Source organism: Callithrix jacchus, chromosome 10 (genome assembly GCF_049354715.1).
Source record: "Callithrix jacchus isolate 240 chromosome 10, calJac240_pri, whole genome shotgun sequence".
Taxonomy (NCBI): domain Eukaryota; kingdom Metazoa; phylum Chordata; class Mammalia; order Primates; family Cebidae; genus Callithrix; species Callithrix jacchus.
The window spans coordinates 70,116,016-70,188,104 of NC_133511.1; the positions used below are offsets into that span (position 1 = coordinate 70,116,016).

At 37.1% G+C, this 72,089-nt stretch overlaps 4 protein-coding genes and 1 pseudogene across 4 annotated transcripts; 2 read left to right on the plus strand and 3 right to left on the minus strand.

Annotated features, from left to right (window-relative positions):
• Positions 1-648: 648 nt before the first annotated feature.
• LOC100406994 (olfactory receptor OR51C1) lies at positions 649-7,420 on the minus strand. The gene is made up of 2 exons (XM_017977848.3): positions 7,220-7,420; positions 649-1,727 (listed from the first exon to the last, which is right to left on the minus strand). Exons 1-2 carry the CDS (start codon positions 7,226-7,228, stop codon positions 798-800), a joined length of 939 nt encoding a protein of 312 aa, XP_017833337.1. The 5' UTR covers positions 7,229-7,420; the 3' UTR covers positions 649-797.
• An 11,946-nt stretch (positions 7,421-19,366) lies between these two features.
• OLFR561 (olfactory receptor OR51C1) lies at positions 19,367-21,218 on the plus strand. Its single transcript, XM_017978519.4, has one exon. The coding sequence runs from the start codon at positions 19,402-19,404 to the stop codon at positions 20,350-20,352; it is 951 nt and encodes a 316-aa protein (XP_017834008.1). The 5' UTR covers positions 19,367-19,401; the 3' UTR covers positions 20,353-21,218.
• A 7,973-nt stretch (positions 21,219-29,191) lies between these two features.
• On the plus strand, positions 29,192-30,761 carry OLFR564 (olfactory receptor OR51C1). The gene has a single exon (XM_009007556.4). The coding sequence runs from the start codon at positions 29,192-29,194 to the stop codon at positions 30,140-30,142; it is 951 nt and encodes a 316-aa protein (XP_009005804.1). The 3' UTR covers positions 30,143-30,761.
• Positions 30,762-55,076: 24,315 nt separating this feature from the next.
• LOC118145639 (olfactory receptor OR51C1-like) lies at positions 55,077-55,993 on the minus strand (annotated as a pseudogene).
• An 8,765-nt stretch (positions 55,994-64,758) lies between these two features.
• LOC100407354 (olfactory receptor OR51C1-like) lies at positions 64,759-68,865 on the minus strand. Its single transcript, XM_002754887.5, has one exon. The coding sequence runs from the start codon at positions 68,829-68,831 to the stop codon at positions 67,887-67,889; it is 945 nt and encodes a 314-aa protein (XP_002754933.3). The 5' UTR covers positions 68,832-68,865; the 3' UTR covers positions 64,759-67,886.
• Between the last annotated feature and the right edge of the window lie 3,224 nt (positions 68,866-72,089).

The window sequence follows — 72,089 nt, forward strand, 5'->3', positions numbered from 1 at the left end:
TGTTGTATCAGTTTGCTGAGAATGATGGTTTCCAGGTTCATTCATGTCCCTACAAAGGACACGAACTCATTGTTTTTTATGGCTGCATAGTATTCCATGGTGTATATGTGCCACATTTTCCCTGTCCAGTCTATCATTGATGGGCATTTGGGTTGGTTCCAAGTCTTTGCTATTGTAAACAGTGCTGCAATGAACATTCTGGAAGGAAGGCAGCAAACCACATTGCTATGTATGTACCTATGCGACAATATTGCATGTTCTTCACATGTACCCCAAAACCTAAAATGCAATAAAATATATATTAAAAAAAGAAAAAAAATCAGTTAAAAAACCACTTAGAACCATGACTTGTCAGAGGAAATAATAAATGGCAATTTAAATTACTGGAACAGCTGGAAAATACTTTAAGTTACTAGAACAGTTGGAAAATATTTCTCACAAAGGAGTGACTTTTCGTAATGTGTCATTCTAACTGCTGTGAAGTAGATAAGAATAGAAAGGCTATCGGCAGGGACAGAAGGCAACAACAGTTTGACCAAACAGTGGTGAGAAGGACAAATTCTAGATCTAAGACTAATTTTAGACTGTTCATCTCTTCATTTCCTTGTCTTTACCTTCTTATTTGTAAAATAGTCAAACTAGCTGATGTTCTAGATACATTCCAACTTTAATGTTAAATAATTATATGCTTAGCTACAATGGGCACCAGATCTTTGGTTGTTTCTTGTTTTTGACTGATAACATGACCTGAAGTTTACCATCTCGAGAGGTCCATCTAGTGCTAGAATTCTACCATTTTATGTTTCTTTGGAATGGAGAATTTTTATCACAGCTCTACGTATCTGTTTGGTTTTCACACTGTAGATGATGGGGTTCATCACAGGGGGGATCAGCAGGTAGGTGTTAGCAACCATAGTATGTACATAGGCTGGGGCTTGTTTCCCAAACCTGTGGACAAAGGACAGGGTGATCAATGGAATGTAAAATACAGCAACAGCCACAATGTGGGAGACACATGTGCTGAAGGTTTTCTTCCTCTCTTCTGGGGAAGCAATGCTGAGGACAGTCCTAATGATCAAAACGTAGGAAAGGAGGATGAGAACGGAGTCTACACCAACAGTGGAGAACATGGCAGTCAACCCAACTGCACTGTTGATCCTGGTGTCTGTGCATGAGAGCCTCATCACATCAGGGTGGAAGCAGTAGGAGTGGTGGAGCACGTGGTTGTGGCAGTAGGACAGTTTTGTAAGAAGTGCTACCATTGTTGTCAGCATTAGGATTCCCCTGATGACACTTGCCACTCCAATTTGAACTATTCTGGAGTCAGTTAAAACTATGGCATACCTGAGGGGGTTAGAGATGGCCACAAAACGATCGAAAGCCATGGCCAGCAGCACTGAGGATTCCATGACAGTGAAGAATTTAATAAAGAACATCTGGGACAAGCAGGCATTAAAGCTGATTTCCCTCAGATTGAACCAGAATATACCCAGCATGGTGACCAGAGTGGATATGGACAGCCCGAGGTCAGTTGTGGACAGCATGGACAGGAAATAGTACATGGGTTCGTGCAGGCTGGGCTGAGTGATGATGGCGAAGAGGATCAGGCTGTTTCCTGAGAGGGCAGTTACATAGAGGAAGCAGAAGGGAATGGAGATCCAGGTGTGGAAGGCTTCCAGCCCAGGAACACCAGTGAGCAGGAAAATGATGGAAGTGGAGGTGATATTCTGTAAAATTGACATGCTGAATTAAAAGTGCAGAACAAGATGAGAGCTTGAAACAAAAAAAGCTAAGTTTGTTTGTGTATTGGTCTAATTAAAATAATTTTATTGTACAGAAAACTAACCAAAGTGAGTATTTATATAATATGAAACTATAAATGGCTCATTTAAACTGATTAAAAAATGTCAGATTTCAACTGATATAGTGGGTACTTTGCTTTGTTTCTGAATTTGCCTCAGTGCACGATCTTTCTTCTCTGGTGCTCTTTGCTGGCAGCTATGTTTATATCATGTGTTCAGTCCTCTGAATATTCTAGTCATAGATAACTCAACTCAGAATAAACACTTTATGCCAAGTGTGCCAATCATATTTCATTCTTTCTGGCATGTTTAAATTGTGTTACAGAGGTAGCGGGTTTTTTTTTCTGTATGGTTGGCTCCAGAGAAAAATACACTGGGGCCGTGGAACAGCAATATTACATTGGTCATAAGTGTGGAAAGCAGAGAAGCCTACAGACAATTTGGGAAGCCAGAAAATATGGAGAGGGAGATCATTATAATACAAAGTAACACATATGAAGTGACAAATAAATGGCTTCAGCATCTGACCATTCAACAGACCCTTACAATGTGACACCTGGAATCACATTTGGGAGAGACAGTGAGTTAGAACACAAACCACCTACCAGGCTTAGGAAGAGAGGAGGCTGCCCCCCCTCAACCTGATATAATGTGCTGCCATGTTCCAATACATTTCTTTCTTCAGTCTGCTTGAAGACTAGTTCTCCAGAACAGAGTATCTCCATTTTGTTAAGACACGCTTCTTAGGAGATATCTAATAGAATGTTTCTGTTTGTTTTGGAGGGAAAAATATAACTTTATTGCAAACATCACATTTCTTTTTTCATTGAGTAGAGAATTGCAGAAAGGTAGATGGGTATGGGTGAGTTGGAGACAGGGGTCTGGGGAATAACAGAGATTTGGGCTTTGGCTGCAGAGGGCTCCATCAATGAGAGATAGCCAGTTGCAGGGTAACTGTTCTTCAGGGGAAAAGAAAGGGTGCTGAGTGGCTGACAGTTCATGTTGATAGAAGAGAGGATGGAGAGGAACCTCAATATTTCTAGACTCACACATTCACCCTGATAAAGTGCCACCTCAAGGATCACTGGAAGAAGTGTTAGTGAAAAAAAGGAGGGAGTGAGATTTAACTGAAATTGTCAGAAAACTAGAGGAAAAACAAGAAACATTAGTTACATGATTTGGCCAAATAATGAAACCATAGCTTTAGACTCTGAAATTTACAGTAATGAGAGTGTCCTCAGGGAAGTGATGAAAATATCTAAAATGTACGATCAAATCCCTTAAGAGAAATAAGAATTATAGTTAATGTATAGTATATTTCTAAAAAACGAGAAGAGAGAATTTTAAATGTTCACACCACAAAGAAATGATAAATATTTGAGGTAATGTATATGATAATTAGTCTGATTTAATTATTCCACAATGCATACATGTATTGCAACATCACATTTTACCCCACAAATATACACCATATTATTTGTCAACTAGAAATAAGATAAAAATAATAAAAAAAACCAAAACACATGAAAGAGGAATTAACAGAAGAGAACATTTAATAGGTTTGCAGTATTTGGAGAAGGCTTTGTAGAAGAAGCAGTGCTTGAAAGAGTTCTGTGTTTTATTATAAGTTGAGATGAAGAATTTTCAGGCTTTCAGAATGGCATGTGTAAAAGTGTTGAGCAGGAATGTACCTGTAGCATTTCTTTCTTGATCTTGCTTTACTCTCTCAGGGACATTAACTGAGTATCTGCATCTTACATAGCGTTATGTCAGAAGCTAAGGGATGACACAAACACAACCCCTCTTAGAGAGTTTCTAATACAGTGAGGGAGAAAGAGCAGAATGATTGTTCAGTAACTTCAATATCTCGTATACAGTGATGAATAATAAAAATGGTTATGAAAGCACAGAGGGGTTCCATTTATGTCAATTAATCTGGCTTTCATAATTTTTAGTTTCCATGTAAAGCCTGAGTTGTAATTTTTGTCATTGTGTTGTAGGAAATTTTATGTAATCACTTTAAACAATTAAATTGCTATTTGAATAATTTCTCTTTCATCCTAACTTCTTCATGGCTCCCCTTACCTCATTTCAACATATTCACTGCCTATTTTCATTTTTCTTGGAAGGTTTTTTTCTTCTTCTTGCTGAGAGATCATAAACAAAACAAAAGAAAACCATACTGTATATAGTTTGACCTGATCTGTGTTTGTCCCAGCAAAAAAGAAATGATTTCTCTCCTTTCCATCATACTACAACTATATCTTCCTGCATCTTTCCCACATCCATGCTGGACTCAGAAACAGAGGGATCCTTATTCCTTTTCATAACCAATAACTCTACTTAAGTTCCTGACCATCAACCACAAACACTTAGTTCAGTTCAAATTGAACTGAACTAGATATGTATACAGGGAGCTGAGCTTGCTGTGTCAAGAGTCTAGGGACTTTTATTGAAAATAAAAAATGACTAATTTAAAGCATCTACTACATGCCAGGCATTTAATCAGGCACAGTGCATACCAGCAGTGTCAGAGACAAAGAGATACATGCTACTAGTTGCAGAGTGTATAAGGATAGGATGTATCTAACAGATAAGGCAGAAGAGATAATAATGTGTAGTGGTAGATTTGGAGTATGTGCATACATGAATGTGTCAAGAAGAACTAGTTCCAAGAATCTTAACAGAGTGTATGATTTATAATTGTGTGAAGTTTTGATGGGTAGATGTGAATTTACAAGGATAAAAACAGGAAAGTGTGCTTTTGCCATGTCATTTATAACATGAGGAGAGATATGAATAAAAGAATAACCTAAGCCAGTTTGCTGGATAACTACAAGAGAAGGAGTATATGGAAGTGTTAAATGTGAGGCTAGGTGCTGTGGGAAATGAAGCTAGAGAAAGCATCAGAGGTCAAATCTTGAAAATCTTGAATTCCATGGAAAGTGGAATGAACTTAAGTTTTTGCAGAGCATCAAGAGCCAGACATTTCTAAATATTTTATTATTCACCTTTTATTCACCACTGGAAGCAATGAGCTTTGCTTTTAATAAATAAATCATTCTGCATCTCTTCTCATTTAACACCAACAAAATTCTTTTCCCTCTTTAGTATCTTGTTTATTACAAATTGGTTGCTTTCTTGCAGTCTGCAATGCTCAAGTGTTACTCTAACTCAACATAAAAGCTTCCCACCGTTTTATATAGGTATTTCAACCAGGATACATTGAATAGTTTTCATAATTAGCCTTGTGCTGCTATAGTGAGGGATACAAGACATAAAAACCCTGTTTCTCTCTCAGTTTCCTGCCGTATCTTTTCTAAGGATAAAAATTTCTTTGGAAAACAATCTGCTTTTGTTTATTCTTCCTTCACCTTCAGTAACAATCTGAATTCTTTCCCTAATGATTCTGAAAATCCTCCAAATGATGTTAGCCGTGATTTTCTACATGCCAAGTCCAAAAGTTTAATCTCAGATTTGTTTTTCTCTCCCTCATCTCAACTTTCAGCAATGTTTACCTCCTCCTCCTTGAAATTAAACTTTCTCCTTTATTAGCTTCGTTAATGGTCATTTTGTGAGTTTTTTCCTGTTTGTCAAACAATGGTTTTGTTCTCTGCCTTATAAATTGTAGGATTCTAGAGGAGTCTACTTTTCTACCAAGAAGTTCCTCTTCTTTTCTTGCTTTTCATTCGCTCTTCTTGAGATAGCTTAATTATTCTCATGGGTTTAAATATCACTTATATTCAGAAGATTAATAAATCTGCAATCTAATTATAGCATCTCCTGAGTTCTATATTTTAAAAGTTAGCAGAATCTTTAATGCTGTGTCATGGTTTCTGCTTTTAAGCGTGAAGGTAGTAATGGGACATGAAAATACAGTGAAAGCAATCAAACCTGTAATTTAGAAAAATAATTAACAGCAGTGTGGAGAACAAAGCTCCTTGCTTCAAGTGGTGAATAAAAGGTGAATAAAATACTGTGTTCTCCACCCATCATCCCTCAGTTATTTCAACCTCTATATGAGAAAAACAGAACTCATTCTCTCCTCTCTCCAAACCTGGCTCTCCCTCCTGTTTCATTTATCAGCAGATGACATCGAACTCTAGCAAAGCATTGAATTAAAATTACTACCCAACACACACACACACACACACACACACACACACACACACACCCTCCTCTTGCTCTCTCATCCCCTACATATGAAGAGTAGTTTTTAATTAATTAATTCTATTTCTGAAACATCAAAAATGAGAACCTCAGGAGGTCTATATAAGAAGGCCAAGCAATTGTCACTAGTGGACACTTGAAGCTGTTATTTCATTGTGCTTTTCTTACATTGAAAAAACCTTAACTGTTTATATCCAAGACTAGAGGAGGACTAATGGATAGTCTTAGAAGGAGGCAGTAAATTTCCCCCAAGCTTCTCTTTTGTGCTGACTTCACTCTCAAATCTTTCGAATCCATCCTCTCTAATCCATATATTCCTTCATTTTCTCTCTTGTGAAATAAGCTATATTCTCAGCTAATTTTCCTGTCCATTCAGATTACAACGATGCTCTTTTTCATGGCACTATTATAAGTTACAGCCTGTGGCTGTCTTAATCTGCTGAACTAGACCATATAGTGTCATCAGTATTCTCCATGCTATTGCCAATGGTATGGCTATTGTGTATGACTGACCCAGGTTCAGATTCTTGCTCAAACAGTAACTAGTTTTGAGACCATCTACAACATTAATAAAAACATTATTCATAGAGATAGTTACTATTTGTTGGACCCTTGTTCTGTGAACATTATTGTCCTACGTGCTTTAGAAGCATTATTTTAATTCTTACTATAGCATCACGTGACAAGTAACAGATTCACCTTAAATTCTTTTTTCTGGTAAAGACACTGAGAATCTGAGGTTCTGAAACATTTGAAATCACACACAGAACTAGTGAAAGTCAGAGCTGAGTTTTTAACCCAGGTCTTTTTAATTCCAAATCTCGTGCCTCAAAAACAATTGTTTTACTGAAATCTACAAGTAATACAAACTTTCTGTGACCCAGTTTCCTCATCTATAAGGCAGGATGTGCACCGTGTCTAATACCAGTAGCTTGCATGCAACGTGTTCAAAATTGGTAATTTTTCATTTTTAGTATGAGTTATTGGGCATAGAAATGAGATTCCCTGACTGTGATAAATATATTAGCACACTGATTACACCGTTTGATTAACAACAAGTTATCCAACCTTTATCTGGCAGAACAAAATACTCATTCTCTACATATTTCCTGGGAATAAATAATTCTGCAGATTCGACCATCCTCCTCAGCCCACCATCCCAATATCTAATCAAATTCTGCACACTGGGAGAAAGTCCAATTCATCTAGAGTCAAGCATTTTCATGGAACAAAACAGTTTTACTTACAGAGCCCATACAGTAGATCGGCCTGTCCCTTTCAGGCTGACTCAGAAGACTAAGGAGGCTTTAGATTCCAGGGGAGGGCCGAGCTTACAAATATAAGGAGACTTATTCCAGCCTGATTGGAGACAGGCACAGAGCTGAGAGGCCAATTCCTGGTGGTGGTGCTAACTCACTGTGTCTCCAGGGTGTGGAGATTCCCAGAAGACTTCTTTTGCCTCATACAGTCCTTTTATATCTGTTCCATTATGCAATGACTTATTGTGGCTATGTGCTTTATGGGCTGATGGAACTTTTTGTTCATGTGTTATTTTACTCAAAAGCTTTTTTATTTAACAGCTTTATTGCTATATAATTCACATACTATAAAATTCACCCATTTATAGTGTATGATTCAATTGTTTTTAGTAAAGTCACAGAACTGTGCAGAAACCATCATCACAATTTAATTTGAGAACATTTCCATTACCCTTAAAAGGAACCCTATCATCTCTAGCAGTTACTCTGAAGGAGATTAAAAAAATGAAATATTGTAGCAAATTGCTAAATGGCATCTCCCTTTATGAGTGAGAGTCAAAACCCTCCTTAACTCCTCAGTATCTATCATTATTCACAGCAGGATGGTTTCATTAGCCTACCTGTGGGTCTTTGCAGCAGCAGTCTTTTATAGTTAAAAATACATTTACTAGCCGGGCACGGTGGCTCACGCCTGTAATCCCAGCACTTTGGGAGGCTGAGGCGGGTGGATCACGAGGTCAAGAGATCAAGACCATCCTGGTCAACATGGTGAAACCCCGTCTCTACTAAAAATACAAAAAATCAGCTGGGCATGGTGGCGCATGCCTGTAATCCCAGCTACTCAGGAGGCTGAGGCAGGAGAATTGCCTGAACCCAGGAGGCGGAGGTTGCGGTGAGCCGAGATCGCGCCATTGCACTCCAGCTTGGGTAACAAGAGCGAAACTCCATCTCAAAAAATAAAGGAAAAAAAAATGCATTTACTAATCCATACATATATCTAGTAAATATTTCATAAGAACGTCCTATGTTCTAAACATTATGCTCAGTGATAGATTTTTTTTAAAAAGAATACACTGTAATTCTTACTGTTTAGGATTTCAGTGTAGAGTAGATTTCATGTTAACTAATGATAGGTTATCCTAGAGGCATGAACCAAATGCTTGGTCAATACAGTAGGTAAAAATCTTAGTCCACAATTTATTGTACATAAAATACAGTTTCATTTACTTTTTTATAATTTGACCTATTTTGTATTTTGAAGTCCTAACCCAACGGGTTGAAGAGAATTAGTCACAATATTTTGGGTTTCTCCCTACTTATAGTCAAATTTAAAAAATCTTGTATCATACGAAGAAAAATTGTGGGTAGAGAGGTGATTGATTTGGCCAATGATATCACCTGTTGTCAGGTTACTATTGCTCTCATTAGTCTTTAATGAATAGCATGCATAGGTCGGTATAAGTTGTTCATCTTGTCTCCTTATGGCCTCTTTAGATCCTTTGATATTCCCACCAATTTTGGACCGCTCTTGGGTATATGGGTCTTTGATTCATTCTCGGTTTCTGTCTCTTACACCTTGCATTTAATCCATCGATAAATCTTGTCAATCTCTTTGAAAACTATAACTAGAAATTGATCAATCTTTATAATCTCCAGAAATGTCACCTTTAAGTCACAATTATCTCTCACTTGGGTAGTGTCAGAAGTTTCCTAACCATTCTTGCTGCTTCCAATATTATCTTCTTTCCATGTCTGTTTCACTACTGAAAATGTCATGGCCTGAAATATTTTCTTCTTCATAATTTAATAAAAACAATAAATAATAAGAACCATAATATTTTATTATGCATTCTACATGTATGATTCCATGCTAAGTGTTTGTGGTAGGCAGGATAATGGCCCCCAAAGATATCTATGTCTTAATGCCTGGAACCTACGAATATGTGATATTACATGGCAAAGGGACTTTGCAGATGTGATTAAAATTAAATAACTTGAGATGGCAAGATTAGATGGATTAGCTGGATGGGTCCAATGTGTTCACATGAATCTTTAAAAGTGGAGAACCAGAGAGATGGCAGCATGAGAAGGATTTGATCCACTCTTGCTGGCTTTGAAGATGTCAGAAGGAGGCCACAAGCCAAGGAATGTGGGACTCCTCCAGAAGGAGAAAAGAAGAGAATTGATTTTTCATAGCCCCTCTACAAAGAAATGCAGCCTGGTGATGCCTTGATTTTAGCTCAGTGAGATCCCTGTCAACTTTTGACCTACCCAAATCTACTATAATATATTCAGTAGAAAAATCAGTTATTAGTTTATGTCTTAAACTATGTTTAAACCAAAAACTAGAGTTTAAGTAACTTACTTTGGTTTCTCAGTTATAAGTGGAACAACCAGTATTCAAAGCCTGGGCTACCTGACACTCAAAGTTTTCAAAACTCATTTTCTAGAGTCTTCATATGACCATTCATCTACCACTACTTTCAATTCGAGTTATTTATACCCAAAAGCCTGCAGGCATGCTGATGTGACAAACTGAATGTTAACAGGTTGTCACTTGTGCATGCTTATACCTTGCACATAAAGATTTTTTGTTATTGTGTTTCCTCACAGTAAACTTCTTGAGACCTTTAAAAACACTTTCTCTATCAAGTTGGGCAAATTCTAGAGCTGACTCCTTTCCCACTAGTCTCAGAAACTATTTGGGAATGTTCTCATATTTGCTATCTTATGGCTGAAAGAATGTTACTCTTATCAGAGCAATGGAGTTACTATAGTTGTACCATGTAAATTCTGTGCCAGAGCTTAGTACATGACAATGGGACTAGTGTGCATACCGGCCAAAGCACCAATACACACAGTGGTACACATACTTCAAAATATGGCCCTTCTTACTGCCCTATTCTCAAGCCAGCCTAGCAGAACAATAGCTTGTAATTTAATTAAAGTTTCTGAAAATCTGAGTTCAATGTTCCTCCGTGAAATCACATAGCAAGACACTTTATCACACATTAATATTAACACCATTTAATCCAGGAAACATATCATAGTCTCTGATGCCATTTGACTTCACATTAATGTTTCTGGAACATGGTAATCTAAACAGGAAGCACTAAATTGGACACAGGAAAACTCTGCACTAGGAACTTGCAATAAGTCTTATTTATTGGCTGTCAACATTCTACTGTAGTAAACAGTAAAATATTCTTGCCTATCAGATCAGTGAATGTTTTTTAAAACGTATAATGCATAGTGTTGTGTTGCTGTGTTACAGTGGACTAGGCATTGTTTTACAATGTTTGCGTGAACTTTCTGGAAGCAGATTTTCCAGCATATTATTGTCTTAAAATGTCCATAATATTCCATTTATAAAAATTTATTGAAAGGAACATATCAGAGATGCAGGGCATATTTTTATGTACAGGAAAATTTATTGCCCCATTATTTACAGTGTTCAAAAATATAGATAAAATTCTCAATGATACAGAATATATAAAGCATTTATATCCAGTCCTAGGATATTACACAACCTTTAAAATTTGTACATGTTACAGCTCATGGGATGATCACACTTGATCAGGAAATAGAAAAGCAAGTTTCAGGCTAAGATTAGTACAAGGGGCAAACAGTTTAGGATATAAAAGAAACAAAATTTGATACAGGAGCAATAGGCCAGAGTCAAACCAGGTAATCCAGGGTTAATGTATTGAAATTGTAGAAATAAACTTAAAAGATAGCAAACAATGACAAAGCAGCAAAAACAGGTTGCTGCATGTGTCTGTTTGAATAAGTCTTCCATGTTGGAAATTTAATTCCCAAATTCATATATTGATTGGCTATGAGACCTCTGGGAGATAAGTAAGATTAGATAAGGTCATCATGATGGGACTGGTGGCTTTATAAGAAGAAAAAGAGATCTGAGTGACACACATCCCTTGCCCTTTTGCCATGTGATGTCCTTCACCATGTTGCGGCAGCACAAAAGCTCTCCCCAGATGCTGGCACCATGCTTTTGAATTTCCTAGCCTCCAGAACTGTGAGCAAAATACACTTCTTTTGCTTATAAATTACCTAGTATTTGGTATTCTTTTATAGCAAGAGAAAATAGATTAAGACACTATGTCAAAAATTATTTTGTTTATACTACTGTTTACAAAAATTATTAAAACTCTGTATCACTAACTGGTCTTCCATGGTCTGATGAAAGCCTCACTCACCTCTTTTCCTGGATCCAGCCATGTTGGATTTAGCAGTTTTCCTACCCTGCTGATATGGCCCACACTGACTATTCAGTTTTGGTGTATATAGAAATGTCACATCCTTACCTCTCCCTGTGAACTTCTGGCTATTCATAATATTGTCATTTATTCCATTCCTCTCTGCTCCCACTATATCCTGTTGCATATGCTTTCAATAAAGTTCTTAATTCATTTATTAAGAGAAATATTGTATATATACTCTACATATATCTGGTATCAAACAGATCCTGAGGGTATAAAAGTGAAGACAATAGATATCACCCCAAATATTACAATTTGAAGTCTAGTGGGGGATACATATAAGTAAATGGGAAATTAAAATACTGTTATAATTACTTTAAAAGTGGTTTTCACAGAGATCTTTGCTATTGCAGGGCCAATAATGTTAGCATCAGCTGAAAACTTGTTAGAAATGAAAAGAAAATCTGATCCTCTGAACTGGAACCTGAACTTTTGCAAGATATCTAGGGCATTAATGTGCCATTCATATTTGTGAAGCACTGGTATAGATCACGTAGGTGTAGAGACAATTTAGCCTGTATGGACAAGGGAGGCTAACCAGATGTAATAATATGATATCTGAGTGAGTGAAAAGGGTTTTGTCTGGGAAGCTAGTAGCAAGGGCAGGAGATTAGAGTAGGGTAAGGAGATGACAGGAGGTTAAGGAAATGTTCCAGGCACAGTGAACAGCTATGATGTTTCATTGGCTTGGTGGACTGAGGACCAAATTAAGGCACTGCAAAGTAGGGAAACTAAAAAGAAAAATTAAAAAAGAATAAAAATCCCACAAAATTAAGCTTCCATTAATTTATCTACAATCTGCAAATCAGAAAATCTAGGATACAAAGCTATTTTAATTTTAATACAATTAAAAAATAAAACTGTTTTGAATTATATTTGAAACAGAGTTTAAGAACGAGTAAACATCATAATACTTCCTCAGAGAATAGAATGAGAGAAGGCTCAGACTTGAACCAAACCACATCGTGTTTAGGAAACTGAAAATGAGTTCTATATGACTGAAGGAGAGAGAGTGGAAGTAAATATCTCTCCACCTAAAGGGTTCGTAAGGCCAGATTTCTGAGGACCTGGGAAGCTAAAGGAAAAGCAGGGTAATGTCCTGATCAGATTTGTCTTATAGTGGTTGTCTATCTATCATTTATCAGATCTATGAGTTCCTTGAGAGTAGATACTGCACGTTTTCATCTCAACATTGAAACGTAGTATCTGACACACACTAGACACTAATGATAATTTAATAAAATTGCTATATTAATGAAAACAATAGGTAATCATGATAAGTAACACAAGTAAATAATTGAGTCATTTGAGTGAGTGCAAATTATGCTGTGCTAAGACCTTTTTATGGATCAATACTGGGTTATCTTATTTTATAAACTAGACTTCTAAAGCAGTATAACTATTTTCTCTACATTAAAAGCAATAAACAGAAGTGACGTACTTATACAGTTAGCCTAAAGTCACACAATTGGTGACAGAACTGAGCTTTGGACCAAGGTTGTCTGGTTCCAAATACTTTCATTTTAACCAATGCTATGTTGACTCTTAATGAACAGGAAGACATAGGGAAAGTGTTTAACAGATTTGTGTCCTGGGACAGGGGAATTAGAATAGACAACCAGTCAAAATGAGCATTAATCATTATGCTCTTCTTGTATCCACTAATTATTAGGCTTTGGCTGGTGAATGGTTTACATGTCTGGAGTTTGCACTAAAAAAGACCCTTAAGTTCTTCTATGTCCCTTTCTGCATGTGTGTAGAAGATCAGCCTGCAAATGTGTCTGTGAGCATGAACCAGTGCTCCTCAGACTGGAGTTCTTAGCATGGACAGCACAATTTTCACATTTATTTCCCTAAGAGCCCGGACATCTGCTTTTGCTTCTGTATCTTGAAAGCTTCTATTTAAATTGTGCATTTTTCCCATGGAGTCTCATATATTATATGGCACATTTATCCAGAACTGCTAAGATTTCCCCCAACCAGTTGAAGTATTTCTGGGGTAAGATTATGTTTCTATTTATTTGTCCAGAAGATACTTAAAAAACAGAGCATATTTTCTCAGGTTCTTTATGAACTTCTAGGAAAAATAATGCAGCTTTCCAGATTTTCCTAGGGATCTATAATCTTGTGACACAAGAAGAGGAAGAAGAAGAAGAAGAAGAAAAGAAGAAGAAGAAGAAGAAGAAGAAGAAGAAGAAGAAGAAGAAGAAGAAGAAGAAGAAGGAGGAGAAGTAAAATTAAACAGGATAATTAAGATTTCTGCTTTGTAGCAACTCTAACGGGAATAGTTATCTCGTCCTCTTCTTCCATATAGCAGCCCTTTGCAAGGTAATTTCCTCTTGATACAGCCTCTTATGCCAAGAAACATGTTTAAATAGTTGTCTTTGAAACTTACCAACCTTCCAAGCTCACCATTAATTGTGAAAAGCTGTATTAATGAATAGGCTGAAAGCCATTTATGAGTGTCCACAGCTTAAACAGAAGCTGTTTGTCAAACATGATTAATTCTCCACCACAGTGGTAAACATACTGGTAGCAGTTTTAGGGCAGTTAGAGCAGCCTAGTATCTCTGTATGCTAGCAAAAGACACACAAGGGCCTCGTAAAGTTTTTTAGTCTTCCTTTAGTCACTTCCTTTTAAGTTGTCATTTTCTGTGACTATGCACAGGTTAGCAACAACTCCCAGGAAATTCAGAATACTCAGGGGGAAGGCTTGGGCTCTGAATCAGAAAACCACTGTACTACCTTCAGTGAATGTAGTAACTCAGCAACCCCTTTCCTATTTGGGTTCCATGTCTTATGATTGCTGTGAAACTAGCAAATGACAGCTGAGCAAACTCAGCTGTTAGTGATCCTTTAACAACGACACTTCTTCTTTACTCTGGCTCCAGGCAAAAGTTGTCCCACAGCTAGTTAGGGTTCAAATTGCTCTTGAATGAGAACTGAAAGTGCAGTCCATTTATAGAATTATCTTTTGCGGAAGAAAGAGTGAAGATAGACTAAAAATATGTTGCCCTTTATAATTTGTTATTTGGAGCACAAAGGGTTATTTGGAGCAGGACACAGCTGTACAGAGTTCTCCCCTAGGAATTTCATTTTCTGGGTAAACGAATCTCATGAGGTGACTTCTAGGCTTCTTACAAAGGCTCTTTTTCTCAAATCTGGTAGTTATCCTATTCCCGAATTTTCTCCCTATGGTTTCCCCTGGCAAAAGAGGACCTCTTTGTCAGGGGGCAGGACTGAAGGGGACTGATTCTGCAACTATAGTACAGAACCTTTCTGCATGTAAGTTAGTGAGGTTGAGATAACTCCTTTTCTCTTGCTTGCTTTGTGTTAATAGATTCGCTGCTGTGTGGGATTATCCTTCAAATAGCAGGGGGCAGGATCAGAAAACCTCACCTTCCAGACCCGAGAATTATTCTGCACACAAGTTCAGTGTTGTAGTGCATTGAAGACTTTTATAAATAAATCAGGTACTGTATAACCTTCAGATAGTATATGAAACCAACACAGAAGTGTTCAGAGTAAATTAGTGGGCATGAACTCTGTAGTATATTTTTATACATTATGTCAACTCAAAAATATTGTTGTAGTGTTAAAAATAGTTATTCCAAATATAGAGTACAGTCATTAGCATGTATTTGTTTCATTCCACAGTAAAAAAAATTTAAATAAAGGGTTTGCAAGAGAATGGCATCTGGAGTAAGAAAATAACTCAATTCCTGAATCTGCCATTGGCTTGTTGGGTGAATTTGAGAAAGTCATATGGTTCCTCTGAGCCTTGATTATCTTATCTTAACCTGCTTTCTCATCCATAAAGGGAAGTTATTATTACCCAATAATGATGTTGTGATATTAATGAATGTGAAGCATTGTTGTGAGGGCTATTTAGATGTTCCTGGTAGTCTGGTAACAGGGATGTTTAGGTTATAGCCCCTGTCATGGAAGAATTCTCAGTGGGGGAGAAAGAGACACTTACAGGCATCTGTTCAAGAAGAGTTTAATGTTTGCTCATTAGTTTTAGTGCAGGACAACTCAGTGGTGGTTTAAGAATCATGAAATTTTTTTAAAAAGGATCCTCTCACTTCGGCCTCCCAGAGTGCTGGGATTGCAGGCATGAGCCACTGTGCCCAGCCTCACACTCACTGTTTTATTTAAGCCTATTGTCTCCTTGAAAAGTTGGTATATGTGGCAAAGACTAGCTAGATGTTACCAATTCTGTCTTCTTTGGTACACAGCTGGACCTAATTTCTCAGTGTTTTTTTTTGCAATTAATTACAGCTGTAGGACTGTCCTAGACACTAGCTTGTGAGTGGAAGTGAGGTGTGACACACACACACACAAAGCTATTCTTGGCCCCATGTTTGCTAATAGAGTTCCCTGTGTTACAAGAACCCTATTATGTTTCCCTCTGATTATAGGAGTTGAAGAAAAATGCTATGAGCATTGTGCAGTGGAAAGAGAGCCTCAGAGATTCAGTGAAGTAAACTGTTTGGCACATAGGAGGCATTAAATACATTACCACTAATTTTACTAGAGAGAAATATAATTGAATACTTAATATGTAGGGTTTCTCTCTTATTTTTATTTTTGCTGTTTACAATATAGCTATTTTATTTATTTTTATTGTGATAAAATCACACCTGTAATCCCAGCACTGTGGAGGCCAAGGCAGGTGTATCCCTTGAGTCCAATAGCACAAAACCAGCCTGGACAACATGGTGAAACCCCATCTCTACAAAAAATACAAAAATTATCCAGGTGTGATGGTGTGTGCCTGTAGTTACTGCCACTTTACAGATACTTTACTTGACAGGCTGAGGCAGGAGGATCACTAGAGCCTGGAAGTTTAAGGCTTCAGTGAGTTGTGATTGGGCCACTGTTCTCCAGCCTAGGCAACAGAGCAAGATTCTGTCTCAAAAGAAAAGCAAAGAAAGAAAAGAAGGAAGGAAGGAAGGAAAGAAAGAAAGAAAGGAAGACTTAACATGAGATTTACTCGCTTAAACTTTCAATTGCACAATAGTGTAATGTTAACTATAAGTACAGCGTTGTACATTAGATCTCTGTAACTTATTCATCTTCAACTGAAATGTCCTACCTGTTTAACAGCATCTCCCCAATTTTCCCCTCTCCCTAGCCTGTTGGAATCACCATTCTACTTTCCGTTTCTATGAGTTTGACTAAGAGATACCTCACATATAAGTGGAATCATGAAGCATTTCACTTCAGGTTCATCCATGTCATAGCATGTGTCAGGATTTTATTGCTTTTAAGGCTGACAAGTATTCTATTATATGTATACCTTGTATTTTCTTTATCTATTCACTTGTTGATGGACATTTAGGTTGTTTCCACATGTTGCCCATAGTGAATAATTCTGCAATGAACATGCAAGTGCAGATATCTTTTTGACTTACTAATTTCATTTCTTTGGATATATACTCAGAAATAGATGTGATGTTTTTCACAGTGGTTTCATGATTTTACATTCTCACCAACTGTGTACAATGCGTCCAATTTCTTCTCGTTTTTGTCGACACTTGCTATATTTTTTATAGTAAGTATTTTCATAGCTATGAGGTTATATCTCAATGTGAGTTTGATGATTTTGATTTCCATTTACATGGTGATTAGTAATGTTGAGCATCTTTTTATACTTGTTGGCCATTTGTATGTTTTCTTTGGAGAAATGTCTGTTTAAGTCCTTGTCTATTTTTAAATTGAATTATTTGCGTTTTTGCTACTGAGTTGTAGGAGTTCCTCATATATTTTGAATATTAACCCCTAATCAGCTATTTGGTTTGCAAAATTGGGTTTAGTTACTATAAAAAAATAGAACATTAAATTGAGGGGCTGCTTCCTCCTTTTTAAAATAAAGAGTATATGATTTTAAGGTCATTACTTGCTCTCCACTTCAGCTGGGAAAATAAATGTTTTTATCACTAGGTCCAAATTTGTCTCAAAGATAAATATCAGATTATTGAAAACACTGCTTGTTTTCTTCCTATGTTAAAATATCTTGTTGTGGTTGCATGAATTTAACTTGTAACTTGAGGAGCCACATATCAGAAATACAACATGTGGAAATATTAAGCGTTGGGGTTTATCACTATTTTTAGAAGCAGTTCATTCATTTATTTAGATACTTTTAGATGCTACTGTGTCAGCCTTTTTTTTTCTGGCTCTGAGATCATAGGTCTGATAAAAAATGGTTCTTGTGTGTTCTTGGAAGTCATGTTTACCTTAGTTGCTGTGCCTCTTCAATTTCATTAGAGGATGCTTCTTCTGGTCTTTTCTTTAAATACTGCTGTTCCCCAGAACTTTGTCCTCAGACTTTATTTCCCTTAGATTTATCACTCCAAGATATATTGCACTGATCCTGTGACTTCGACCATAGACATTAGTTTCTCTTAAGCCCTATGATCACGGCAGGGATCACTTTTCCTAGGATGCAGAAGTAGGTACATGCCTTGATTCCTCTATGTAAAGTCACAGATGAAAAAGTGAGGCTTATCTTCCAACTGAGATCCAGAGTTAACTCCAAAATCCATAGATTTTGTTTTGTCTTGCATTGCCTCTCAAGTCAAATTTTCTAGCCACTATCATTTTTTTCTTTTTAGTGAGTACTCAAAGAGACTTCCTGTATTGAACATTTTTCCTTCTTCTCAAATACCTAGAGAAATGCCCTCTTGAACACACTTCCTGTAACCAATTATTCTTACTGATGTCTAAGCTCCTGTCTCTTCATTCAGGGATTGCAGTGAAGATAATCAAGTTAACTTAAATATTTTCTTTCTCAGAATCATGTACAGACCTTCTTGAAGTAGCAAGTCTAATTCTAATGCACATACTACCACTGTAGGTATTTAAATTTTTGTTGAGTAAATACATGTATGAATGAGTGAAAGGGGGACACAGATATGTTAAAAACCAAGCATTCTTTCTACAGGTAAAAAACAGTGTCAGAAAACTTAAGACAGAACCAATATACAGAAACTTCTTCAATCCTACAGATGTATGGATCTGGGTAAGCATATGCTTAGATCTCCAGAGAAAACCTTTTTTACCCCAGCCAATCTATTTTCAATGCCCTTTTGCAGAAATGAAAAATCAAGAAACTTGCTCGGGTAACTACTTCAGTTATTATCCATACTTTCCAGTGAGTTTCTTTGTTCTTATTAAGGTTATTTAAGCCCTCTTTTATCAAGCAGAATTTCCTTTGAACATAATCAACTTCTCAATTACTACCTGTATAAACAAATCTTTTTTCTGCTATCACCCAGTGTGCTCTATTTAGATTGCAGTTTCTTTCCCAATACTTAGTTTTGTTTTTTCCTTCACTCAACAGCTGTTGTATATTTATTTGATTAGAAGTATTTTACTAGAAAATATTTAATATTATCTCATTCTCTTATTTTCACTGGGTCACATGAACTTAAAAATTTTAATGGACCTTAGGGTTTTTGCCTCAGAAACTGAGGAGTGAAGAAAAGCAGGGTGAATTTCCCCATTGTGTTTCTTATGGTTGCCCAGAAATATTCTGTCCGCCCATGTACATACAGTCATAGAACTGGGAAATATTTTATATTATTGAAACTAATCTCCTGTTTTATATATGTATATGTAAATATCCTGAAGCTGAGATACAATATAATGGGAATCTTGCTAAAAACCAGGTTTCTTTACACAATTTAGTCTCTGTCTCCTCTCCTCATTCACTCAAGAACACATATAAGAAAACAGTAAGTGGCTATACATTTTATTGAAGACTAGGACATGGTTCTCTTGTGATCATAAATTGTATGGTGTATAGAAGAGTGAAAATACTTTTCTTCTCCATTATTACAGGACATGGTTCTTTCCCTCAAAGACAACTGCTTCTTTATTCATCATGTTATTCTTCAACCAGAGCATTTTCTACCCTGCAGTCTTCTTCCTCACTGGCATACCTGGCCTTGAAACTCCTCACTGGCATACCTGGATCTCCATCCCATTCTGTTGTCTCTATGTCATTGCTATCTCTGGAAATGGCATGATCCTGTTCGTCATCATCACTGAGTCGAGCCTCCATGAACCCATGTACTATTTTCTCTCCATGCTATCGTTCATGGACCTAGGTCTGTGTCTTTCTACATTGGTCACCGTGCTGGGTATTTTCTGGTTCAATGCACGAGAAATCAGTTTTGATGCCTGCATTGGCCAAATGTTTTTTATCCATGGCTTCACATTCATGGAGTCCTCAGTACTTTTGGCAATGGCCTTTGACCGCTTCATTGCCATCTGTAACCCGCTGAGATATGCCACAATCTTAACCAATTCACGGATTATTAAAGTGGGCTTTGCAATTGTTCTTAGGGGGACAACAGCTCTAGTGCCTCTACTTGTGCTCCTTAAGCGTCTCTCCTTCTGTGGTAGTCATGTGCTCCACCATTCCTACTGCTTCCACCCTGATGTGATGAAGCTCTCATGCACAGACACATGGGTCAACAGTACATTTGGCCTGGCCATTGTTATCTCTACTGCTGGCTTGGACTCTGTCTTGATCCTCCTCTCCTATGTTCTGATTATCCACTCTGTGCTCTGCATTGCCTCCCCAGAGGAGCAGAAAAAGGCTTTTGGTACGTGTGTCTCTCACATCAGTGCAGTTGCCATCTTCTATATCCCCATGATCAGTTTGTCACTAGTGCATAGATTTGGAAGACATGCCCCTCCCCTTGTGCACACGCTCATTGCCAATGTTTATCTGCTTATCCCTCCTGTAATGAATCCCATAATCTACAGTGTAAAGACCAAGCAAATTCGCAAGGCTGTGCTCAAAGTATTTCTTTCTAAGCTAATTTAGGAAATTTTGAGCGTATCCCTTCTTTACCAAGCCTTTTCTGACCCATGTTTGGTCATTCAATACTGCGAGTTACTGCTATTTGTTGAAAAAGCCAGTTTCAACATGCGTTGTCTCTATTCTGATGATCCACTAACTTACTATTTACACAGTTCTAGATGGTGGATTATTTGAGGGCAGAGATTGTGTCAGTACATCTGATCCTATCATGAATACTGAACTTAGCACAGTACAGGACCACCATTAAACTGTGTCTGAAAGCAGGCACAAATAAAGTCGTACATGGCGTTTAGGTTGTCTTACTACCTCTAGAGTATGTAGCTATCCAAGGTAAGGCTCATATAACATAGATCAGTAAGTGAAGTCTAGGTTTCAGTAATTCTTACAGTTTATTTGTAGTGATTCTACCTGATAGATTGTAAATGGCTGAAGAATATGAATAAGCACAATAAGCAAGAAGAAGTATGAATAAAAGAAGTACTTTCCTAATTCTTAAAAGAGTACTTGAGGTCATTTTGGTAAATGCATTAGTATTTTAATAGCCCAAGACCTGGGGATCCATTGTCTAAATATATGTCTAAAGAAGAAAAATGGGCCAGAATGTAAAGATATATTGTGACGTCCAACACAGCATCTGTTATACATTGCAATGAAAATGTGGAAACTGCTTAATCAATGACTTTAGGGTACTGACTAAATAAAATATCAAATATGATGTAACAGGTTAAATACTAGTACAAACATAAATTATGTTTTGTTAAAAAAGGTAGGTTAGTATACAAAGTACTTACTACTGTGTATATATTTCATGTGAATATATGAATATGCACATTACAAAAGTATCAATAAACATATCCCAAACATTAAAATGCCATATATTTGATAGCTGGATATTGTTTTGTTGACATATTCTTTACACTTTCTTGCATTTTATAAATGTTCAAAAAAGGGTTTCTTTTTCTTTTTAGATAATGAAGTAATTTCCACTTAACACCTCCCACAAAACAAAACTTTTTTAGATCTTCATCTTCCATGAGTTCTCCATTCCAATGGGTCTTCACAGATACCTTGTTGTAATCACTGAGTTTCCTTGTTGTAATCACTGAGTTTTATGTCTGTTTCCACAAGGGGTTCCTTCCAAGGAGCTTGGAGGGAAAAGACTCTGTTCTATTCTCTGTATTACCAGCACGAAGTCCTAGATCTGGCCTCATATAATCCACTGAATACACTCATACTTGACATCTATTTCCTACTTGCATCTATCACTTTTCTCAATGTGGTCCAGCATCTGTGCATCCAAACCACTAGACATTCATTTTTCAAGGGCAGATTCCTCAACTTTACCTCAGAACTATTTAAACAGAAGCCCTTGAGATGGAACACACAAATTTACATTTTAACAAGACATTTACAGATTATCATGTCTAACAGAGTAACACTTTTCTGGGGTCTATCCACTTTGAGGAATGATATATATTTCTGAAAAATGCCAGGAATATATCGCCTCTAGGTCTTTGATTATTTTGCTCTCTCTGACTGAAATACCCACCTCCTTCTTTTCCCGATTGTGCCATTTACTATTCTTTCAGGTGCTGATATTAAATCTTTGTCTTATGGGTAGTCAGATTTCTCTTCCCCTACTGAACTGTAACTTTTTGAAAATGTGCATTGGGCTTTGGGGATTGATGTATCTTGCACAGATACAAGCACAGTCCTTTATTAATAATAGCTACTTAATGCATGTTTATTGAATTGATATTTTTAATATAACTTTACATATATTCTTACATATTTTATGCAACTTCATTTTGGCAAACACTGTGGGAAGGAGGACTGGGGATAAAACAGTGAACAGGGAAAGCACAGGCTTCATTCATAATGTGTTAAATCTGACTAAACATATCTAAATTGAAGCAATATTTTAATCACTTGTTACTTACAAACTATGTACATTATACCATATACTAACAGTAGTCATAGGAGGTGAGCTTTCTTTCTCCCAGGAGGAGCCTGAACCAATGGAAAAACAACCAGCCCAGGCAATACTTGACTTGATAAGAAAAGTATAGCTCCTAGAAATGTACTGTTTAATAGAGAAAATATAATATGCATTCATTTCTAAACAATAAAAGCATAAACATAAATTATTTAAATTTCATATAGATGGTCAGGAAAAGTTTTGAAAAATAATTTTGAAGATGAGGAACCACATTATTGGGTGTATCTTAAAAATAAATGTACTAAGAATGTTATTGTGAAAGCAACAATTTTGATTCATGTTTCAATATTGTGATTTATGAAGTGTTAATTACAGATAATCTTACATGGTAAAGTTACATGTACCTTAATAAAATCCACTTTGAAGTATATTTATTTTCTCTCTTTATAAAGTAATACTTTACATTTGTTTCCTTGTTTCTAAGTATTTTTTCTTTTAATCTTACAGCTTATACTTTTCATTTATCCCTACTAGCTGTATTATACTCTGAATTCGAAAACATCCAATACTAAGGTCTATACATTTTGCTTTTATTTATAGTCCATCTGAAACAATGGTTGTTTAAAACTTAGGCATGGGCAAGGACTTCATGACTAAAACACCAAAAGCAATGGCAACAAAAGGCAAAATAGACAAATGGGATCTAATTAAACATAAGAGCTTCTGTACAGCAAAAGAAACTATCATTAGAGTAAACAGGCAACCAACAGAATGGGAAAAAGTTTTTGCAATCTACCCATCTGACAAAGGGCTAATACACAGAATCTACAAAGAACTAAAGCAGATTTATAAGAAAGAAACAAACAATCCCATCAAAAAGTGGGCAAGGGATATGAACAGACCATTCTCAAAAGAAGACATTTATGCAGCCAACAAATATGAAAAAATGCTCATCATCACTGTTCATCAGAGAAATGCAGATCAAAATCACATTGAGATACTATCTCACACCAGTCAGAATGGCGATCATTAAAAAAATCTGGAGACATGCTGGAGAGGATGTGGAGGAATAGGAGTGCTTCTGCACTGTTGGTGGGACTGTAAATTAATTCAACCATTGTGGAAGACTGTGTGGCATTTCCTCAAAGATCTAGAAATAGAAATACCATTTGACCCAGCAATCCCATTACTGGGTATATACCCAGAGGATGATAAATCATTCTATTATAAAGACACATGCACACGTATGTTTATTGTGGCACTGTTTACAATAGCAAAGACTTGGAACCAACCCAAATGCTCACTAATGATAGACTGGATAAAGAAAATGTGGCACATATACACCATGGAATGCTATGGAGCCATGAAAAAGGATGAGTTCATGTCCTTTACAGGGGCATGGATGAATCTGGAAACCATCATTCTCAGCAAATTGGCACAAGAACAGAAAACCAAACACCACATGTTCTCACTCATAAGTGGGTGTTGAACAATGAGAACACATGGACACAGGGAGGGGAACATCACACACTGGGGCTTGCTGGGGGGTGGGAGAGATAGGGGAGGGATAGCAAGGGATGGATGGATTGGGGAGGGATAAAATTAAATTAGAAATACCTAATGCAGATGATGGGAGGATGGGTGCAACAAGCTATCATGGCATGTGTATACCTATGCAACAATCACGTATGATCTGCACATGTACCCCCGAACTTAAAGTATAATAATAATAAAAAAAAACCTGTCAGAACCAATGCTGAAAATAGTAGTCTGGTTAATCTGAAGTAGAATTTGAAAGAGTAGGTGATGGGGTATTGAAGTTCTGTTTGGTAATATTTTCTAAATTGACATTTCTGTAAACTGATATATCAGAGTTTAGAGGGAAAATGTGATATTTGTACCATTCAGGTTGATATTGACACCAAGCAGAGAACTGCAATATATTAGGGATTCTCAAATAAGGTGCCTGACTTCCTCAGCTGCTTCAGGTGGAGTTGTAGAAATGTGTTTTTCTAGGGAATGGGAAAGATAAAGTTCCATGCTGAGTAATTTGTATTATGTTATTTAGATTCAAATGACTTAGGATGCCTGAAAGATCTTCATGCCTAACATGAATCCTGTCTCCCTATTTAGCTTCCTTTCTTGCCACTCTCCCCTACACTGGCACCCAGGGTTCCAAGTGAGCTGAGTCTGTTATTAGTCCTTTTGTTCTTCCCACACTCTGTGCTCCATTGTCTCCTTACGGACCTGGTGCTGAGTTCCTGCAGGATAAACACAAGCTCTTCTGTGCTGTCATCATAAATATCCCTTGTTGTAATCACTGAGTTTTATGTCTGTTTCCACAAGGAGCTCTGGAGGGAAAAGACTCTGTTCTCTTCTCTGTATTACCAGTACGAAGTCCTAGAATATGAAAGTTACTTCAAATGTTCCATGAAAGAATAAATGAAGATTTTTTGGGGGGATAGAGTGAAGAAGAAGCAGAGGGGTTTCTAAAAATATACAAAATTCACCTAAATAATATAGAGGAAGATAAATGTATCAGTTGGGTATGGGAATGGTGTGAAGATGAGGGGCAATCTTGTGGTTTCTTTTGGGAGGGTGTGGTTACTCACTAATTTACTTATAAGACAATTTTATCAACACATAAATTCAAAGACCTGTAACAGCAGTTTGTTCGTGGAAACTATAAAAGTGCGTGAAGTAGAAGGAGAAGGAAGCCATGAAGTAAAAAGGACCCTTGGGAAGCTTCATACTCCGGGGGCTGGAGTAATCTCCACCAGGGGTTTATTAAGAGCTTTCAAGCAGTCTGAGATATGGCTTCTTATATATGCTACCTATTTCTGGGTAGAACACATCCCCAGCTCCTCAGGCCCCTTCCTGGAAAACAGTACAGGAAAGAACACATCCTTATACTTTGTAAGTAAAACTGCTGCATTCAGGAAAAACATTAGACTTTACAGGCTCTGGTTTATTTTAAGAATGAGGGAGACTTTATAAATAGCAGAAAGCTCTCATGGGTGCCTAAGGAAAATTGAGGAAATCTATTTTCTGAAATTTGTATTTTCTAGGGACATTCTATTTTGACTGAGGGGGTACGATTGGTCCATGAGCCATTTGTCTTGCTGCTAGGAGCAGGCTGTTAACATGTCCATGTAATTTTAAGTTTTCTGGTTAGTTGTGTCATATGCTATAACTGCCACTGAAGGTCCTAAGGTCAACTGCCACTACCACCATCACACACCGCCACTGCCATTCTCATCCTCATCCTCATCTTCATTTACCACTGTCAAGTGACTTCCACGTTCCAGGCACTAGTCAGCATATTATATATTTTACAATGTTATCTCATTTAATCCTTACAAAGTAATGCTATTGATGAACTATCAGTTTCACGTTAGTGGAACCTGATGTAAAGTGCTTATTTGGAGAACTCCAGCTAGCTGGTGGCAGAGACAAAATTTGAACCTAGGTTTGTATGACTCCATAACCATATCACTGACTCTGTAATCAGAGAAGAGAGAGAAGTCAAGGTAGCCAAGCACAGAACTTGAAACACATTCTTATAGTGGGTCTGGAATGTTATCTTGATATAGTAAGAAGAGAATTACTGTCAACAAGTGGGAGGGCACATGTAAGTTAATTCGCCAATACTAGGACAGAGTCTTCCATCAGTAAAACACCAAAAATCTCTCTCTCTCTCTGTCTCTCTCTGACACACACAATTTTAGGCAACACAGTACGTTTTAAATAGACAAAATTGAAAGTGTTGAGGTCCTGAGATATGTTTAAATCTTGGAGAGTTAACAACTCTTGGATTGAATTTAAGTTAACATGTATGTATTGTACGTGCACACTTCTCAAAATATATTTCAAGGTACTGGAAATAAAATGATGAAAAAACAATTATCTACCTTCCAGTAACTTAATTTTGTTAGAGATGCATATTTTCAAATAATCCTTAATCATATAATGGAATGAACACTATTCTAGATGCATAAATATAAAAGAATATAACTCCAGAGGAAGAAGTAAGTTCTCTGACTTGACTTAGGCTAGCTGATTGCCACCAAATGCTTCCTGAAATAAATTCATGTTGACTTTACACATGGTTCAATAGGTCAAGTAGTGGATCTAAAAACTTTGGGCTTATTAAAAAAAGAGAGAACTACATGAATTAAGCGAGCACGTTATTATGAAAGAGCTATATTTGGTGGTTTGGTGAAGGAAGGAAAAGCACAGATAGATATATAAAAAGGTTTCTGAAGGTAGGGAGGAAGGGCACTGATGAAACTGGGAGATAAATATGGTCAATCAAGAGACATTTCAGAAGTTGAACCTATAAAGGTTTGGTGATTGGATAGCCTTGACAGGTGGGGTTGGTAGAATTCTAAAAGGGCCCTAAAGATTTCTGCCCATCCTGGTGTACTTATCCTGAGCAATGTCCATCCCCTGGGTGTGTGAGTGGGGTCTGTGAATGTGATGGGATATCACTCCCATGATTATGTTCTATTATATGGCAAAAGGGTTTCACAGATATAACTAAGGTCCCTGGTTACTTGACTTTGAGTTAATCAAAAGGAAGATTATCCTGCTAGGCCTTAACTAATCTTAGGAGTTTTTAAAAGACACAAGAATTTCGAAGGAGGTTCTTCTGGTGGGCTTGAAGACCTAAGATGTCATGTTATGAGAACACATGGCTGGGACTGAGGGTAGCCTCTATAAGCTAAGAGCTCCAGCAATAAGTTGGAGACCTCAATCATATACCACAAATAACTAAATTCCCACAGCAATCTGAGTGAAGATTGTAAGGACCCTTCTCTCCAGTTAGGAACACGATACTGTTTGGAACTTTAGTTTCAACCTTGAGAGATCCTGAGTAGTGCACATGGTTTTGCTGTGCTCAGACATCTGACTTACAGAACTGTGAAGTAATATATGTGTCTTGTTTAAAGCCACTGAATTTCTTCTGCTGCCACAGACAACTAACGCAACAAAGTATGTTTTGGTCAAACAGAAATCAGATTTCAAATAAAGGTAAGAACCATGAGGGAGGAAAATGAGGATAGACAAATCATTTTAGGAGTTGATGTAGAAAAGGAGATACACACAGCAGGGATGCAGGTTAAGAAGAGCGTTGTTCTTGTTGTTTTTTTAGGTTGAGGAAGAAATCACACGTTTATATAGATTGTATGAGTAGCACAAATCTCTTACCCTTTTGAAGTGAAGAAGGTAATTCTATACTTGATCTCTCTTACCCCTTACCACTACCTTTCGGTACTTTGTATCTCACACTTTAGTGGCATTTGTAAAATATCTGAAGCCCCATTGCCTTTGAATATGCTTAGAATTTCTTTTCATGATGATTTTCACATAGCTTCTACTCCACAATTCTTTACTTAGAGAAGACGTTTGACTGCATCCCCTCCAACTTTCTAATGTGTGTGTGTGTGTGTGTGTGTGTGTGTGTATTTTAAATACAGTCTCATTATTTGTTTATTTGCACATTTGTTTTCTGAACTATCTTATTATTTCCTAGTGATCCTCAGGGCAGGTGCAATACTTCACTTGGCTCTATATCTCAGTCTGGATTGCACCTTGTACTCAGTAATGTTTGATGTTCAACTAACATCCAAGATAGATTGAAAGACTAGGTAATGGGGGTTGTCTGGAAAGGAGTAAGAGCTCTTTTTCATAACCTGGAAAGATGAAGAAAGAATGAGAAAAAATAGTTGTAAAGGACGAAGAGATGAAATGAGAAAGAGATATTAACCAGTGGATAAGTGGATATTGCCTAAATTAATCTTGGAATATTCCCATTTTTTTCCTCAGTTACCAGATAAAGAGACAAGTAGATAAATGAGGATAAGGGGTGGGGATAGATGTAGGAAAACAATGTGTGTATACTTTTTTAACTTTAATTTTTCTCTTTAATGATAATAACTAACATTTGTTACGTTTTTACCATAGTGAGATGCTCTGCTGACATTTTCACATACATTAATTTAATCTTCACAACAGTCCTATGGGATATGCATACCGTTGTTACTTTAGAGATGGGGAAAATAAGGCACATACATTTTAGTAATTCGTCATGTGCTAAGCCAGTTTGTAAATGCCAGAGCATTTTAACCCAGTTAAAATGTATAACATGCAGTTGTAAACAAAGTTGACTTGGGATGCAGGATAAAAATTAGTAACATCAAATGTTCCATAGTACTTTTATATTGGGGGCCCTTTAATTCCTGTTTATACATAAGCATACTTTTTTTTGTATCTAACTCACACTTGTTATGTGGTATGAAAATTCCTCAGGTACAGTTTGTTTTGCTTTCACAAATAGACTGTGTGCTTATCCAGGGTATTCTCACACTGCTAATAGATAGTAGGGGATCAACAAATGTTGGCTATTGATTGGAGATATTGGATCTGATTTGGAGTGAAAGAAAGTAGCAGGAGATGAAGAGTATATATCTTTTTTTTTGGACAGGCCTCTAAAAGCTAATGTAATTCAGTTACTGTATCAGAATCACTGCATATATGTTTAATATTTGTCTAAAATATCATACAACACTTTGAATACACTTCAACAAATGTTTGCTGACTACCTACCACTTGAAGTCACTTATCAGACATGTGAACTTAAATAAGACGGAATGCTGCTGTCTTTATATTGTAGAAATTCTGTATCCTTGGGACACTGTTCATTTCCCGTTTTCTGCTCCTATGTTTGACGTGGCCTTAGTTTGTTGTTGTCATTAACCAATCTTTATGAGATTTCCATATAATATAGACATTATCTTTTATGTTTACTTGGTGAAATAATTTCAGATTGAGTAGATAATAAATAAATACAGTTTATCACTGCCAGACACTCAGCTTAAGATTCTGCCTTTTGAGTTCAGCATGTCAGCTTTTCAGAATATCACCTCCACTTCCATCATTTTCCTGCTCACTGGTGTTCCTGGGCTGGAAGCCTTCCACACCTGGATCTCCATTCCCTTCTGCTTCCTCTATGTAACTGCCCTCTCAGGAAACAGCCTGATCCTCTTCGCCATCATCACTCAGCCCAGCCTGCACGAACCCATGTACTATTTCCTGTCCATGCTGTCCACCACTGACCTCGGGCTGTCCATATCCACTCTGGTCACCATGCTGGGTATATTCTGGTTCAATGCGAGGGAAATCAGCTTTAATGCCTGCTTGTCCCAGATGTTCTTTATTCAATTGTTTACTGTCATGGAATCCTCAGTACTGTTGGGCATGGCTTTTGATCGTTTTGTGGCCATTACTAATCCTCTTAGATATTCTTCTGTCTTAACTGATCTTAAAATAGCACAGATTGGAGTAGCAATTATCACCAGGGGAACACTAACACTGACTCCTATGGTGGTGCTTCTTACAAGACTGTCCTATTGCCACAGTCATGTGCTCCACCACTCCTACTGCTTCCACCCTGATGTGATGAAGCTCTCGTGCACAGACACCAGGATCAACAGTGCAGTTGGACTGACTGCCCTGATTACCACTGCTGGGGTGGATTCCATCTTTATTGTTCTTTCTTATATTTTGATCATTAAGACTGTTCTCAGCATTGCTTTCCCAGAAGAAAGGAAGAAAGCCTTCAGCACATGTATCTCCCATATTGGGGCTGTTGCTGTATTTTACATTCCATTGATCAGTCTGTCCTTTGTTCACAGGTTTGGGAAGTGGGCCCCACCCTATGTGCATACTCTGATTGCCAATGCCTACCTACTAATACCTCCTGTAATGAACCCCATCATCTATAGTGTGAAGACCAAACAGATACGCCAGGCTGTGCTAAAAGTTCTCCATTTTAGCATGGCAAATAACTAGATGAATGTTTCAATCTTTTCTAGTCTTTGTCATTTTATAGTTGAGTAAAAGGCCATTCAAAGAGGTTAATATGTTTAGACTCATGCTTGTGTTTAAAGTTTCCCAAAATACAACTTTAATTTGAAGTAAGAAGACTGTGAACTGAGAGAGATTAATATGAGCTGAAGATCCTCAAGGATATCATTCTTTTCCTTTGATAGTCATGACGATAAGAAGAACATTTTTGCATTTGAGATGTATCATTTTCAAAGACTTTGTTAACCAGTGACCCAGCTTACTTTTCAAATGTGGAATTATTTTGTTTAAAAAAATGGAAAAAGAGAAGGTATCCACTTGTTATTTAAACTTCTCCTTTAAAGAGATAAATAACATTACCCTGCTCTCAAATGGGAATAAAAAGTGAGTTAACAATTTCAAATTACTAAATCTTATAAACGAAATTTACTGTAGACAACTTGCTGTGCCCATGGTTACTTAATTGTTCCAAATATTTTTACTTTCCTTTGCCTCTGGCCTCCTTGACCCCCACATTTAACAGCTAGTATAATAAATAAATATTTTATTGCCTTGTCAGTAACCTAACTCTATTTGGTCAAATATTCATACTTTCTTCCAGCTCTTCAGGGAAGATGTCTAGCTAAGCATTCTGTGAAATATAACTATGCTTAATTCAACTCCAATCTGTGCAGTTTCTTCAGAAGAAGTAATGTCATGCTTATTGCTTAACAGTGTGTTCCTGCTTTTGGAAAATACCATCTTCAAATAAGTTAATTTTCTTTAAGACCTCAAGATTAACAAGAAGCAAATACAAAAATATTTTAATCTGGTGGGATTTCTAATGCTATGCTTGGACCTTATCCTCAAGGAAAGTCGAAGTGGATATGCTAGTCAGGCTCTAGATTGAAAAATATAAATCACACTGGTGACTAACAGAGGAGCATTTAGTACAAAAAAACAGGATAAACAGGTATCAGCAAACTGAAAGGAAAAAAAGGGAACAGAGGAATAATGCAGGGATAATACTTACCGGAAGCTTCCTCTACTCATACGGCTTTGGGAACAAAGAGAAAAGTTTGGGTTTATTAAAAACTGTAATTTTGGTGGAGAGTGCCCCCAAGAGCTTATATTCTGACCTATAATAAGAGGGTGCTGCTCCTCTGGTTCTGGCACCTTAGGACCTCAAAGGATGGAGAACAGGAGGCCAAGATCCAACCTTGGAGGAAAGAGGACTTCCCAGCTACAGCTCATACCTCAGGAACACCAGAGAAAGGCTTCTCATGGAGTTGGGACTCAGATCCCTGAACACAGCCCACTGATGGTTGGTTCTATTTCTTCTGAGGGTATGATGAGATTATTGCTGGAGGAGTGGGAGAAAAAATAAAACTAGAAACTGGAGCCAATGCAGCTGGGCAAAGAACTATTGCTATAATGGCACTGATAGGTACAATAAGCAAACATGATAGAGATACTTCTCCCTACAGCAGCTTCCAGTGTCCTAGCCTCCCCCAGTTAATGGAACATAGCAGGGAAACAAATGGTGATTCTGATCTATGAGTTGCAGGCTTATTATGAAAAGCAGAGTCTATAGAATGGTGGATTTGGACCTGAGTTAGCCAATAGCCACCACAACAAAGTAAGGTGCTTGCAACAGAGGCTCAATGTGGTCATGAAAGGGGTTTTATTAGGTACTCCATCCTGGACTGCTGTTAATAACAGCAGTAACTAATAACTACAGCCAGCCAAATGCTTTCACAGTTCACTGAGTATCATTACATGCAATCTTCTGAAAGGATGCTAGTTGACAATTTTGGGGTATTTCTTGGGGATGTTTTCTCCCCTTTCTACCAAATATGTACTTCTCCTAGGATGTGCTCCTCCCTCCTCCACTTCAGGTCTCCTGTGCAATGGCCAGCAATAGAATTTCAGGTTGTGTCTGAGTCAAGGTCTGTTTTGGAGCTTACTGGCTATTCAGGGACTCTTTTAGGGTGTTGACTGAAATGGACTGTATCAGCAGGTTCTCTTATGAGCTGACTTGGGTTGGGTTCACAAAACGAAAGGTGCCAGAAGGAGAATGTCGAGTTGGGGGAGACCTTCTGCTATGACAATGTTTCTTCCTCCCACTTTGGCCTCTGGAATAGTAATAGTTTCTCACTCTCACCAGTCTCCAGGTATCTCAGCATCCCTTGTGATATGGTTTGGATCTCTGTCCCCACCCAGATCTCATGTTGAAATGTAATTTCCAATGGGTTACATCTTCCACTTGCTCCAACCATGTGAAGTGCCTTGTTCCCACTTTGCCTTCCACCATGATTGAAAGCTTCCTGAGGCCTCCCAGAAGCAGAAGTTGCTATGCATCCTGCATAGCCTGCAAAACTATGAGCCAGTTAAACCTCTTTTCTTTGTAAGTTACCCAGTCTCAGGTATTTATTTATAGCAGTGTGCGAATGAACTAACTAATCTTGTTTGTTTCCTAAGCCATGTCCATTATTCTATAGTTAGTTTTTTTTACTAGCATCTCTCACTTTAAGTTATTCTGAATGAATTTTGTTTATTTCCTGCTGATTTTGTGACTGATACATATCTCTTTAACTAGCAAAGATAATGACTCTTTGCTCTTACTGAGTCTACTTTCATTTAACTGTTGTTTAAGTACTGTTTGAGTTTGAAATGCATTTGATAGATGCTAATTGTGTTTTTACCACCTAAGGCATAAAGTAAATGACTTTTTGATCTAGGTCTTACTTCCATGAGCCTTGCTTCTGCCACCATTTAAAACACCAGGAAAAGCAGGATTTTTTCTATACTCTTCAGGGCCTGATACCAGAAATGGAGGGTGGGATGAACTTGTGGCCTCCTGGTTAGATGGCTTGTAGGGATCTGGACACAAAGCCTTGTACATTTTCTCTGGTCTAAATAGAATAGACAGCTAGAGTTTCAGACTAAGAGGAGAGAGAATTCAGTTCTGCCATAGTATTCTTTTTTTGGCCTTAGTTTACATTAAAAACATAAAGTTAAAAGAATTTGTTTACTATTTACCTTGTGAAATGCAAGGATTCAAAATTTGTCTTTCTAATGGTTTGGAAAAAATTATACCTCGATATTTTGGAGAATATAAAATCTAAATATAAGGTTGCCATAGTTCCTACACAAATATCCTAGAAAGGGATATGAGGTGGTAGGAGAAACTTTTTGTATAAATGAATCCAACAGAACAACTTCACTGATTGCCGTAATAAAATGTTGAAACTGAGTTTTTCCTCCCTAGCTATGGCTGAGGCAGAAAAATCACAGATGCCAAATTTCAAAGTGAGTTGTCACACTGTCAGGGAAAACAGATCAGGTGATAATGAGAACACATAATTCACTAAAGAATTAAAAAGTTATTATAGACTGATACGGTTTGGATGTGTGTTCCTGCCTAAATCTCATGTTGAGCTGGAATCCCCATTGTTGAAGGTGGGGCCTGGTGGAAGGCGATTGGATCACAAGGACAGTTTCTCATGGCTTAGTACCATCCTTTCTGGTGCTGTCTTTGGATACTGAGTTCTCAGGAGATCTGGTTGTTTAGAAGTGTGTGTTCCTCCCCCTTGCTCCTTCTTCAGCCATGTGAAGTACTGCTTCCCTTTTGCTTTCTGCCATGATTGTAAGTTTCCTGAGGCCTCCCAGCACCCTGCTTCCTGTAGAGCCTGCAGAACCGTGACATAATGAAACCTCTTTTCTTTATAAATTACCCAGTCTCAGATATTTATAGCAGTGTGAGAACCGACTAATACATAGACATAAAGATAACAGCCTAAAAAGTGAAATGTAAGACTTATATTTTTTCCAACTAACTTGCATGTCCAAAGAGGAAATAGAGAAACACATTTATAACAGTCTTCTTGGCATTTTAAAATTGCAAATGTCTTCTTTACACGTGCTAATCGTGAGCTAGCTTAGTATTTTAAGCAAAAGGCAAATGGTGTCTTTGCAAGAACTGTCACCTTTTGTTGTCAGAGCTTTGTTTGCTGAGAAGCTTCTTTTTCTTTCTCTGATGTCAGAAAATTATGAAAAAAAGGTAGTATGGACATAGTATCTTATGACACAAGGAGGTGCTGTTAAATGGGGGTTCTCATCACAAGATTTGTGAAGAGGACTACTTTAGAGAAAGATTTATTAAGATTTTATTTACTCTCTCATCAGGTGGTTGGGGAGAGATATAATGGCTCCTTTCAGAGAGATCTGAGGAGGACAGTGTACTGATAACTGACTCCCTCTGAGAAACCTGAAGATCAGAAAAAGCGAGAGTTTCTGTGGTGGTAGAGTAAAAGGAATTGCTGTTTCATATACAGGGTCCATACTACTCTCACAAATCTGCTTGTGCAAGACTGCCTGAATGTGTCCTGTGGACCAGAAGTACACTGTGCACATATGAGAAAGCCAGTAAAAAGTTCCTCTTAGATGATGTCCAGTAGGGATGTCTGGAGCGACAGTAAAGCCCCAACAGAAGAGAACTAGGGAAACCCGTGGACTGTGGAAGGAACCTCTCGTGAGAAACCAGTAATGCTTGTTGGGAGACTTTGATGAACTCCCAAAAGGAGTCTGAGAGAAAGCCCCCCAAACCACTAAGCCTAACAAATATGTAGAATAAATAAGAATTTTACTAGGCCGAGTATGGTGGCTCACACCTATAATCCAGCACTTTGGGAGACCAAGGTGAGTGGATCACTTGAGGTCACGAGTTTGAGACCAGCCTGGCCAACATGATAAAACTCCATCTCTACTAAAAATACAAAATTAGCCAGGTGTAGTGGCGTGTGCCTGTAGTCCCAGCTACTTGGGAGGCTGAGGCATGAGAATTGCTTGAACCCGGGAGGCAGAGTTTGCAATGAGCCAAGATGGCACCATTGCACTCTAGCCTGGGAGACAAGAGTGAAACTCTGTCTCAAAAAAAAATTTTTTTTTACTATTGGTTTCCTTTTCCTTTTAGCTTTGACCTTGACAGTGTCAAAATAATACCTAGCAAGATATGAGTGTGTGAAAGAGTTGAGAAGCCAATGAAGCCTCTTTCTACATGTTCTGAGGACTACCTGTAGCCAGCTTTAATTCAGATAGCAGGGAGGAGTATAGTTTTTCAATGAAGATGCAAGTGTTGATTAATTTATTGAACTGAATTATTTTGATTTCTAAATTGAAAGCATGTTTTATAACTTTAAGTAGGACTTTTTGGCCCAGGGTGGTGTTTTATGCTTATAATCCCAGCACTTTGGGAGGCTGAAGTAGGAAGATTGCTTCAGGCCAGGAGTTTGAGACCAGTCTAAACTATATACTGAGATCCCATCTTTACAAAAAAGTTAAAAATTAGCCAGGCATGATAGGACTTACACTTGTAGCCCTAACTACTCAGGAGGCTGAGGCAGAAGAACGAGAATTGCTTGAGGCCAGGAATTTGAGGTTGCAGTGAACTATGATCATGCCACTGCACTCCATCCTGGGTGAGGAGTGAGACCTTGTCTCTAAAACAAAACAAAACAAGAAAAAAATGAGTAGGACTTTCTATTTTCTATGCTAAGCAAAAAACTTATATTGTGTCAACATTTTTACGGGGTAAGAAAGAATGTTTTCCAGTGAGTAGCTATAAAGGGAATGAGGGATAAGAAACAAACAAGAAAACAAAAATCAAAACTCCATTTGCTTTAAAGATAACATCCCATGCATACAGTTTGTTCATTAACTTTTTAGTTACATTATACAAGACAGTCAGTATCACTTCTTACTTTCAATCCGATCATTTAGAAGTGGATATTGTTCACTGGGCATTATATGGTCTGTTTAATAGCATTTGCTAAAATGTTTGCTTACAGTCATGAAACATTTGTAAATAGCAAATATAAAAATTTTATTATTTAAAAAGAAATTTTATGGCCATATTTGAAAAAAAAATCTTTATGTTTTTAAACTGTTTGGCTTTGTACCAAGTACCTGACAATCTTAATAACAAAAAAGACAGCCAGGCATGGTGGCCCGTGACTGTAATCCCAGCATTTGGGAAGACTGAATGGAATGGATCACCTGAGGTCAGGAGTTTGAGACCAGCCTGGCCAACATGGTAAAACCCCATCTCTACTAAAAATACAAAAATTAGGCGGGTGTGGTGGCAGGTGCCTGTAATCTCAGCTACTTGGGGTGACTGAGGCAGAAAAATCACTTGAACCCGGGAAGTGGAGGTTACAATGAGTCAAGATCACATCACTGAACTCCATCCTGGGGGACAGAGCAAGACTCCATCCCCAAACAAAACAAAACAAAACAGAACAGCACAACACAACAACAACAACAACAACAACAAAAACTTGTCCCTTCAGAATTAGTAGTAATCAAGAAGTCATAAAACAAAACAATAAGCTGTCATTATCCAACTAGTAAATCTGTAAAGATTTAAGTAAAAATGCCACAATATTGCTGAGTGTAGGTGAGCAGAATATACTTACGATCAGCTATTGGGAGTATAAACTGGCACATTTCTCCTGAAAATAAAAATTTTGAAATGAGGTTATGTATTAGGAGCTGTAAATCACTATCTTTTCAAATTCAGCAATTTAAACTAAAGTGATGTATTCAAGGAAAAATAAGATATGAAAAAAATTATTAATAAAGATGTTACCACTGGATTTTCACATGGCATGAAAACTTGGAAAGAACCTAAGTAATTTAACTTAGGGAAATGGTTCCTTATTAAACATTATATTATAACCTAAGAAGAAATTAAAGCTTACACATATTAATAATCTCTTCAGAATGAAGGCATGATTTCAACAGCTTTCTGGAGTATTGGGTGCTGACAGCTCACAGCTGAGTCCCTCTCTAGAAAGTGCCCTTGGCCCAGTGGAGTCGCCACACCCAAGATTACTAGGGGCACTTATCCAATGACTGGTCAATACAGGAGTACAGAGGCCTTGTCCCTCTGGCCTAGACAACTCTGAAGGGCCATTTCACCTCTGGAGTGCCCATGAGACTTGTGGCCTTTGTTCTAAGTGTGAAGAAGTTCAGATCCCCTTTTGCTCAGTCAGGACTCCCTTACTTCTATTATGGATGCTATTTCAGAAAGGACACTTTAATAAGTTTTCTGCACACAAATATCCATCACAGAATTTCGTTTCTGGAAAATCTGATCTAAGGCACAATATTGCCTTTTGTCCCCTCTTGATAGTCTTCCCCTTTTTTTCTTAGGAGGTGCTTGCTAGAGGTAAACATTATTCTGACAAGAACAGAAAACTAAACACTGCATGTCATTCATAAGTGGGTGCTGAGCAATGAGAACACACGGATACAGGGAGGGGAACATCATACACTGGAGCCTTGGGCCTGGGGATGGGGGGCTAGGGGAGGAATAGCAGGGGGTGGAGGGTTAGGGGAGGGATAGCATTAGGAGAAATACATAATGTAGATGATGGGGTGATGGATGCATCAAACCCATGGCACGTGTATACCTATGTAACAAACCTGCACAATCTGTACATGTACCCCAGAACTTAAAGTATAATAAAAAAAAAAGAAAAGAAAAGAAAGTGGTGAGCATCATTCCCTTGAAGGTCTTTAAATGTTTACTGAATATATACACATGCACCCACACATACACAAACACAGAGTCCATAGAATTGTTCAGAAATTTTAAAATCAAGTAAATGCATTCTATTTTACTTTTCTTTTTTTTTTTCTGAGACAGAGTTTCGCTCTTGTTACCCAGGCTGGAGTGCAATGGCGCGATCTCGGCTCACCACAACCTCCGCCTCCTGGGTTCAGGCAATTCTCCTGCCTCAGCCTCCTGAGTAGCTGGGATTACAGGCACGCGCCACCACACCCAGCTAATGTTTTGTATTTTTAGTAGAGATGGGGTTTCACCATGTTGACCAGGATGGTCTCGATCTCTTGACTTCATGATCCATCCGTCTCGGCCTCCCAAAGTGCTGGGATTACAGGCTTGAGCCACCGCGCCCGGCACTTTTTTTTTTTGAGATGGAGTTTTGGTCTGTAGCCCAGGCTGGAGTGCAATGGCGCTGTCTCAGCTCACTGCACTCTCTGCCTCGCAGGTTAAAGAAATTCTCCTGCCTCAGCCTCTCAGGCAGCTGGGATTACGGGTGCCTGCCACCACACCTACCTAATTTTTGCATTTTTAGTAGAGATGGGGTTTCACCATGTTGGCCAGGCTGGTCTCGAACTCCTGACCTTGTGATCCACCCACCTTGGTGGCTTCCCAAAGTGCTGAGATTACAGGCGTGAGTCACCTTGCCCAGCCTCAATGCATTCTATTTTACATATTCAATATTCAATTTGCATTTTGCTTTATTAACTAAATCTATTTTGAGATCAAGCAGGTTGAAAAAAAACTTGTGTGTAGCATTTTGTGTTAGAAACATACTACATGCTTCTCATAAAAATTCATGCCCCTAGTCACATTTAAACTGTTCCCATTTTTTTGCTGTGATTGAAAAAATTAAATATTTTCATTAAATATTAACTATTTTTATCCAAAGCTTTAAAAATTATACTACAACATCTTTCTAGTTCATATGTAAGTGAAGTTCTCTGGAAGTTAAATTGTTGGGCAATAAAATGTAAAATGTTTAAGCAGAAAATCAGAAACCACTACAAATATTGTCAAAGGATGTCGTTACTTATGTGTTGGAGAAAGCTGACAGCCAGGCAGGTGATGGTGAGGTAACCTGATTGCAGCAAGCCACTACTGTCTTGTGGATTGCAGCAAGCTACTACAGCCTCGTGGCTGGAATCTCCTTGGTATTACTGGAGCTCAGGAGCAATGGCATCCTGATGGAAGGTGGAAGTGTGGAGAAAATGCAACACTGCCAGAGAAGCTGCTCAAAACAGAGAGGGGCTGGAAGAAATTCCCTATCTGCTGGATTCACCTTCAGACAACTAGTTTTTTCCATGGGCCAAACCCAACTAGAACATGGCTGACGTGGAGGGCTGAGGTATCTCACCTGCAAGATTCAGCTCCTTGGAGGTATTGAGCAGAGTAGGGTAAGGGAAATAAATGGATGTGAGGGAAAACATGTTCAAGATAATCACAGCCCACTCTTTTTGCTATTCATCAAATATATGTAATGGCATCATAATTTACCTAACAGGTGTCAGCTTTTCTCTCTATATATTTATATGTAATATTATATATATAGAGAATATATAGAGAAATATTATATATATATAATATATATATAATATTACATAACTTTCCTTTTCTCTGTCTAAAGTGGAAATGAGAAAGCCTCTCGTCGTGTTCATTGCAAATCCAGGCAGTCCAAGTGGTAAACAATTCTCCCAGTTTGATCAGGCATGGATTTTTATAGTCTGATGACCTACCTGATGCATTGTAAATTTAAGTAACCTCACTCCTTATACGAAGTAGTGAGGAAAGGGAAAACAACTGGTTAATATATTTGCATAAAAATGCATAGGTAAGTCTTCAGTTTTGTAGCTGGTCATAAGACAATGGCTTATATTTATCATTTTCTTTAAGCCCAGTAACCTAGTACACATCACCTTTTTCCTTAGCTTTCCCTTTGACTGGTGGTTTACCCAAATTTTTAGTCCCAAAAGGACGTGTTCTCATTGGTCTTTCCCTTATTGGGTTGCTATAGTATTTCATTTGCCTTTACTATAGGATATGGAAGATATGAGGTGCTCCAGTGAAATTTCTGAGTTCCAGATATAGTCTTCACTTCTCTCGTGGGATAGCTGCAACTTTATTTATTCTTAATTTTTAGAATCAGTATTGGAAGGGGAGGATAGACATTAATAGCACCATTAAAGAGCCAGGATGCAGAGATAGAATTTCTCATCATGTCTCCTTTTAACATTTAGGTTTCTGGGAAAGAGAGAGAAAAAGAGAAAAAGAGAAAGAGAGAAAGAGAGAAAGTGAGCATGGAGAATGACAGGAGACGACTACAAACTCAACCAAATAGAAGCCCTATTTGCTGCTGCTGTGCTAGATCAGATTAACACAGCTTCTAATGCATGTTATGTGGCTATTGATATTTTTCCATCCATAAGATAAATTGAGAAATACAAACAGTTTGCATTTAGTCATAATGTACAACTGTGTGCACTCAAGACTACATTGTCTCTCTGGATCTCTATCACAATGCAGTTCGAGAGACCTGGAGCAGTAAGACATCCCTTAGAGAATCCCACTAGCCCACTATACTGATGAGATGATGAAACCATGCTAATCATGGGAGATGACAGAAACTCCCATGGATCACTGGTAGACCTACAAAGATGATGTAGCCTACCACGTCAGTAAAACTTTTAGTGGTCTGGTGGTCTGAGGCCCATGCTGGGAGATCTCTTTCACAGCAAACAAAAAATGTTGCATCTTGCATTTCCAATCACAACAAAGATGAACCATTTTTTTTTCTTTCTTTCTTTTTGAGATGGGGTTTCTCTCTTTTTGCCCAAGCTGGAGTGCAATGGCATGATCTTGGCTCATCGCAACCTCTGCCTCCCAGGTTCAAGTGATTCTCCTGCCTCAGCCTCCTGAGTACCTGGGATTACAGGCAGCGCCACCACACCTGGATAATTTTATATTTTTAGTAGAGATGGGGTTTCACTCTGTTGGCCAGGCTGGTCTTGAACTCCTGACCTCAGGTGATCCATCCACCTTGGCCTCCCAAAGTGCTGGGATTATAGGTGTGAGCCACTGCGCCCAACCAGATGCACCATTCTTAGTAGGCCACTTTGGGATTTGGAGATGTACACACTGAGTCCGCTTTCTCACCACTCCCAACACACACACACAATTAGGTGTGGCCTAGCTGACACTGATTTTTTTTTTGAATGCTAGGAGGGTCTGCAAACAATTCTTTATTTTTCCCATTAAATGTATAGCTTATTTGTGTATGTTCTTCCACAATGAAGATGAAAGATCTAAGGATCCACTGGCCTAAGGACTATGGCTAGTTAGGAAATCAGGCACTGGTCTGTCAGTACCCTGACATTTAAAGACAGTTGTCAGTGGCTTTGCTGTCCCCTACCCTCTCCTTCCACACTGATGTTTCTGGAGAATAAGGAAAGGCACTATAAGATATGCTACGTATATACCTCGGTGTGGGGACACTTTCTATAATATTCTGAGTTTAATGTTCTATTACTTAATGTAATGTTAAGGAGTTTTTGTGCATGTGTACATTTCCTGTCAATTTTTGTAACTGTGGCTATTTCCTGTCAATTCAGAGCCCATTGAAATGATGTATTTAGGGATTTTTAACTGTATTTAATATTCATGTTTTTGTGGGTATTGTTTCTATTCACTAGGGATGGATTTCATTCTGTATCCTGGGGAAAGGATAAGATATCCTGTTGTGGGGAGGGAGGCAGACTCTTAGCTCTTTATCTGGGCGTAGGGGTTCTCTGTTACTCCTGGACGTTGCCAGAGAGTTAAGGTGCAGACCTACCCTGGAGAAACCAACCACATTCATTCTTCCCACCTTGAGGCAAATATGTCTTCATGTCTTAAAAGATGGCCAGGGTGTGGTCAGTTGGGCAGTAAAATGAGTGGACATTACAATGGAATTCACCAATCCACACCTCAGAGACTCAATCATCCTATAGAATTGCATTCGCTTTTCCCTCGATATTCTCCTGTACATATTTTGGGCTGCAGTTTGTCTGTCGATGTTATTTCATCTTTTGTTGTATCTTTGTATGAATTCCCTATCTTTATAGATCACTGATTGTAATTCCAGGGCAATTATGAATTTAATCTTTTTCTTCTTATTTTTATAGGCTAGGAATTAAAAATTACCTTCCTTATGTAATCTTTAATTCTTTTTCATGTAGCAGTTTTATGGTGATACAATTCACATACCTACAATTCATTCATTTAAAACGTAAAACTTAATGGTATTTAGTATATTCACAAAGTTATGTGGCTGTACTTTATCTCACTTGTTCCAATGAACTATCATAAGTTTTCACCAACTCCAAGAGAAGCACCGTATCCAGAAGCAGTCGCACCCTCATTGCTCTCCATCCCTGCCAGCCCTGAACAATCACTAATCTACTTTCTGTCTCTATAGATTTGCCTATCCTCAAGATTTTATATAAATTGAATCATACAATATTGGGCATTTGTGATTAGCTTTTTTCATTTAGTGCACTGTTTTCAAGGTTTTACATTGTGTGGCAAGTATCAGTACTCCAGTCCTTTCTATAGCTGAGTCAATATTCCATTGCATGGCTCTATCACGTTTCGTATATTCATTTTTTAGTTGGTGAAAATTTGGGTGGCAGTGCCATTTATTGAAAACACCATTTTTTTTTTCCTTATTGAGCTGTATTGACACCCTAGTTAAAAATCAGCTGACAGGACAAGTGAGAGTCTATTTCTGGACTTTCAATTCCAGTTCATTGATGGATATGTCTATCCTATGCCAGTACTACGTACTGTCTGGAGAATGGCAGCTATTCTGTAAAGTTTGATATAATGTGTAGCATTTAAATGTGAAGCATGTAACTTTGCACATCATTTTCAAGATTATTTTGGCTTTTCTGAAATCTTTAAAATTTTGTACGTATTTCAGGACCAACTTGCCAATTTAGGCAAAGAAGCAAGACTGAATTTTGACAGTGATTACATTACATTTGTAAACCAACTTAGGGATTACAGCCATCTTAGCAATATTAAGTCTTCAAATCCATGAATATGACACATTGTTCCATTTACATTTATGACATGTTGTTCCATCTTTATTTCAGCAATATTTTGATATACAATGTTTTCAATGTGCAAGTCTTATGACTCTTCATTAAATTTATTTCTAACTATTCTTTTTGATACTACTGTAAATGGAATTTTTCTCTTTGGTTCAGTTTTAGATTGTTCATTGTTAGTGTATAGAAATACAATTAATGTTTTAGTTGATCTCATATTCTGCAACTGTTCTGAACTCATTTATTAGTGGTAATATTTAGTAGATTTAAAAACTTAGTGGAAAATTATTAGAATTTTCTATACAAAAGATAATGTCAATGCAAATAGAAATAGTTTGACCTTCTTCTTTCCCTGGATGTTATTTCCTTGCCTTACCTAGCTGTTGGGGGTAGAACCTCCAGGGCAATGTTGAAGATAATGGATGAGAGTGGACATCCTTGCCTTTTTCATTACATTAGAGGGGAGCATTCAGACTTTCTCCATTAAGGATGGGGTTACAGGTGTGTTTTTCATAAATGTCTATTATCAGTTGAAAAAGTTCCTTTTTCTTGCTATATTGTTGAGTGTTGTTATCAAAACAGATAGTTGAATCTTGTCAAATGCTTATTCTACATCCTTTAGATAATCATGTAGTTTTTTCTCTTTATCCTTCTGATTGTTCTATAGACTTTTTCAAAGGTTAACTCAACCTTGCATTCTTAGAATAAATTCCATTTAGTCATGGTGTACAATCCTTTTTATAAGTTGCTGGATTTAGTTTGCTTTATTTAATTGATGATGTTTTCATCTGTGTTCACAAGAAATGTTGGTCAGTCATTTTCTTTTTCTACGATGCCTTTGCATAGTTTTGACATCATGACAAAATGGCTTCATGAAACGAGTTGGGATGGATTTACTGTTCTGTTTTTGAAAGAGTTTATGAAGAACTGATATGAATTTTTCTTTTAAAATGAAATTTGCCAGTGAATCATCTATGTCTATGTTTTTCCTCTTGAGAAGTTTTAAAATTACAAATTCATTTCTATCAAATAATTAACTTTGTTTTTGTTGACTGTTGTTTTTCTGTTCTCTATTTTATTAATTTCTAATCTAAGCATTATTTTATTTCTTTTGGTTCATTTAGGTTTAGTTTGTCCTTCCTTTTTGTACCCCAGTCTTAAAATGGAAGTTTAGGCTATTGATTTATTTCCTTTCAATAAAAGCATTTACTGCTATACATTTTCCTCTTTAGAGCAGTGTTTAGCTTCATCCCACAAGCTTTGGTATGTGGAGTCTTCATTTTCATTAATCTCAAACCATTTTCTAATTTCCTTTGTGGTTTATGACTCATGGGTTATTTAGGAATATATTACTTAACTTTCAGATATTTGTGAATTCTTAATTTTTTATTATTAATTTCCAATTCCTCTGCATCCCTTTCCTCTTGAAATTAAACTCCTGTTATATAAGCAGGGCACAGGCAGAATAGCATATAATATTTTCAGCTTGTATCTCTTGGCATGAATACTGTATCTTAGGATTGAGCTGAGAAAAGGGTGATGGGGCTCCAGTATTCTCTGAAAGCTATGCCTGGAGTACAGCTATGAATGTGGGCTGGGTGGATGAAGGGAGTCACTGACCTTTTGGCTGCACTCACCTGGAGGTTAGCTTCTGCAATATGGAGCTGGAGTAATATATACTGGTGATCTAGACTGAGAACTGAGGAAGGTCTGGGGGAAGGAGAAGAAATCTTTGTGTTCTTGGCTACATGTACTTGGAATGGAGCTATCAGCTATAATAAGTATGCTGAGCTGTGGGGAGGAGAGGGCAAAAGCTGGCTCTAGTTTAAGTACCAAAGACTCTCATTGTTTTTACAGTGATTTAATATGTTTTCTTGAATTGTTTTTTCTTTAATTTTTTATTGCATTTTAGGTTTTGGGGTACACGTGCAGAATATGCAATACAGTTGCATAGGTACACACATGGCAGTGTGTTTTGCTTCCTTTCTCCCCTTCACCCACATTTGGCATTTCTCCCCAGGCTATCCCTCCCCACCTCCCCCTCCTGCTGACCCTCCCCTTTCCCCCCAATAGTCCCCAGTATTTAGTACTCCCCTCCCTGTTTCCATGTGTTCTCATTTTTCATCACCCGCCTATGAGTGAGAATATGTGGTATTTCATTTTCTGTTCTTGTGTCAGTTTGCTGAGAATGATGTTCTCCAGATTCATCCATGTCCCTAAAAACGACACAAACTCATCATTTCTGATTGCTGCATAATATTCCATGGTGTATATGTGCCACATTTTCCCAATCCAGTCTATCATCAATGGGCATTTGGGTTGATTCCAGGTCTTTGCTATTGTAAACAGTGCTGCAATGAACATTCGTGAGCATGTGTCCTTATAGTAGAACGATTTATTGTCCTTTGGATATATACCCAGTAATGGGATTGCTGGGACAAATGGAATTTCTATTTCTAAGGCCTTGAGGAATCGCCACACTGTCTTCCACAATAGTTGAACTAATTTACACTCCCACCAACGGTGTAAAAGTGTTCCTATTTTTCCACATCCTCTCCAGCATCTGTTGTCTCCCGATTTTTTAATGATCGCCATTCTAACTGGCGTGAGTTGGTATCTCAATGTGGTTTTGATTTGCATCTCTCTGATGACCAGTGATGATGAGCATTTTTCATATGATTGTTGGCCTCATATATGTCTTCTTTCGTAAAATGTCTGTTCATATCCTTTGCCCAAATTTGAATGGGCTTGTTTGTTTTTTTCCTGTAAATCTGTTTGAGTTCTTTGTAAATTCTGGATATCAGCCCTTTGTCAGATGGGTAAACTGCAAACATTTTTTCCCATTCTGTTGGTTGCCAATTCACTCTATTGACTGTTTCTTTTGCTGTGCAGAAGCTGTGGAGTTTCATTAGGTCCCATTTGTCTATTTTGGCTTTTGTTGCCAATGCTTTTGGAGTTTTGTTCATGAAGTCCTTGCCTACTCCTATGTCCTGGATGGTTTTGCCTAGATTGCTTTCTAGGGTTTTTATGGTGCCAGGTCTTATGTTTAAGTCTTTAATCCATCTGGAGTTAATTTTAGTGTAAGGTGTCAGGAAGGGGTCCAGTTTCTGCTTTCTACACATGGCTAGCCAGTTTTCCCAACACCATTTGTTAAACAGGGAATCATTTCCCCATTGCTTGTTTTTGTCAGGTTTATCAAAGATTGTATGGTTGTAGATATGTTGTGTTGCCTCTGATGCCTCTGTTTTGTTCCATTGGTCTATATCTCTGTTTTGGTACCAGTACCATGCTGTTTTGATTACTGCAGCCTTGTAGTATAGTTTGAAATCAGTAGTGTGATGCCCCCCGCTGTGTTCTTTTTGCTTAGAATCGACTTGGCTATGCGGGCTCTCTTTTGGTTCCATATGAAGTTCATGGTGGTTTTTTTTAGTTCTGTGAAGAAAGTCAATGGTAGCTTGATGGGGATCACGTTGATTCTGTAAATTACTTTGGGCAGTATAGCCATTTTCACGATGTTAATTATTCCTAACGATGAACATGGAATGTTTCTCCATCTGTTTGTGTCCTCTCTTATTTCATTGAGCAGTGGTTTGTAGTTTTCCTTGAAGAGGTCCCTTACATTTTTTGTGAGTTGTATTCCTAGGTATTTTATTCTTTTTGTAGCAATTTTGAATGGCAGTTCGTTCTTGATTTGGCTTTCTTTAAGTCTGTTATTGGTGTATAGGAATGCTTGTGATTTTTGCACATTGATTTTACATCCTGAGACTTTGCTGAAGTTGCTTATCAGTTTCAGGAGTTTTTGAGCTGAGGTGATGGGGTCTTCTAGGTATACTATCATGTCGTCTGCAAATAGAGACAATTTGGCTTCCACCTTTCCTATTTGAATACCCTTTACTTCTTTTTCTTGCCTGATTGCTCTAGCTAGAACTTCCAGTACAATATTGAATAGGAATGGTGAAAGAGGGCATCCTTGTTTAGTGCCGGATTTCAAAGGGAATGCTTCCAGTTTTTGCTCATTAAGTATGATATTGGCTGTTGGTTTGTCATATATAGCTTTTATTACTTTGATATACGTTCCATCAATACCGAGTTTATTGAGGGTTTTTAGCATAAAGGGCTGTTGAATTTTGTCAAATGCCTTCTCTGCGTCAATTGAGATAATCACGTGGTTTTTGTTTTTGGTTCTGTTTATGTGGTGAATTACGTTTATAGACTTGTGTATGTTGAACCAGCCTTGCATCCCCGGGATAAATCCTACTTGATCATGATGGATAAGTTTTTTGATTTGCTGTTTCAATCAGCTTGCCAATATTTTATTGAAGATTTTTGCATCTATGTTCATCATGGATATTGGCCTGAAGCTTTCTTTTCTGGTTGGGTCTCTGCTGGGCTTTGGTATCAGGATGATATTGGTCTCATAAAATGATCTGGGAAGAATTCCCTCTTTTTGGATTATTTGGAATAGTGTCAGAAGGAATTGTACCAGCTCCTCTTTGTGTGTCTGGTAGAATTCGGCTGTGAACCCATCTGGACCTGGGTTTTTTTTGTGTGGTAGGCTCTTAATTGCTGCCTCGACTTCAGACCTTGTTATTGGTCTATTCATAGATTCAGCTTCCTCCTGGTTTAGGCTTGGGAGGACACAGGAGTCCAGGAATTCGTCCATTTCTTCCAGGTTTACTAGTTTATGTGCATAGAGTTGTTTGTAATATTCTCTGATGATGGTTTGAATTTCTGTGGAATCTATGGTGATTTCCCCTTTATCATTTTTTATTGCATCTATTTGGTTGTTCTCTCTTTTCTTTTTAATCTATCTGGCTAGTGGTTTATTTTGTTGATCTTATCAAAAAACCAGCTCTTGGATTTATTGATTTTTTGAAGGGTTTTTCGTGTCTCTATCTCCTTCAGTTCAGCTCTCATCTTATGTCTTGTCTTCTGCTGGGTTTTGAGTTTTTTTGATCTTGCTCCTCTAGCTCTTTCAATTTTGATGATAGGGTGTCAATTTTGGATCTTTCCATTCTCCTCATATGGGCACTTATTGCTATATATTTTCCTCTAGAGACTGCTTTAAATGTGTCCCAGAGATTCTGGCATGTTTTGTCTTCGTTCTTATTGGTTTCGAAGAACTTCTTTATTTCTGCCTTCATTTCGTTGTTTATCCAATCAACATTCAAGAGCCAGTTGTTCAGTTTCCATGGAGCTGTGCGGTTCTGGGTTGGTTTCTGAATTCTGAGTTCTAAGTTGATTGCACTATGGTCTGAGAGACTGTTTGTTATGATTTCAGTTGTTTTGCATTTGCTGAGGAGTGCTTTACTTCCAATTATGTGGTCAATTTTAGAGTAGGTGTGATGTGGTGCTGAGAAGAATGTATATTCTGTGGATTTGGGGTGGAGAGTTCTGTAAATGTCTATCAGGTTTGCTTGATCCCGGTCTGAGTTCAAGCGCTGGATATCCTTGTTGATTTTCTGTCTGGTTGATCTGTCTAATATTGACAGGGGAGTGTTAAATTCTCCCAGTATTATTGTGTGGGAGTCTAAGTCTCTTTGTAAGTCATTAAGAACTTGCCTTATGTATCTGGGTGCTCCTGTATTGGGTCCGTATATGTTTAGGATCGTTAGGTCTTCTTGTTGTATCGATCCTTTTACCATTATGTAATGGCCTTCTTTGTCTCTTTTGATCTTTGTTGCTTTAAAGTCTGTTTTATTAGAGATGAGAATTGCAACTCCTGCTTTTTTTCCCTCTCCATTTGCTTGGTAAATCTTCCTCCATCCCTTTATTTTGAGCCTTTGTGTATCCTTGCATGTGGGATGGGTTTCCTGGATACAGCACACTATGGGTTTTGGATTTTTATCCAATTTGCCAGTCTGTGTCTTTTGATTGGTGCATTTAGTCCATTTATATTTAGGGTTAATATTGTTATGTGTGAATTTGATACTGCCATTTTGATGCTAGCTGGCTGATTTGCTCGTTAATTGTTGTAGATTCTTCATTATGTGGATGCTCTTTAGCATTTAGTGTGATTTTGGAATGGCTGGTACTGGTTGTTCCTTTCTATGTGTAGTGCCTATTTCAGGAGCTCTTGTAAAGCAGGCTTGGTGGTGACAAAAATCTCTGAGTACTTGCTTGTTCACAAAGGATTTTATTTTTCCTTCACTTCTGAAGCTCAGTTTGGCTGGATATGAAATTCTGGGTTGAAAGTGCTTTTCTTTAAGGATGTTGAATATTGGCCCGCACTCTCTTCTGGCTTGTAGTGTTTCTGCTGAGAGATCTGCTGTGAGTCTGATGGCCTTCCCTTTGTGGGTGACCCAACCTTTCTCTCTGGCTGCCCTTAGTATTTTCTCCTTTATTTCAACCTTGTTGAATCTGACGATTATGTACCTTGGGGTTGCTCTTCTTGCGGAATATCTTTGTGGTGGTCTCTGTATTTCCTGCATTTGAGTGTTGGCCTGCCTTGCTAGGTGGGGGAAATTTTCCTGAATAATGTCCTGAAGAGTATTTTCCAGCTTGGATTCATTCTCTTCGTCACATTCTGGTACACCTATCAAACGTAGGTTAGGTCTCTTCACATAGTCCCACATTTCTTGGAGACTTTGTTCATTCCTTTTTGCACTTTTTTCTCTGATCTTGGTTTCTCGTTTTATTTCATTGAGTTGATCTTAGACTTCTGATATTCTTTCTTCTGCTTGGTCAATTCGGCTATTGAAACTTGTGCATGCTTTGCGAAGTTCTCATATTGTGTTTTTCAGCTCCTTTAATTCATTCATATTCCTCTCTAAGTTATCCATTCTCGTTATCATTTCCGTGAATCTTTTTTCAAGGTTCTTAGTTTCTTTGCATTGATTTAAAACATGTTCTTTTAGCTCACAAATGTTTCTCATTATCCACCTTCTGAAGTCTAATTTGTCATTTTGTCACAGTCATTCTCCGTCCAGCTGTGTTCCCTTGCTGGTGAGGAGTTTTGGTCCTTTCCAGGAAGTGAGATGTTCTGGTTTTGGGTGTTTTCCTCCTTTTTGCTCTGGTTTCTTCCCATCATTGTGGATTTATCCACCTGTCATCTGTGTAGTTACTGACTTTTTGGGTGGGTCTCTGAGTGGACGCCCAGATTGGATATAGAGGGGTCAGGGAGCTGCTTGAGGAGACAGTCTGTACTTTATAGGAGCTCAAGTGCTGAGCTGTGAGCTCTGTTGTTCATTCAGGGCTGTTGGCTGCTACGTTTAATTCTGCTGCAGCAGAAGTCATAAAAAACCTTTTTTTCTCAGATGCTCTGTCTCGGGGGGGTTGGGGCTTTCTGTGTGAGTGTCCGTTGTGCTGTCCTGCCCAGCTAGGAGGCAGTCTAGTCACTATTTGCCTGCCGAGGCTCCACCCTGCTGGTGTGAGGTTTGCCCTGTTTCTGCAGGCTCTGCCCTTCTGCTGCGGTCTCCACCCTGCTGCCACAGGCTACGCCCTGTGGCGGAGTCTCTCTGTTGTAGCGGGTTGCCTCAGCAATGGCAGGCTGCATCAGTAATGTGCATGTACCTCAGTAGGGGCTGATTGCCTCAGTAATGGCGGATGCCCCTCCCCCACGGAGCTGCACCGTCCTGGGTTCAGCTGTGCCCTCAGGGAACCTCTCCACCCGGAGCATTTGGAATCACTGTTTTGTTTGTCCCACTGCGCTACCCCAAACGCTGTTTCCCTGAAATTCCTTGGCCTGGCTCACTGTCCAAGTCCCATTCAGTCTCAAGTTCAGCCCTCTCAAGTCTCAGATTGCCAGTTCAACAGGGCACCCGGACCAGTGCACTTTGTGCGGAGTGCTGTGTAGTGCCACTGCGCTACAGCGCCAGCCGCCAGCTGCACTGGCTGCTGGCTGTGCCAGCCGAAGCCTCTTCCTGGCATCCCGCGTCTCTTTTATACCTGGGAATTTCTCCGTTCTGTGGGCAACAAAGATCCGTCTGGAAATGCGGCCCTGACTCACCCTCTCCGCGCATTCACTGAGAGCTTCAATCCTGGGTTGTCCTCACCGCACCATCTTGAGTCCCCTCCTGAATTGTTTTTTATTGACCTTATGCCCTTAGAGCAATTTTCAGAGAATTTAAATGATTATGTCTGTATCACTAAATATGTGTGTGTGTATACAGTATATATTTATGGTTGTATAGCTATATATACAGATGTGTGTGTGTGTGTACCTTACTGTTTATGGTTTTTTCTTTGAATAGTGTGTCCTCAGAGCTCCTCATGCTATCATTATGGAAATAGATATCTTTATTTACTTTATAGCTCAAACAACACATTGTGATGGTTCTCAGGTTGGATTAAACATTCTTCTTATGTATTCTTATTACTCTTGTTGCCAGTATCTATATATTCTAACATATTACATAGTAATCAGATTTTGAATGTTTTTTTAAATCTGTGTATTTCACAAATTATAACAATTATTGTTTGTTTCTGCCATTCTGTAATATTATTCAGCATCTGGCAATAGTAGACCCTCACTAAATGAAAGAATGAATCAGTGGTAATTAAATTATATTTCAGAATAATAGATAATAAGATCTAATTTAATCTCAAAGTATACAAACACTTAATATCTCTATTAGATATACTGAAAAAAATCAAATAGAACAGAATATGTGACTTATTGCTTTTAGTATAATTTTGGAGATTTGATCTCATGAAGAAAGTGTTCATTTCAGCCATTAATATTCATTCTTCTAAATGGTTACTAACATTTTCATAATATTAAGATATTTTATTGTTCATTCTTAAAGAGTAGATTAATAATAATTCTATTAAAAATATAGAATAAATTACCACCAAACTGCATCCTCTATGCAAGCTTCTGCTTAAAAAATAGTGTAAGGTCACTGATATAAGGGTTTATTGATTAAATACTATGTCTTGGAAGTGATAAGAAGAGAGTAGATTTTATTTCAGAGGTTTTAGGGTCATAACACTTGAGAAAAAGGAGTTTTGTATTTTTATTTTTATTGTACTTTAAGTTCTGGGGTACATGTGCAGAACATGTGGGTTTGTTACATAGTTATACATGTGCCATGGTGGTTTGCTGCATCCATCACTCTGTCATTTACACTGGGTATTTCTCCTAATGCTATCCCACCTCCCAATAGGCCCCAATGTGTGATGAACACATGTGTCCATGTGTTCTCATTGTTCAACACCCACTTATGAGTGAGAACGTGTGGTGTTTGGTCTTCTGTTCTTGTGTCAGTTTGCTGAGAATGATGGTTTCCAGCTTCGTCCATGACCCTGTAAAGGACATGAACTCATTCTTTTTTTATGGCTGCATAGTATTCCATGGTAGATATGTGCCACATTTTCTTTATCCAGTCTATCATTAATGGGTATTTGGGTTGGTTCCAACTCTTTGCTATTGTGAACAGTGCCCCAATAAACATAAGTATGCATGTGTCTTTATAATCAAACGATTTATAACCCTTTGCATATATACTCAGTAATGGAATTGCTAGGTCAAATGGTATTTCTAGTTCTAGATCCTTGAGGAATCACCACACTGTCTTCCACAATGGTTGAACTAATTTACACTCCCACCAACAGTGTAAAAGTATTCTTATTTCTCCACATTCTCTCCAGCATCTGTCATCTCCTGACTTTTTAATAATCACCATTCTAACTGGTATAAGATGTTATCTCTTGGTTTGGATTTGCATTTCTCTGATGACCAGTGATGATGAGCTTTTTAAAATATGTTTATTGGCTGCATAAATGTCTCCTTTTGAGAAGTGTCCTTTCATATCCTTCACCCACTTTTTGATGTTTTTTTTTTTTCCTTGTAGATTTGTATAAGTTCTTTGTAGATTCTGGATATTAGCCCTTTGTCAGATGGGTAGATTGCAAAAATTTTCTCCCGATCTTTAGGTTGCCTCTTCACTCTAGTGATAGTTTCTTTTGCTGTGCAGAAGCTTTTTAGTTTAATTAGATCGCATTTGTCTATTTTGGCTTTTGTGGCCATTGATTTTGGTGTTTTAGTCATGAAGTCTTTGCCCATGCATATGTCCTGAATGGTATTGCCTAGGTTTTCTTCTAGGGTTTTTATGGTTTTAGTTCTTATGTTTAAATCTTTAATCCATCTTGAGTTAAGTTTTGTATAAGGTATAAGGAAGGAATCCAGATTCAGCTTTCTGCATATGACTAGCCGGTTTATCCAACACCATTTATTAAACAGGGAATCCTTTCCCATTGCTTGTTTTTGTCAGATTTGTCAAAGATCAGATAGTTGTAGATGTATGGTGTTATTTCTGAGGCCTCTATTCTGTTCCATTGCTGTGTCTCTCTATTCTGGTACCAGTGCCATGTTGTTTTGATTACTGTAGCCTTGTAGTATAGTTTAAAGTCAGGTAGCGTGATGCCTCCAGCTTTGTTGTTGTTGTTTTCCTTAGGATTGTCTTGGTTGTGCAGGCTCCTTTTTGGTTCCATATGGAATTTAAGGTGTTTTTTCAAATTCTGTGGAGAAAGTCAATGGTAGCTTGATTGGGATAGCACTGAATCTATTAATTACTTTGAGCAGTATGGCCATTTTCATGATATTGATTATTCCTAACCATGAGCATAGAATGTTTTTCCATTTGTTTGTGTCCTCTCTTATTTCCTTGAGCTGTGGCTTATAGTTCTCCTTGAAGAGGTCCTTCATATCCCTTGTTAGTTGTAGTTCTATCCTTCCAAAGATATTTTATTCTCTTTGTAGTGATTGTTAATGTTTACCCATGATTTGGCTCTCTGTCTGTTACTGGTGTATAGGAATACTTGTGATTTTTGCACATTGATTTTGTATCCTGAGACTTTGCTGAAGTTGTTTATCAGTTTAAGGAGATTTGGGGCTGAGATGATGGGTTCTTCTAAATATACTATCACATTGTCTGCAAATAGAGACAATTAGACTTTCTTTTTTCCTAATCGAATACCCTTTCTTTCTTTTTCTTGCCTGATTGCTCTGGCCAGAACTTCCAATACTATGTTGAATAGGAATGGTGAGAGAGGGCATCCTTGTCTTGTGCCAGTTTTCAAAGGGAATGCTTCCAGTTTTTGCCCATTTTGTATGATATTGACTGTCGGTTTGTCATAAACAGCTTTTATTATTTTGAGATACATTCTATCAATACCTAGTTTATTGAGAGTTTTTAGCATAAATGCTGCTGAATTTTGTTGAAGGCCTTCCGTGCATCTATTGAGATAATCATGTGGTTTTTGTCTTTGGTTCTGTTTATGTGATGAATTATGCTTAGAGATTTGTGTGTATTAAACCAGCCTTGCATCCCAGGGATGAAGGCTATTTGATTGTGTTGATTAAGGTTTTTGATGTGCTGTTGGATTTGGTTTGCCAGTATTTTATAAAGAATTTTGCATCGATGTTCATCATGGATATTGGCCTGAAGTTTTCTTTTTTTTTATTGCATTTTAGGTTTTGGGGTACATGCGCAGAACATGCAAGATAGTTGCATAAGTACACACATGGCAGTGTGATTTGCTGCCTTCCTCCCCTTCACCCACATCTGGCATTTCTCCCCATGCTATCCCTCCCCAACTCCCCCCCCCGCTGTCCCTCCCCTATTCCCCCCAATAGACCCCAGTGTGTAGTGCTCCCCTCCCTGTGTCCATGTGTTCTCATTGTTCATCACTTGCCTATGAGTGAGAACATGTGGTATTTCATTTTCTGTTCTTGTGTCAGTTTGCTGAGAATGAAGTTTTCTTTTTTTGATGAATCTTTGCCAGATTTGGTATCAGGATGATGTTGGCCTCATAAAATGAGTTAGGGAGCATTTCCTCTTTTTGTATTGTTTGGAATAGTTTTAGAAAGAATGATACCAGCTCCTTTTTGTACATCTGTGGAATTCAGCTGTGAACCTGTCTGGTACTGGACTTTTTCTGGTTGGTAGGCTATTAATTGCTGCTTTAATTTCAGACCTTGTTATTGGCCTATTCAGGGATTTGACTTCTTCCTGGTTTAGTCTTGAGAGGGTGTAAGTGTCCAGGAATTTATCCATTTCTCCTAGATTTTTTTTGGTTTATATACCTAGATTCTCTGATGGTAGTTTGTCTTTAAGTGGGATCGGTGATGATATCCTCTTTATCATTTTTAATTGCATCTACTTGATTCTTTTCTCTTTATTCTTTGTTAGTCTGGCTATCAGTCTATTTTGTTGATCTTTTCAAAAACCAGCTCCTGGATTCATTGATTTTTTGAAGAGTTTTTCTGGAAAAAGGATTTTTTTTAAATGGCTCTATGGATCTGCTTGGTTTTCACACTATAAATAATAGGATTCATCACTGGTAGAATAAGCAAATACACATTGGCCATAACAGTGTGTACATAAAGAAGTGCTCTTTTCCCAAACCTATGGACAATGCACAAACTAATAAGAGGCATGTAGAAAATGACAACAGCACCTATGTGGCAGATATAAGTGCTAAATACCTTATGCCACTTCTCTGGGGAAGCAATGCTTAGGACAGTATTAATAATCATGATATAGGAGAAAAGAATAAAGATGGAGTCCACCCCTGCAGTAACTATGAGGGCAGTAAATCCTAAAGCACTGTTGATCTTATTGTCAGAACATGAGAGCTGGATAATTCAGGATGGAAACAGTAGGAATGATGGAGCACATCACTTCAGCAGAAGGACAGACATTTATGAAGTAGGGCCAGAGGCAGTAGGATCACTGTCCCCCTGACAAGGATGGCAAACCACACTTTGATGATCCTAGAATCTGTCAAGATGGTAGCATATCTCAGTGGGTTACAAATGGCAAGGAAGCAATCAAAGGCCATTGCCAAGAGCACTGAGGACACCTTGATAGTAAAAAGTCGAATGAATAACGTCTGGGCAACACAGGCATGGAAAATGATTTGTCTTGCATTGAACCAGAATATGCCCAGCCTAGTGACTAGTGTGGAAACACACAAGCCCAGGTCAGTGGTTGAGAGTATAGAGAGGAAATAGTACATAGATTCATGGAGACCGGACTCAGTGATGATGACAAATAGGATAATGCCATTCCCAGAGAGATCAGTTACGTAGAGACAGCAGAAGGGGATGAAGATCCACACACGAACAACTTCTAGACCTGGAACTCCAGTCAGGAAAAAGATCAGAGAAGAGGTAGTGATGTTAAGAAAAGATGACATGATTACTATGGCAAAATTCTGTTGCAATAAATGTCCTAGAATGAGAAGTGATAAAACATTCATCAGTTTTGTTATGATTTCTACTAACTGTAGTCAGACAAATCAAATTGGAGATTATTTTTAGGATTTTAATGTCTCCTTTCTACTTCCCAGTTTTAATATTGTTTTCCCTGCTGAGTTGAACTTCCTCTTCATGCTTCTTGTTTCCTAATGCACAATAGAGAATAGCACCTCTTTTTTTTTTTAATCCAGGGGTACTTTTGGTCCCCTTTCACTTTGACCCTAGTCATTTTCTTTCTCCATTCCTTTGTACTGTCCACAGAAAGAGAGAAAAAGTAATTTGAAAATACCATAAATTCAAAGTGGTATTCATTTCTAAAAGTAAGATTTATTATTTAGTAAAAATATACATGTATGTAAATATTTGTTTAAAATCTCTACTGCATGGTGTGATCATGGCTCACTGCTTCCTCAAACTCCTCCTGTCTCAGCTTCCTGAGTGGCTGACACTACAGGCTTGAGCCACCATGACCCACTATTTTTTGTTTGCTTGTTTTTTATGGAGACTCAAACTCCTGACCTCAAGATATGCTGTTGCCTCAGCCGCTCAAGCAGTAGGATTACAGGTGTAAGCCCCTGTGCCTGGCTGAGCTTTTTTTAAAACAAGAATTCTACCGATGTCCCACAAGAAAGAAATTTAGCTCCTGCTTTGGTAAAGTCCAAGGAGCTCTCATGTTTGCCATCTTTCCTTCTTACCTCTCTCTTCTTGCCCACCTTCCTCTGTCTGCTTTTGAAATTTGCTTTCTTTGCAAGGAAAGAAAATCAAGACAAATGAAGGCAGGAGAGCTGGGCAGTTCTGTGCAGATGTGTGCATTAAAGGCTGGTCTGAGGAGGCAGGAGGACATGAAGCACCCTATTTTACTCATTCATAATGTGGTTTTGCAGATTCTTACTGGTTAAGACTGCCACCATGAGAAAATATCTCATGATACAGAAAAGTGAAGTTCTATCAGCTTAAGGGGTCTTTTCATCTGATGTTTAAATTTGTCCATCTACAGGGCTTTGTGGGAAAGGAAAAAACTTCCATATTTTATGAACAGTTCTGATCTTAACAATCAGAATTCTGCCACTAGGGTTGTTTTGAAACACTAATATATGTAAGAGGGAATTTGGCTTTTACTTCATCTAATCATGGAATTGTCAGGCTTTTGTCAATAATTACAGAAATAAATAGCCTTTTGTCATGGGAATAAGTCATGATCAGTATACATCTCTTCATTTTTCTCTAATTATTTCATTTGAATTTTTGAAAGCATCCCTTCTATAAAATTAAACTAACCTGCCTTAAGAAAAAAACCTCTATTATCATAGAACTTTATCATACATTATGTATGTGTAGTCTTCTAAGGAAAAATTTTATATAAAGAAATATTTCTATACAAGTTAAAATGGCCTATTTGCTATTTCTTGGTCAATGGGTTTTACCCTTGCCTTGCTAGAGTTTTTTCTAGTTTAGGCTTACACTTCTGATCTTGATTCTTGATTTTCTTATCTGTTGTTGCTATAGCTGAGTTGATATATAACTGTTGAAGAAAATTATCTGTAACACTACCTTTAGCAATTAGTCTTTTAAAAGCCAACTGTATTAAGTAAGCTTCAGGGATATGGGTGAACTAGATATACAGAGTCCTGATATTAGACACTTCCCTTTCTAGCCTAATATTGTTGCAGTTATTGTCACCCTTTGCTTACACAAGACTCAGGACAGTACGCTTTCAAAGTCTGTCTTCATCAAGGTAAAGAACACATGTGAGCTTTCAACTCCATCAGAAAGTAGCACCTGAAATGAGTCTTATTGCTATGCAGGTGAGGTCCTAGGTGAGTTTTCTCCTCTTTCCTTTCTTCTTTTCCATGTCGACTTTACTCTTGTCATCTAGGATCTTTAGGTACTGAAAAATCTTGCTAAGATTCTCATTAAGCCACTCTGTTAGTGCTTTGAATATTAATGTTTTGTTCTTTTTGACCTCAAGAAGATTGGGTGCTTTTTTCATAGACCTAGGCATTGGCTGGAATCTCACTGGTCATTCATGGACATTCAGAACTATGATGACTCCAAACACTTGATATGGAGAATATGCTCACGCAGCTGTGTGGTAGCCACACAATTTTACTTACTTCACTAGTGAAACACTCTAGCTCCAAATCTTAGTTTATGATATCTCTTGGGACTGCATGTTGTATTGTTGACTACTTCTTTTTTTTAATCCCTATCTACTATTGCTGTCCGGTCTCAGCTTTTACTCCTATTCTTATAGGCCACTGAAATCCCAGCATATTTTTCATCTAAAGCTGCTCAGTTTTGAATCAGCCACAAAATAGCCAAATGTCTTTGGTCTTGCCATTTAATATTAATAGTAAGGAGGGTTGAATTAGATAATCTCAATTTTTAAAATTCAATATAACTGCAGTTAAAAATGTCACAACAATAAGCTGTGGGCATTATTTAATATCCTACATATATGGAATATTTTGCAAAAGGTTTCATGTAGAAAATTTCAGGTGTGGATTATAATGAACATGGAATACCCACTTTGCTGATTATGAAGTGATTCTTGTTTCATTCACTGAATATTTGACAGAAGAAAATCAGTTTATCATTTAGTTTCCTAAAATCATTCTAAAATTAATATAAACAATAAAAAATCCTTATTTGTCAGATAATTTTAGAACATTATAACAGTTAACATATGAGAATAAAGTTATAATAAAAATAATGCACTTATGGCTAGAACCATCAATAGAAATTTAAACTCATTTAATTAAAATAAAATAAATGACCAAGAAAGTTATTATTAAAAACCAGTGTCATAGGCAGGAAAGTAGCAGCAGGAGGTTTTACAAAGAAACAATATTTTGGCTTTGGACATCTGCTATAAGACAACCTGGAACACTGAATTTAAATATTTTAATTTATAACATTCCAGAATCATGTAGAGTCCTAGAATTTTACAACTGGAAAGTACCTCAGAGATATTTTAGTCCTTTCACATAATAACATAATTTTATTGCATGGTATTCCAGTGGCCTAAAAGCATTGATTTTATTAGTCTTGTTCTTGTCAAGGTGTATTGAAAGGACTATATTGGCTTTTGTTGCAATTGCTTTCGGCATTTACATCATTAAGTCTTTGCTCATGCCTATGCCCTGAGTGGTATTGCCTAGGTTTTCTTCTAGGGTTTTTATGATTTAGGGTTTTACATTTAGATCTTTAATCTATCTTGATTTAATTTTTGTATAAGGTAATGAAAGTGTCCAGTTTCTGCATATGACAAAGATTTGGAGCTAGAATGTTTCACTAGTGAAGGAGGTAATTTTGTATAAGGTATGGCAAGGGTCCAGTTTTCTGCATATGGCTAGCCAATTTTCCCAGCATGTAGTTGTAGATGTGTGGTTATTTCTGAGGTCTCAAGAATCTAGAACCAGCAATACCATTTGACCCAGGAATCCCATTACTGGGTATACACCTAAAGGAATATAGATCATTCTACTGTAAAGACACATGTACATGTGTTCTTATAGCAGCACTATTTACAATAGCAAAGTCATGGAACCAGCCCAAATGTCCATCAATAATATACCGGATAAAAAAAGAGTGGTACATATACATCATGGCATAATATGCATTCATAAAAAGGAATGAGATCATGTCCTTTGCAGGGACATGGACGAAGCTGGAAGCCATCATCTTCAGCAATTAACAAGGGAACAGAAAACCAAACACCACATGTTCTCACTCATAAGTAGGAGCTGAACAATGAGAATACATGGACACAGTGAGGAGAACAGCACCTACCAGGGCCTGTTGGGGGGTGGGGGATGAGGGGAAGGAACTTAGAGGATGGGTCAATAGGTGCAGCAAACCACCATGGCACATGTATACCTATGTAACAAACCTGCACATTCTGCCATGTATCCCGGAACTTAAAGTAAAATAAGAGTTAAAACAACAACAACAACAGCAAAACAAAAAATAGCAAGAAAAAGAAAGTACAATAATGGGTGCATAAAGAAAAAAGGAACTCTTGGAACTTACAAAATGTTTAATCAGCCAGAAAAAGAGAAGAATAAGAACACACATATGGCTGTGTTCAAATGGCTGAACATTGCTTTACTGGAAAATAATTACATTTGATCTGTGTGCTATACAGAAGACAAACCTAGAACCAGCAAGAGGGAGCCTGTGAAATAGCACTTGTAAGAAACCCTGCTATAATGCACAGCATGAGCCAGAAGCAGAGCAGTGCTGAGTTTCCTATGCACATGACAAAACAGTGACTTTAGTCCAAGCACAAATACTGAAAATCAGACATGCATTCAGTAATTCAGCAAATATATACGGTACGTCTACTGTGGACAAGGCATAGGAAATTAAATGTTAATCACAACAAAGTCCATGACCTCATCATGAGTAGTTGACCAGAGGACAAAGACAAGTATAGTGGAATTATAGAGTGGATAGTAAATTAGAAATGCTACAGCAATATATAAAGAGGGCAACAAGCTCATTTTGGAGAATAAGGAGAGGTTTCCAGCAAACAATCATGTTAGACTGACCGCTAAATCCTAAGTATAGTTGGAAAAACATGGGCATGACGGGGTGGGGGTATGATGGTTAATTTTATGTGTCAACGTGGCTGGGTCACATAATGCCTAGATATATATGATTAAACATTATTTCTGGTTATGTCTGGGAGGGCTTTTCCAGAAGAGATTTGCATTTGAATTGGTGGACTGACTAAAGCATATGACCTTCCTCAATTTCTAAATACATATACAAAATTCCATTGGTTCTCTTTCCTTGGAGAATCTTGACTAATACAGTTTGAGAGAGGAGAAGATATTTGATATTGAATAGTAACAAAAACTTTGGATCAAGGGACTAACTTAGAATATTGTTAATGCTCTTTATTCATTGGTAAATTGGAGGCGATAATAGTTACAGCTACTTTGCAAGGTAGTCAAGACCTATCATTGACAGAATCCTACAATGTGTCAGACCTAGTACTATGCGGTTTATGTGAATTATTTCATTGAATTTGAAAATAATGTGACATAAGATTTCAGAATTTTAACAACGCAAGATAAAAATTACAGAGGTTAAATAATTTGTGCTGTTTCATACATTGAAAAATCTGGATTTTAATTCCATCTGTGTAAATGTAAAATTTGTTAAAAGTTCCAGTGTGTTACACATCAATGCTTTTCTATGGTGGTGAAAATTGGTGGAATAATTAATTTTTATTAATAATTTTAATAAAAAATAAACTCTAGTGTTACATACATATGTGTATTATTAAAAAGGCAAGGATTTATGTAATTTTATATTCCCTCAACAGCTGTATGCTACCTTTCACTGTCCTCTGGCTCTTCACAGTCATATAAATGCACATGCATCAGGGTTTCAAGCACTTGATACTTGATAGGTTTATTTTTCTCCTCCTGATGTTGGTTACTCTATTTAAAACTTATTTTCTTGTCAATATTCAGGAGAGTTGAAAAGGAATTATTTCCTTATGTGCTAAATTTTGAAGATTATTGGTAAAATTAATTCATTTCTATTATATAACAGGGGCTGTTAGTATTAAGGATTTGAGCTATGGATACTTAGATTAGCTTTGCTGATTTTCATAGACACTGCTGACATATGTAACCTGTTAACTGTCATTACGTGCAACTTTTTCTTATCAGCGGGGCTCTGATGTCCTAATCTCTTTAGGAAAATTATGTCTATTATTACAAATGACACAGTATCATTCCCACTACTAGAAAAATAACTAAAAGCTTATGCCCCATAAATAATAAATCACTATAATATTTGGACAAATTACTTCTTTTTGAGGCTCAACCCTGCACTTCCAGGCATATGACCCCAGATTTCCAATAATATTTGTTTCTGCTTAAATAATCACATTATTTTAACAACAAAATTATGTACATTAATGAGCCAAATTCAGTTTTTGGTCTACGCAGATTTGTTTGTTTGTTTGTTTTTTGAAACAGTGTCTCACTGTGTAATCTAGGCTGGAGTGTATTGGCACAATCATAGCTCACTGCAGCCTTGACTTCCTGAGTTCAAGTGATCCTCCCACCTCAACCTCCTGAGTAGGTAGGATCACAGACTCACTCTGCCACACCCACCTAATTTATTTTTGTATTTTTTTAGATTAACCATTTCTCACTGTGTTGGCCAGGCTGGTCTCGAACTCCTGGACTCAAGTGATCCTCCTTAAAATTTTTTAGTAGATTTATTAAGGGACAATTGCTAAAAATTGTATATATTTATAGTGTACAGTGTGTTTTTATATACATATACATTGTGATATGATGATCATAATCAAGTTTATTAACATTTCTATGACCTTCATAGTTACCTCTTTTTATTTTTCTTGTGATAAAATTTAATATGCAGTCTCTTATCAAAGACAGTATACAATGCAATATTATTAGCATAGTCTCCATGCTATATATCAGAACTCCAGAAATTATTTATTAAACAGTTTCATGTATTGCAATTACTAAGTTGCTTCTTTTTTGACTTGCTATGACTTATTAAAATTATATTTCATGAAAAATATAAATATTGACTAATATGAAAAGTGTAAAAATATAGTTTTTATACCTGCCTTGGGAAGGAAGCCATTGAAACCACCCTATAGTCTTGGTTTTACACCCAGTTATTCCACCAAAATAAATATTTTTCTTCCTCACAGATAAAGATAAAAATAAATATATTTTAGATTTGGAATATCAAACACCAAAGAAATATACAGTTGTATTTGTAGCTTAGTGGCTTCCCAGATTGGCTGAGTATCAGGTATACCTTGGAAATCTTATTATAAATACAAATTCTCAGGCCTCATCTCAGAACTAGTAAAACAAAATATTCAGATTCTAGGGCTCAGAATCCTGCATTTTAATCGACTTTGTTAGAGTAATTTTAGGTTCACAGCAAAATTTGGCAGAAAGTACTGAATTCCCATATACGCCTCCCAGCCCCACATGCATAGCCTACTCGTCTATCAGAATCTCCCAGCAGAGTGGTACATTTGTATATTCATCACAGTCTATGGGCCAATACTGACATGCAATTATCACCACAAACCAGTTTAAATTATGGTTCACTGTTGGTGTTGTGTGTTCTATGGATTTGAAACACGTACAATGACATATGTATCTTCCATTTTAGTATTATGCAGAATAGTTCCACTGCTCTAAACAGTCCTCTGTTCTCTATCTATTCACCTTTCTTTCCCTCCACACGCCTGGAAACCATTGAGTTTTATAATGTCTCTAAAGTTTTGCCTTCTCCAGGATGTCATTTAGTTGGAATCATACAGTATATAGTCTTTTCAAAATTTTTTTTCACCTAGTAATAAGTAAATAATGTAGATGATGGGGTGATGGATGCAGCAAACCACCATGGTACATGTATACCTATGTAACAAATAAATAAATTTGTATGTATTTTTTTAATTACCTTTGTATTTTTTTAATTATACTTTAAGTTCGGAGGTACATGTTCAGAACTTAAAGTATAATTAAAAAAATACAAAAAAGAGAGAAAATTCAAATCAATGCAATCAGAAATGAAAAAGGAGACATTACAGTTGGTACCATAGAAATACAAAAGATCATTACAAACAACTATGAGCATTTTTACACTCACAAACTAGAAACCTAAAGAAAATGAATACGTTCCTGGAAATATAAACTCCCAAGATTGAAACAGAAATAGAAAACTTGAACAGACTAATAACGATTAGTAAAACTGAAAAAGGAATACAAAATCTCCGAAAATGCCCATCAATGATAGACTGGACAGGGAAAATGTGGCACATATACACCATGGAATATTATGCAGCTATCAAAAACGATGAGTTCATGTCCTTTGTAGGGACATGGACAAACCTGGAAACCATCATTTTCAGCAAACTGATACAAGCACAGAAAATCAAACACTGCATGTTCTCACTCATACGCGGGTGTTGAACAATGAGAACACATGGACACAGGGAGGGGAGCATCACACACTGGGGTCTGTTGGGAGGAAATAGGGGAGGGACAGCGGTGGGGTGGGGGAAGTTGTGGAGAGATAGCATGGGGAGAAATGCCAGATATAGGTGAAGGGGAGGAAGGCAGCAAATCACACTGCCATGTGTGTACCTATGCAACAATCTTGCATGTTCTTCACATGTACCCCAAAACCTAAAAAGCAAAAAAAAAAAAAAAAGCAAAAAAAAAAAAAATCTCCCATAAAAAAGACGAATCCAGAACGGGATGGATTAACAGTCAAATTCTACCAGACATAGAAGGAAGAGTTGGTACCAAAGAGGAAATTAAATTATCAGGTTGCTAGTAAAAATACTAGCAAACTGAATTCAACAGCACATCAAAAAAATTACAAAACAATGAAGTGGGTTTTATTCCACAGATTGAAGGATGATGTCTCAACATAAGCAAATCAGTAAGTATGATTCATCACATAAACAGATTTTAAAAACCCCTATGATAATGGCAATAATTGCAGAATAATCAATTGATGAAATTCAGCATGAGTTCGTGATAAAAACTCTCAACAAAGTAGGCATGGAAGAAACATACCTGAAGATGATAAAAGCCATATATGACAAACCTGCAGCCAACATCATATTGAATGAGAAAATGTTGAAAACATTTTCTGTAAGAACTGAAACAAGACAAGGATGCCTACTTTCACTACTTTTATTTAAAATAGTACTGGAAGTCCTAGTCAGAGTAATCAGGCAAGAGAAAGAAACAAAACAATCAAAATTGGAAAAGAGGAAATCAAACTATCTTTATTTGCTGATAATATGATTGTATACCTAGAAAATCCTAAAGACTCCACCAAAAGACTCCTTAGATTTGATAAATACATTCAGTAAAGTTTCAAGATACAAAATCAACATACAAAAATCAGTAGAATTTCTAAATGCCAGCAGCTATCTAGCTGAGAACCAAATTAAGAACTCAACCTCATTTACAATAGCTACAGAAAATACATAAGAATTCTTTTAATCAAGGAGGTGAAAGATCTCTACAAGGAAAATTACAAAATGCTGATGAAAATGTAGATGATACAAATGGAAAAAATCCCATAATTATGGATCAAAGAATCAATATTGTTAAAATGACCATACTGCCAAAGCAATCTGTGGATTCAATGTAATACCTAACAAATTACCAAAACGAGTTTTCACAGAATAAAAAAATCTAAAATTCTTATGGAAAAAAAGAGCCTGAATAGCCAAAACAATCCTAAGCCAAAAGAACAAAGCTGCAGGCATCACATTACTTGACTTGAAATTGTACTACAAGGCTATAGTAAGCAAAAGAGTGTGCTACTGGTATAAGACATATAGACCAATGAAACAGAGTAGAGAACACAGAAATAAAGCCACATATCTACAGCCAGCTTATCTGTGACAATGTTAACAAAAGCATACACTTGGAAAAGGACAGAAACCCTATTAAATAAACGGGGCTGGGAAAACTGGATTGCCATATGCAGAATGAACCTGGACCCCTATCTCTCACCATATACAAAATTTAACTCAAGATTGATTGAAGACTCAAGTGTAAGACCTGAAGCCATAGAAACACTAGAAGAAAAGCTAGGAAAAACTTTTCTGGACATTAGCCTTGGCAAGGAGTTCATGACTAAGACCTCAAAAGCAAGTCAACAAAAACAAAGATAAATGGGACTTAATTAAACTATGAAGCTTCTGCTCAGCAAAAGGAATAATCAATAGAGTAAACAGATAACTTGCAGAAGGGGAGAAAATATTTTCTAATTATGCATCTAACAAATGACTAATATTCAAAATCTACAAGGAATTCAAACAGCTCAACAACAACAAATAGCAAATAACTATTAAAAAGTGGACAAAGGACATTAATAGACAGTTTCTAAAGAAGACATACAAATGGCCAACAAGCTTCTTAAAATTGCTCAACACCACTAATCATAGAGAAGTGTAAATTAAAACCACAATGAGATACAAATCAGAAGGGCTATTATTAAAAAGTCAAAAATAACAGATGTTAGTGAAGATGTGGGGAAAAGAGAAAACTTACACACTGTTGGTGGCAATGTAAATTCCTGGAACCTCTATGGAAAACTCTGAGGAGATTTCTCAAGGAACTAAAAATTGAACTAATATTTGAGCTGGAAATTCCACTATTGAGTAGCTGCCCATAGGGAAATAAATTATTATATATATATATACATACATACATACATACACACATACATATATATCTGTATTCATATGTTTATTACAGTACTCTTAACAATAGCAAAAATATGGAATCAATCTTAAATGTCTATCACTGGATGACTGGATAAAGAAAATGTGGTCAGTAGGGAAGATAGCATAGAATCGTACTCAGTCATAAAAAAGAATGAAGAGATGTCTTTTGCAGTAACGTGGATGGATCTAGAGGACATTATCTTAAGTGACATAACTCAAAAAGTAAGATACTGCATATTCTCACTTACAAGTAAGAGCTAAATAATGTGCACCTATGGACATTTAGAGTGGAATGATAGGCATTGGTGACTGCGAAGCATAGGAGGGTAGAAGTGGGGTAAGAGAGGAGAAATATTTGATGAGTATAGTGTACTCTATTTGGATGATGGCTATACTAAAAGTCCAGACTTCTACTATGCAATATATCCATGTAACAAAACTTTGCATCCCAAATCTATTTTTTTTTAAAAGAATAGACAAGAAGTACATGTTTATTGGATGTGGGTCCAAACCGAGACAATTTTCTGAGACTGAAACTTCCAAAATAGCCATTCAACTATGTAGTTTGGAAAGTTAGAACTATGACCAGTTACCAGGTAATATCGGCAAAAAAATTTTACACAGTTGAAAATTTCTTGTGTTACACATGTCAGATATTGAATCAAAGGAGTTATCGCTGGAATTTTTAGATAGACTATTTGATAGGTTTTTATGTATAGTTCAATTCAACAACTATTAATAAATATCTGCTATGTGAAAGGTGTTCTGCTGAGTGTTATGGAAGCTTCAAATAAAATCAAGACTTTTTATTTAGGAAATGTACAGTCTTGTGAAAGCTATAATGATATACACACAGATGTGCACACATATAAAGGCAAAACTGTCATGAACAAAGCAATATGAAAGGAAAATTATAAGGACAGAACAAATATCACTTGAGCAATCATAAAATGTTTAATGAGGAAGATGTTTAAAGATGAATCTTGAAACATAAGTAGAATTTCAAGGTGAAGTGGGTGTTGAAGTGGAGCCAACGGTAAAGCCCACCATGAAAAAACTGCATGCATTTGAAGAAGTCGTAAGCAGACTGGCATTTTTACACTGCAGAGTATGGGAAAAGAGAAAAAAAGTGAATGAAAATTTAAAGAAAAGCTAAGCCTGAATTGTGGAGGAAATTACCATAGACAGGATGTGCTGCTTCATTTAGTTGGTGCATGAAAAATAAACATAGAAGATGCATGTATTTGTTCATTTAAAATTTTTCTTAGGCCTGGATATTTGGAATCTTGATTCAAAGTGAATGATGTGATCATTGAGCAGAAACAGCATAGAAACATTAGTTCAGTCATCAGTTGGAACCAGGTAACTAAGATAGTGAGAATCTCAATGAGTATCTTGATGGTAGAAAATAGATTGCTTAGCAATGATAATCACATTGTGGAGACATTTGAATTGGATGGCATTCAGTTTCACGCAACTCTAAAATTGCATGCATGGGTTTGTAACTCCAGCTTGTGGTAAATTTTCTAGACTGTGAAATAAGTCTTTAGGAGTAGTACATGTTAAATATGAATTCCCTTGGAACATACAAATTTGAGCACAGCTTTCTGAATCTGCTTTGTTTTCACACTGTAGATGATGGGATTCATCACAGGGGGGATGAGCAAGTATACGTTAGCAATGAGGGTGGGCACATAGGGTGGGGCATGTTTTCCAAATCTGTGAACAAAGGACAGGCTGATCAAAGGGACATAGAATATGCCAACAGCAGTGATATGAGAAATGCAGGTGCTGAAGGCCTTCTTCCTCTCCTCTGTGGATGCAATGCTGAGAACTGAGCGAATGATCAGCAGATAGGAGAGCACAATAAAGATGGAGTCCACTCCGGCAGTAGAGATGATTGCAGTTAATCCTAACGCACTGTTGATCTTTGTGTCTGAACATGAGAGTTTCATCACATCAGGGTGGAAACAGTAAGAGTGGCGGAGCACGTGGCTGCGGCAGAATGACAGTTGCTTAAGAAGTATGATTAGAGGTGTCAAGATGACAGTCCCCCTGGTAATGACTGCCAAACCAATCTGTGCGATTCTTGCATGAGTTAGAATGGTAACATATCTTAAGGGGTTAGAAATGGCCACAAAACGATCAAAGGCCATAGCCAGGAGCACTGAAGATTCCATGAAAGTGAAGAGGTGAATGAAGAACATCTGTGATAAACAAGCATTGAAGCTGATCTCCTGAGCATTGATCCACAATATTCTCAGCACTGTCACCAGTGTAGAGATGCATAAGCCAATGTCAGTGGTGGACAACATGGAGAGGAAATAGTACATGGGCTCATGGAGGCTTGGCTCAGTGAGGATGACAAAAAGGATCAGGGTATTCCCAGAAAGGGCAGTTAAATAGAGGCAGCAGATGGGGATGGAGATCCAGACATGGGCCCATTCAAGTCCAGGGACCCCCGTCAAGAAGAAAGTAGGAGAAGTGGAATTATGGAATACTGGCATTATGGCTTTTGGGAGCAGAATTCTCTTGTAGGATCTTGACTTCCTAAATTTAGAATTTGAAAATTATTTTAGTTGAAGTTTAATATACAGTCCATAAAATGCATAAAACTTCAGAGTACAAGGAAAAACTTGTAATTTACAAGAGTAAAGCTTCAGAGTCAAGGAAGTTTGACATCCACATGTAGCTGTGTAACCACGTCCAGGATCAACTGATTGAACATTATCAGGAAACAGAAGTCCCCTTAATGCCACATCCTCATCAGTGTCCTCTCAAATAGTAATCATTATTCTGACTTTTATTACCATAATTATCTCTCCCTATACTTGATTTTTATATAAATAGAATCATGTATTACATACTGTTTGTGTTTAACTTCTTTCATTCAGTATTTTGTCTGTGAGATTAATCACTGAACTAAGATATTTAATTAATTTCAATTTAACTTCAATTTATTTAAATAGATTTATTTGATATTTACCACTTATTATCTTGTACCCTCATCATTTTAATTAAATTTTTATCCTTCAACTGGATTATGAGAATAAGGGATATTTTGGGCTAATCCATGTTTAGTGGAGTTGCTTGCTCATAATAGATATTCAGTATGCATTTGTCAATTGATTTACCTTTATTTGCTCTTCCTGAAATATTCTATTTAACTGTGATTAGGCCTTGGTATAGAATAATAATTGACTAATCATGATTTGGAATTTTAGAATTATTAACTTAGATACCAAATTTCATTTAATTCATTTAGTAAGCAGGAAAACATCTCTTTTCAGTAACTACATTTACCTAAGAATTCACCCCAGGTAATGCCCATTCATCTTGTTTCATTATATATGTTTTATAGGAAAGGGATGTTTCAGTTCCTAAGAACCTGAAGCTTGATATTCTTTTTAGTTTGTAACATTAAAATACCACCCTGTTTATGATTATGAAACCTGCTTCTGTTGTGATAAAAAATGAGTGAGGCAAATAATGAGCTTCTTTTGTAACATGTATGCTCTGGTCTTTCATCTGACCTTTGTTCTGTTATCGGATTACTCAGATAAATAATATTGTGTTAATGATAAGACCATTTCCATACTGTGCTCTAATTATTCATTTGAGTCTTGTGACAAACCTAAAAGAGGGGTATTTTTATTGCAGATGCATAAAATGAAGTTTGAAAGCAGATAAATTGCCAAAGTTTATAAAAACTGAAAGATATGATATCGGAAATCAGAGAAAAAGAAAAAGATGCTAGAGCCTGTGCTATTAACAATGATATTACACTGTCTAATCACAATAATAATTATGATAATTATAACATAACCCTTCTTCAGTTAATAATTATTAATAAATAAGGTAAATGTGGAATAGATGACTATCTTTGAAAATTTCTTATTATTTAAAATTTCTATGGTTCAGACTGGAAACAATTTTATTTCAGGATTGTCTACATATTATATGATACATAATTATATTACTAAAACATTTTTTTGCAAATAGTAAATACTTAAGATAATATTGGATGCTATAAATCAAATTAATCCATTGTGGAAATGGCATATTTATTATAAAATGAAAAAATTATTCAAAATATACTTTTATGTTTTTATGATTTCCACTACTTTTACAAACCATTCAAGTTTATTCTCACTAAGTATGCCCATTTTTACACAAGATTTATCATCTGATTGACTACTACTTACATATAGCTGTAGATGAAAATTAGTTTGGCTATTTCTCCAAACATGTCTTTATCTGTATACTTTCAACAACATGCATTCCATGGACAATGGCTTTTATATATCCACTTTTCTACTTTAAAGTTTTCATCTTTTTCATCTTCTTCTCACACTAATCTCCTGAATATTAGAGCCACGTGCCTAACTCTTAGATTCTTCCACCTTAAATATCTCAAAGCAAGCTCAAACAGAGTATGAGTGCATTTAAATTCAATCTTCGTCACAGAATGACTACTTGTATATTTTATTTTTCCCACTTTGATTAATAGCTCTATGGTAGTGCTATAGATCTATAGTAGATGTATAAATCTGTGGTAGCTTTATATATGAAATTGCCTAATTCAGAAATCTGCCTTTACTCTCAGCTTTCATCTGTTGATCACTAATTTCTGTTTTTATTTGACTTTTCTAGTTCACACACCATGTTGCTATAAGTTTTTTCTAAGATGTAAAGTAGACTTGCATTTTAAAGTGATTTTAATTGGCACTATCTGAAAGAGTCTCTCCTAACTTTCTATTAAATTTTCAATGTAAATAAAAAATTAAACAAAAGCAGCATTGTTACTAAAACTGATGGATATCCTAAATCCAGAAAATTTGGGAATGGTTAACTTCTCCAAACTGATGGAAATGGAAATGGATGTGGACAGATATAAAGTCAAAATATAGGCCCACAATTTATATATCTCCATAGTCTTTACTAAGGAATGCAGTCTGTACTAAGATAAAAACGTGAGAACCGGGCATTTATTTTTGTAGGATGTTTAACTATAAAGTAGCAAGGACTTTATTCTTGTATTGGACATTTCATCTCAAGAAAAATAGCCAAAAATAATGGTCTAAGAGGTGTCATTGGTAGAGAAACATTGAATTTTGAAATTAGTATTAGCCCATGTACAGAAGGGAGTGAAATAAAACAGCATATTTTGGGAATTTAGGTTTATAAATTTCCCCTATGATTTTAAGCTGGCAAAGAACTATACAGTATTGGTTGAATGTTATCCACAGGCTGCTAGAAACTGGGACTTATACCAGAAACTGCATTCCATATAATAATGCTTATTGGGACAGCAACAATGAGCAAGCCCCATACATAGATTTTTTTAAGAAAAAAAATAAAGACTGAAGAGATCTTGTTTTGCACTAGAGGGTATATAAAGAAAAAAATACTAGCATGAATCTTTAAAATATTTCATGAATAAAGGAACAGCATCTGAAAAATCCAGAGATGAGCATATATAAAGAAATGTAATAATGTCTGTAAATCATGTAGCATATTACCTATCACATCACAGTGACTCAGTTGTCAGTGTCATAGATATAAAAACTTCTGCAGAACTAACAAGAAAACATCCTTAAGGTAATGTAGGTAATAGCATCCTATAGTATTATGGGAAAACAAAGAACATGCTGGACAAAAAGTCAAAATAATAAAATACTACAAAAATAGAATTAAAGTACACATTGGACATAATCAAAAACAGAGTCAAGGGACAGTAACCAGGTTAGTTCAATTTGGAGAAT

Coding starts and splice junctions, on each gene's coding strand:
- LOC100407354 (XM_002754887.5), bottom strand. CDS start 68,831: ATGCCAGTATTCCATAATTCCACTTCTCCTACTTTCTTCTTGACGGGG.
- OLFR564 (XM_009007556.4), top strand. CDS start 29,192: ATGTCAGCTTTTCAGAATATCACCTCCACTTCCATCATTTTCCTGCTC.
- OLFR561 (XM_017978519.4), top strand. CDS start 19,402: ATGTTATTCTTCAACCAGAGCATTTTCTACCCTGCAGTCTTCTTCCTC.